At 48.8% G+C, this 72089-nt stretch overlaps 1 protein-coding gene across 1 annotated transcript; it reads right to left on the bottom strand.

Moving 5' to 3' along the window:
• Positions 1-38374: 38374 nt before the first annotated feature.
• Positions 38375-55881, bottom strand: HCST (hematopoietic cell signal transducer). The gene is made up of 4 exons (XM_069947635.1): positions 55727-55881; positions 44280-44303; positions 39501-39641; positions 38375-38794 (listed from the first exon to the last, which is right to left on the bottom strand). Exons 1-4 carry the CDS (start codon positions 55779-55781, stop codon positions 38754-38756), a joined length of 261 nt encoding a protein of 86 aa, XP_069803736.1. The 5' UTR covers positions 55782-55881; the 3' UTR covers positions 38375-38753.
• Positions 55882-72089: the final 16208 nt, after the last annotated feature.

The raw sequence follows: 72089 nt of genomic DNA, 5'->3' as shown, positions 1-72089 counted from the left end.
GACGATGTCAAAGCATGACAGCGGCATCTAACGGGTTCCGGTGTGTACCGGACGGCGCCGCAGGTCCACTTACATGATCAGAGGTCCCGCGGCGACGTCTGGTCCCCCGACGTCTCCATGGTAACTCTGGGGGCCTAATGAAGGTCCCCGGGCTCACCATGGATAAGCCATCCTACTGACAGGGGTGGCCGTGCTACTGCCTGTCAGCAGGATGGTCCCATTATACAACGCGCTGTACTGCAGAAGCAGTGCAGTGTATTGTATACTGTGATCTAAGTCTTACACTAGTGTACAGTAATGTTGTACACTAGTGTAAAAAAGTAAAAAAAAAAGTGCACCAAACACAACCCAGCCCCCCCCCCCCCATAATAAAAATGCATTACACTCCCCATACACTATAAAAGATTACATAAAAGTGATCAAAAACACAAATCCTATACATATTTGGTATCGCTACGTCCGTAACGACCCAATCTATAAAATGATATCAATAATTATATCGCACGACACACGCTGTAAAAAAATAAATAAAAAAACAGTACCAGAATAGCTGTATTTTATCAATCTGCTTTGCGGTAACGGGCACTGCATGCTTTCTTAGATTGCATGCTTAGATTCATTCCTTAGGGTGTCTAGTTTCCAAAATGGGGTCATTTATGGGGGGTTTCAAGTATACAAGCCTCCTAAACACACTTAAAAAAAGAACTGGTTACTAAAAAAATTAGTTTTGGAAATTTCATGAAAAATTGGTAATTTGCTGATACATTTCTAACCCCCGTAACACCCAAGAAAAGTAAAATATGTTTTTGAAATTATGCCAGAATAAAGAGGAAATATTGGTAATGTGACCTAGTAACTAATTTATGTGATACAACTTTATTTTCTTAGAAGCAGAAATTTTCACATTTTTCATGATATTTTTATGTTTTTCACAAGGCATCCTTCCCCTGCTGTCCCATATGTACCCAGGCATGCTTCCCCTGCTGTCCTATATACACCCAGGCATGCTTCCCCTGCTGTCCTATATACACCCAGGCATGCTTCCCCTGCTGTCCTATATGTACCCAGACATGCTTCCCCTGCTGTCCTATATACACCCAGGCATGCTTCCCCTGCTGTCCTATATACACCCAGGCATGCTTCCCCTGCTGTCCTATATGTACCCGGGCATGCTTCCCCTGCTGTCCTATATACACCCAGGCATGCTTCCCCTGCTGTCCTATATGTACCCAGGCATGCTTCCCCTGCTGTCCTATATGTACCCAGGCATGCTTCCCCTGCTGTCCTATATACACCCAGGCATGCTTCCCCTGCTGTCCTATATACACCCAGGCATGCTTCCCCTGCTGTCCTATATACACCCAGGCATGCTTCCCCTGCTGTCCTATATACACCCAGGCATGCTTCCCCTGCTGTCCTATATGTACCCAGGCATGCTTCCCCTGCTGTCCTATATACACCCAGGCATGCTTCCCCTGCTGTCCTATATGTACCCAGGCATGCTTCCCCTGCTGTCCTATATGTACCCAGGCATGCTTCCCCTGCTGTCCTATATACACCCAGGCATGCTTCCCCTGCTGTCCTATATGTACCCAGGCATGCTTCCCCTGCTGTCCTATATGTACCCAGGCATGCTTCCCCTGCTGTCCTATATGTACCCAGGCATGCTTCCCCCGCTGTCCTATATACACCCAGGCATGCTTCCCCTGCTGTCCTATATACACCCAGGCATGCTTCCCCCCCTGTCCTATATGTACCCAGGCATGCTTCCCCTGCTGTCCTATATGTACCCAGGCATGCTTCCCCTGCTGTCCTATATGTACCCAGGCATGCTTCCCCTGCTGTCCTATATGTACCCAGGCATGCTTCCCCTGCTGTCCTATATACACCCAGGCATGCTTCCCCTGCTGTCCTATATGTACCCAGGCATGCTTCCCCTGCTGTCCTATATACACCCAGGCATGCTTCCCCTGCTGTCCTATATGTACCCAGGCATGCTTCCCCTGCTGTCCTATATACACCCAGGCATGCTTCCCCTGCTGTCCTATATGTACCCAGGCATGCTTCCCCTGCTGTCCTATATGTACCCGGGCATGCTTCCCCTGCTGTCCTATATGTACCCAGACATGCTTCCCCTGCTGTCCTATATACACCCAGGCATGCTTCCCCTGCTGTCCTATATGTACTCGGGCATGCTTCCCCCGCTGTCCTATATACACCCAGGCATGCTTCCCCTGCTGTCCTATATGTACCCAGGCATGTGCAGTGTCCCAGAACAGACTATTTCTCCATAACTTTATCTCCACACTTTTATTATAACCAGTTCAATTCTGGAAAGCTATGGTCCACTGCAAACTGTGTGTATTGTGTCACCTCTCTTAGTGTTCAGGTCTGCTATTCCCTTCATTTCTTGTATGCATATTCAGTTATCAGTGCCTAAGGGTATTATGTCGCCCCCCAGTGTTCAAGTATGGTACATCTCATGTATATTTCACTGTATATGCTTAATGGTGTGATGATGCAAAGGCTGGTGTATCACGTGACTGTGCCCTGTTGCCATGGTACCCCCAATGGTCATCGAGCTTTGGCTGGGGTTACTATGTGACTTCCTGTTCTACCTCAGTCTATTCCCTACCACAGAGGGGATAGATTGTGTGTCTGTCCTCTCTCCCTGCTAAGAGAGAGGCCTGCGTGTGCTCTGCTGCTCCAGTCCACTGGCTGTGTTCCTGTCTCAAGTCTCAAGATTCTCATCTGGGTGTCGATTCTTCAGTCATTCCTCTCATCATCTTCTCTAATCATCACCAGCAAGTATTTCATCCAAGTCTCATTCCACCCAGCATCTTATCCTCAGTATCACTACTACTCCCATCATCCAGCACGCTACTCTCACAGCCTATTGCAGCATCACCCATTACTCTGCCTTATACCCGGTTGCATCCGGAGACACTGTTGCTACTAGTTACCACCGTTACAATAAATATACAACTACCGTTGTTTCTGACCCTTGGCATTGGTGTGATCATTGGTGCCCTGACTAAGGACAACGAGGAATCGCATGCCTAGTCTTCGCTCGGTCAGGAGCCCGGTTTCCAGCTGCGATCCCTCGTGCCTAAACCTTGACAACCATTCAGTCAGCAGCTGCCCCGGTTCCTGGCCACAACAACAGCCCCACAGCGGAGTGGCCCCTAGGGGCCCGGGCATCGCATTTGGCATCACGAACAGGATAGGACTATGTTTTGCCAACTTTCAGTGCCCCCAAAACTGTACTATAACACCGAAAAAGACTTTGCTCGCGCCGCGCTGCGGTCCAGGAAGGGGTTGACCAGTGTATTGGTGGATTTCTTGCGCGCACTGCTCAAGCCCCGCCTCCCGGCCTTACTGTGTCGCAGCCTCCGTTGCCGGTGGGAAGGAGATTATTGTCGCACCACCGGAAGTCCCCAAGCCCGACTTCCGCCATCACCGCAACCCCAGCCATCCGCCTAGCTGTGCCCACCGGGTCCACTGTGGTCTCCCTCTCATCACCGCGGCTCACTGGCCCGCCTACGCCCGCTGCACTCCTGTCCTCCGGATTCAGCCTGCAGCCCCGGCGCCTCAGCAGCAAGTATACCTCTTAAAGGCGCAGTACCCTTGATTCTACCACTATGTCCACGGCTCACAGTAGTGACTCTGATGGCTCGGGCAGCCCGCCCGCATTGTCTGCTGATCTCCTCGCTCCAGCAGCAAGGGTCCCTGCTGCTGGTCCTGCACCCATGATTACTGCCGCAGTGCCATTCTTTATCGGGCCTTCCAATCTCCCCAGCTATAAAGGGGAACCCCACACTCACTTGTCTCACTCTCTCCCACTCAGCAGGTGCAGTTGCTGCTAGGACAACTCGAAGGGCCCGCCGCCGAGGAGGTGCGGTCATGGCCAGCTACTGAAAAGTCTGACGTGCAACAGATCCTTGACCGCCTGAGCATGGAATTTGAGGTAGTCACCCACGGAGGTCCGCCTCCAGTTCTACGACCGACGGCAGAAGCCAGGTGAGACTCTAAGAGACTATGCACTGGCCCTCCAATCTGCCTATAGGGCCCTACGCCAAGTCGATACCATAGACCCCTCAGCCGCTGAAGGCCTAATTACTGATTGCTTTATAGAGGGAGTGGGCTCCAGGCTCATCCAGAGTCAACTACGCATGCTAGCCGCCCAAAACCCTACCATGTCCTTCCTGGACTTCAAGACCTTGGCCCTACGGGTGGTTGGAATTGACACTCCCTGTGCTGGCTGTATTGCAGGCCCAACTCCCGTAGATCTGGCGGGGGCCACCCCTGTACCTCCAGTCTCACCTGTGGCTACACCTGTTCCTGCAATTCAAGCCTCACAACAGCCTACATTTGCTAACTCTCCAGTTACCCCTGACCTCCTTACCCAGGTGGTTGACTCCCTCTGCCAAGCTATAAGGGGACTGCAAGGGGCCTCCTCCACGTCCCTGTCCCAGGACTCTTGCCCTGAGTATCCGAGTCCTGATAGGCCTCCGCCCCAAAGACTCAGGACCCCTGAACGGCCTTACTGCAGCTATTGTAGGCAACATGGACAATACCGGTCCCAGTGCTTTCAGTTAAACGGGCTACCCCTGGGTCCGAGGGCCAACACCCAGGAGGTCAAACCCCAGGCCCGCAGGACTCACAGTGGTTCTCCAGGTTCATCTCTCAATGCCCGCATGTAACTCTCTGGATAGACAATGTCCCCCTGGAAGCCCTTGTAGACACAGGTTCCCAAGTGACTACCATACCCAGGCACATTTTCGAGGAACATTGGGACCTGAGGGCGTTAGGCCCGGTTGAAGAGTACCGTTTAAAGTTAATTGCTAGCAATGGCCGACCTATCTCACAACTAGGCTACTGGGAGCCTACCATTTGTATTGGTAACCGGGAGTTACCTCGTCAAGGAGTGATTGTTACTGAAGCTCAGGGGGATAGTGGTACTACTGTTCTAGGCATGGATGTTATTCGCCATGTATTTGCTGAACTATTAGATGCTCTGCATGCCTCTTTGTCTCGTGCCTCTCCGCACTACAGGCAAGCTGTCCAGAAAACCATCAAAGCGCTCAGCAGAAGTTTGTCAATCATCGGGGAGAAATCTGCCGTGTCCGCACTAGGGACGCCCGACCAATTACAATCCCAGCTAATAGTGAGGCCCTCATCTGGTGCCGGGTTCGCCCAGGCCTAGACAATGCCGACTATGAAGCTCTGCTGGACTCCACCGAAATCGAAGGGCAACCCCTTGTGAGAGCTGCAAGGAGCCTCGTGACTGTCTCCAATGGTCAAGTTCCAGTGCGCCTGGTAAACCTTGGTGACTCTCCTGACGACCTGCACAATACAGGGAACCATCCGCCTATCAAGGAGAAACACAGGCCAATTCCCCCTGCCAGCTATCAACAAGTTAAGAAGCTGCTCAAGGAGATGAAGGACACTAAAGTCATTCAGATAGTCTCAGAGTAAAGTGTGTCTTTTAGAAGGTATATCTTCTCATAGAGTGTGTTCTCGTGTCAAAGTCAGATATTTTCCCTCCTCCTCTGAGTAAGAAGTCAGTATATATCTATAGCCTCAGAGAAAGTCCATTTTCTAAAGAGTATATTTTTCAAAGAGTGTATTTTCTCACAAGGGTTTTCTATTTCCTTCGTATATTGTATTATTGGGTTATCCACTGGAAAGATTATTTGAGCCAGTTCTCTTCAAGACCTTGCAGTAAACGTTTGTTGCATAGTTACATAGTTAATACGGTTGAAAAAAGACACATGTCCATCAAGTTCAACCAAGGAGGGGATGGATACAGGGAAGGGGGATATACAAGGAGGGGATGGATACAGGGAAGGGGGATATACAAGGAGGGGATGGATACAGGGAAGGGGGATATACAAGGAGGGATGGATGGAGGGAAGGGGGATATACAAGGAGGGGATGGATGGAGGGAAGGGGGATATACAAGGAGGGGATGGATGGAGGGAAGGGGGATATACAAGGAGGGGATGGATACAGGGAAGGGGGAGATACAAGGAGGGGATGGATGGAGGGAAGGGGGATATACAAGGAGGGGATGGATACAGGGAAGGGGGATATACAAGGAGGGGATGGATGGAGGGAAGGGGGATATACAAGGAGGGGATGGATACAGGGAAGGGGGATATACAAGGAGGGGATGGATACAGGGAAGGGGGATATACAAGGAGGGGATGGATATAGGGAAGGGGGATATACAAGGAGGGGATGGATACAGGGAAGGGGGATATACAAGGAGGGGATGGATACAGGGAAAGGGGGATATACAAGGAGGGATGGATACAGGGAAGGGGGATATACAAGGAGGGGATGGATACAGGTAAGGGGGATATACAAGGAGGGGATGGATATAGGGAAGGGGGATATACAAGGAGGGATGGATATAGGGAAGGGGGATATACAAGGAGGGATGGATGGAGGGAAGGGGGATATACAAGGAGGGATGGATGGAGGGAAGGGGGATATACAAGGAGGGGATGGATACAGGGAAAGGGGGATATACAAGGAGGGGATAGATACAGGGAAAGGGGGATATACAAGGAGGGATGGATGGAGGGAAGGGGGATATACAAGGAGGGATGGATGGAGGGAAGGGGGATATACAAGGAGGGATGGATGGAGGGAAGGGGGATATACAAGGAGGGGATGGATACAGGGAAGGGGGATATACAAGGAGGGGATGGATAAAGGGAAGGGGGATATACAAGGAGGGGGAGGATACAGGGAAAGGGGGATATACAAGGAGGGATGGATACAGGGAAGGGGGATATACAAGGAGGGATGGATGGAGGGAAGGGGGATATACAAGGAGGGATGGATGGAGGGAAGGGGGATATACAAGGAGGGATGGATGGAGGGAAGGGGGATATACAAGGAGGGGATGGATACAGGGAAGGGGGATATACAAGGAGGGGATGGATAAAGGGAAGGGGGATATACAAGGAGGGGGAGGATACAGGGAAAGGGGGATATACAAGGAGGGATGGATACAGGGAAGGGGTGATAGGCTCTATACATATGCATCTATATTATTTTGGTCTAAGAACTTGTCTCTCCTGTTGTGAAGCTTCTACTGTTGTTGCTGTGACCAGATCCTGTGGTGACTGTTCCACAGATTCACAGTTCTCATGGTAAAGAAGGATTGTCGCCTCCGGAGATTGAACCTTTTTTTCTCCAGGCGGAGGCAGCGCCCCCTTGTCTCTCCAGGCGGAGGCAGCGCCCCCTTGTCTCTCCAGGCGGAGGCAGCGCCCCCTTGTCTCTCCAGGCGGAGGCAGCGCCCCCTTGTCTCTCCAGGCGGAGGCAGCGCCCCCTTGTCTCTCCAGGCGGAGGCCGCGCCCCCTTGTCTCTCCAGGCGGAGGCAGCGCCCCCTTGTCTCTCCGGGTGGAGGCAGCGCCCCCTTGTCTCTCCAGGCACAGGCAGTGCTCCCTTGTCTCTCTGGGTGGAGGCAGCGCCCCCTTGTCTCTCCAGGCAGAGGCAGCGCCCCCTTGTCTCTCTGGGTGGAGGCAGTGCCCCCTTGTCTGTCCAGGCGGAGGCAGCGCCCCCTTGTCTCTCCAGGCAGAGGCAGCGCCCCCTTGTCTCTCCAGGCAGAGGCAGCGCCCCCTTGTCTCTCCAGGCGGAGGCAGCGCCCCCTTGTCTCTCCAGGCGGAGGCAGCGCCCCCTTGTCTCTCCAGGCGGAGGCAGCGCCCCCTTGTCTCTCCAGGCGGAGGCAGTGCCCCCTTGTCTCTCCAGGCGGAGGCAGCGCCCCCTTGTCTCTCTGGGTGGAGGCAGCGCCCCCTTGTCTCTCTGGGTGGAGGCAGCGCCCCCTTGTCTCTCTGGGTGGAGGCAGCGCCCTCTTGTCTCTCCAGGCGGAGGCAGCGCCCCCTTGTCTCTCCGGGCGGAGGCAGCGCCCCCTTGTCTCTCCAGGCGGAGGCAGCGCCCCCTTGTCTCTCCAGGCGGAGGCAGCGCCCCCTTGTCTCTCTGGGTGGAGGCAGCGCCCCCTTGTCTCTCTGGGTGGAGGCAGCGCCCCCTTGTCCTTTGAGGGGGTTTTACCTGGAACATCTTCCCCCCATATTTCCTGTAGGGGCCCCCGTTATATATGTAAGTAAATTAATCATCTCCCCTTATCCGTCTCTTCTCCAGACTAAACACATGTAATTCTATTATCTCTCCTCATAACTAAGATGCTCCATTCCCCTTATTAGTTTAGTGGCCGTCTTTGTACCCTCTCCAGCTCTAGAACGTCCTTTTTATGAATCGGGTTCCAAAACTGGACGGCGACTCCAGATGAGGCCGCACCAAAGCTTTATAAAGCGGTAATATTATATCCCTGCCCCCAGAGTCCAGGCCTGGTATATACATGACAATATCCTGCCGGCCTTAGAAGCAGCTGCCTGACATTGTGCTGTTCTGTAGTCTATTATCTACAAGTACAACCAGATCCTTCTCCATCAGCGACTGCACCAGTGTAACCACCCCAGGACATAGGATGCTGCAGGTTATTACTCCCCCCAGGACATAGGATGCTGCAGGTTATTACTCCCCCCAGGACATAGGATGCTGCAGGTTATTACTCCCCCCAGGACATAGGATGCTGCAGGTTATTACTCCCCCCAGGACATAGGATGCTGCAGGTTATTACTCCCCCAGGACATAGGATGCTGCAGGTTATTACTCCCCCCAGGACATAGGATGCTGCAGGTTATTACTCCCCCCAGGACATAGGATGCTGCAGGTTATTACTCCCCCCAGGACATAGGATGCTGCAGGTTATTACTCCCCCCAGGACATAGGATGCTGCAGGTTATTACTCCCCCTAGGACATAGGATGCTGCAGGTTATTACTCCTCCTAGGACATATGATGCTGCAGGTTATTACTCCCGCCAGGACATATGATGCTGCAGGTTATTACTCCCCCCAGGACATATGATGCATGTGGGTTATTAGTACCCAGGTGCATAACTTTACATTTATCCACATTGAACCTCATTTGCCAAGTGGCCACCCGAACACTCAGTGTGTCTAAGTCATCCTGTAACATCTGCACATCCTCCATAGACTGTACTGTACTACACATCCTGTAACATCTGCACATCCTCCATAGACTGTACTGTACTACACATCCTGTAACATCTGCACATCCTCCATAGACTGTACTGTACTACAAAGCCTGTAACATCTGCACATCCTCCATAGACTGTACTGTACTACACATCCTGTAACATCTGCACATCCTCCATAGACTGTACTGTACTACAAAGCCTGTAACATCTGCACATCCTCCATAGACTGTACTGTACTACAAAGCCTGTAACATCTGCACATCCTTCATAGACTGTACTGTACTACAAAGCCTGTAACATCTGCACATCCTCCATAGACTGTACTGTACTACAAAGCCTGTAACATCTGCACATCCTCCATAGACTGTACTGTACTACACATCCTGAAACATCTGCACATCCTCCATAGACTGTACTGTACTACACATCCTGTAACATCTGCACATCCTCCATAGACTGTACTGTACTACAAAGCCTGTAACATCTGCACATCCTCCATAGACTGTACTGTACTACACATCCTGTAACATCTGCACATCCTCCATAGACTGTACTGTACTACAAAGCCTGTAACATCTGCACATCCTCCATAGACTGTACTGTACTACAAAGCCTGTAACATCTGCACATCCTCCATAGACTGTACTGTACTACAAAGCCTGTAACATCTGCACATCCTCCATAGACTGTACTGTACTACAAAGCCTGTAACATCTGCACATCCTCCATAGACTGTACTGTACTACACATCCTGAAACATCTGCACATCCTCCATAGACTGTACTGTACTACACATCCTGTAACATCTGCACATCCTCCATAGACTGTACTGTACTACAAAGCCTGTAAGATCTGCACATCCTCCATAGACTGTACTGTACTACAAAGCCTGTAACATCTGCACATCCTCCATAGACTGTACTATACTACACATCCTGTAACATCTGCACATCCTCCATAGACTGTACTATACTACAATGCCTGTAACATCTGCACATCCTCCATAGACTGTACTACAAAGCCTGTAACATCTGCACATCCTCCATAGACTGTACTGTACTACAAAGCCTGTAACATCTGCACATCCTCCATAGACTGTACTGTACTACACATCCTGTAACATCTGCACATCCTCCATAGACTGTACTATACTACAAAGCCTGTAACATCTGCACATCCTCCATAGACTGTACTGTACTACAAAGCCTGTAACACCCGCACATCCTCCATAGACTGTACTGTACTACAAAGCCTGTAACATCTGCACATCCTCCATAGACTGTACTGTACTACAAAGCCTGTAACATCTGCACATCCTCCATAGACTGTACTACAAAGCCTGTAACATCTGCACATCCTCCATAGACTGTACTGTACTACAAAGCCTGTAACATCTGCACATCCTCCATAGACTGTACTGTACTACAAAGCTTGTAACATCTGCACAACCTCCATAGACTGTACTGTACTACAAAGCCTGTAACATCTGCCCATCCTCCATAGACTGTACTGTACTACAAAGCCTGTAACATCTGCACATCCTCCATAGACTGTACTGTACTGCACATCCTCCATAGACTGTACTGTACTACAAAGCCTGTAACATCTGCACATCCTCCATAGACTGTACTATACTACAAAGCCTGTAACATTTGCACATCCTCCATAGACTGTACTGTACTACAAAGCCTGTAACATCTGCCCATCCTCCATAGACTGTACTGTACTACACAGCCTGTAACATCTGCACATCCTCCATAGACTGTACTGTACTACAAAGCCTGTAACATCTGCACATCCTCCATAGACTGTACTGTACTACACAGCCTGTAACATCTGCACATCCTCCATAGACTGTACTGTACTACACAGCCTGTAACATCTGCACATCCTCCATAGACTGCACTGTACTACACAGCCTGTAACATCTGCACATCCTCCATAGACTGTACTGTACTACAAAGCCTGTAACATCTGCACATCCTCCATAGACTGTACTGTACTACACAGCCTGTAACATCTGCACATCCTCCATAGACTGTACTGTACTACACAGCCTGTAACATCTGCACATCCTCCATAGACTGTACTGTACTACACAGCCTGTAACATCTGCACATCCTCCATAGACTGTACTGTACTACAAAGCTTGGTGTCATCTGCAAAGATAGAAACATTTCTGTTAATTCCATTCTCAATATCATTAATAAACAAGTTAAACAGAAGAGGGCCCAGTACTGACCCTTGGGGTACACCACTTATTACCGGGGACCATTCGGAGTAGGAATCATTGACCACCACTCTCTGGGTACGATTATTAAGCCAATTTTCAATCCAGTTACACATTAAATTTTCCAAACCGATAGACTTTACCTTACCCATCAGACGTCCATGAGGAACTGTGTCAAACGCTTTTGCAAAATCCAGGTACACTATATCCACAGCCCCCCCTATCCAGGTGCACAATATCCACAGCCGCACCGCCATCCAGGTACACTATATCCCCAGCCGCCCCCCATCCAGGTACACTATATCCACAGCCGCGCCGCCATCCAGGTACACGATATCCACCGCCCCCCCCCATCCAGGTACACGATATCCACAGCCGCCCCCCATCCAGGTACACTATATCCCCAGCCGCCCCCCTATCCAGGTACACTATATCCACAGCCGCGCCGCCATCCAGGTACACGATATCCACCGCCCCCCCCCATCCAGGTACACGATATCCACAGCCGCCCCCCATCCAGGTACACTATATCCCCAGCCGCCCCCCATCCAGGTACACGATATCCACAGCCGCCCCCCATCCAGGTACACGATATCCACAGCCGCCCCCCCCCCAACCAGGTACACGATATCCACAGCCGCCCCCCCCCCCATCCAGGTACAAGATATCCACAGCCGCCCCCCCCATCCAGGTACACGATATCCACAGCCGCCCCCCCCATCCAGGTACACGATATCCACAGCCGCCCCCCATCCAGGTACACGATATCCACAGCCGCCCCCCATCCAGGTACACGATATCCACAGCCGCCCCCCATCCAGGTACACGATATCCACAGCCGCCCCCCATCCAGGTACACTATATCCACAGCCGCGCTGCCATCCAGGCTTCTACTTACCTCTTCATAGAAACATATTAGGTTGGTTTGACAGCTTCTGTCCTTAGTAAAATCCTGCTGGTTATCACTTATATACTATTACCCCCTATATATTCCTGGATGTAGTCCCTTATAAGCCCCTCAAATAGTTTCCCCACAATGGACGTTAAGCTTACAGGTCTATAGTTACCTGGGGAAGTTCGAGAGCCCTTTTGTTGTCCTCTATGTTTCCCTTCCTTGTGTTTCCATTGTTTCTTTATCCCTGTCTTGTCCCAACACACAGTAGTTGCTACACATAGTCGCTCAACATTTACATTTGTCCATACATATTGCACCTTGGATACCTTTTTGTGAGTTTGGCCTCTTGAGTAATTGAGTTGTATGACTGTTTGGTGTGTACGGAAGCTTCCAAATGTATGCTTGTGTTTGTTATTTTATTCTTTCTCTTCCAGGTGTCCAAGTCACTTCACACAGACACCCAAGGCAGTACACAGGTCTTCACGTTCTTTTTCAAGTAGGGTAACGTATTTCATTGGAAACCTACTGTCAAACTAACTGGAATTGAGGGTTGCCCGCCAGCAGTTAAGTAGTCCTGGCTCACATGTCAGATGGTCCACGCACTAACTACCTGTAACCAGAGTACGGTAGGCACCCCTAGGTGAAGTCCTACCACTAGGGTTTTCTTTCTCCTCCGTCTTCTCTTGTCACCTGTGCCTTGAGCGTGGGAAACACATACCTCCACATCAACACTCACACCCACATTCCTTCCTCTTGTCTCGTTGGTCCTTCATGTTCATTCATCCACCTCCACCTCAACTTGTGGTTCGCCGAGGTCGGCTCATTTTTAGTGGGGAGGTATGCAGTGTCCCAGAACAGACTATTTCTCCATAACTTTATCTCCACACTTTTATTATAGCCAGTTCTGTTCTGGAAAGCTATGGTCCACTGCAAACTGTGTGTATTGTGTCACCTCTCTCAGTGTTCAGGTCTGCTATTCCATTCATTTCTTGTATGCATATTCAGTTATCAGTGCCTAAGGGTATTATGTCGCCCCCCAGTGTTCAAGTATGGTACAACTCATGTATATTTCACTGTATATGCTTAATGGTGTGATGATGCAAAGGCTGGTGTACCACGTGACTGTGCCCTGTTGCCATGGTACCCCCAATGGTCATCGAGCTTTGGCTGGGGTTACCATGTGACTTCCTGTTCTACCTCAGTCTATTCCCTACCAGAGAGGGGATAGGTTGTGTGTCCGTCCTCTCTCCCTGCTAAGAGAGAGGCCTGCGTGTGCTCTGCTGCTCCAGTCCACTGGCTGTGTTCCTGTCTCAAGTCTCAAGATTCTCATCTGGGTGTCAATTCTTCAGTCATTCCTCAGTTCCTCTCATCATCATCTTCTCTAATCATCACCAGCAAGTATTTCATTCAAGTCTCATTCCACCCAGCATCTTATCCTCAGTATCACTACTACTCCCATCATTCAGCACGCTATAATCACAGCCTATTGCAGCATCACCCATTACTCTGCTTTATTCCCGGTTGCATCCAGAGAGACTGTTGCTACTAGTTACCACCGTTACAATAAATATACAACTACCGTTGTTTCTGAACCTTGGCATTGGTGTCAAAATTGGTGCCCTGACTAAGGACAACGAAGAATCGCATTGCCCAGTATCCCCGCATGGTCAGGAGCCCGGCTTCCAGCTGTATCACCCTCATGCCTAAACCGTGACAACGCTATGCCCTACAGCTGCCCCGGTTCCTGCCCGCAACAACAGCCTCACAGTGTAGTGGCCCTTAGGGGCCCGGGCATTGCACATGCTTCCCCTGCTGTCCTATATGTACCCAGGCATGCTACCCCTGCTGTCCTATATGTACCCGGGCATGCTTCCCCTGCTGTCCTATATGTACCCAGGCATGCTTCCCCTGCTGTCCTATATGTACCCAGGCATGCTACCCCTGCTGTCCTATATGTACCCAGGCATGCTTCCCCTGCTGTCCTATATGTACCCAGGCATGCTTCCCCTGCTGTCCTATATGTACCCAGGCATGCTTCCCCTGCTGTCCTGTATGTACCCAGACATGCTTCCCCTGCTGTCCTATATGTACCCAGGCATGCTTCCCCTGCTGTCCTATATACACCCAGGCATGCTTCCCCTGCTGTCCTATATATACCCAGACATGCTTCCCCTGCTGTCCTATATGTACCCAGGCATGCTACCCCTGCTGTCCTATATACACCCAGGCATGCTTCCCCTGCTGTCCTATATGTACCCAGGCATGCTTCCCCTGCTGTCTTATATGTACCCAGGCATGCTTCCCCCCCTGTCCTATATGTACCCAGGCATGCTTCCCCTGCTGTCCTATATACACCCAGGCATGCTTCCCCTGCTGTCCTATATGTACCCGGGCATGCTTCCCCTGCTGTCCTATATGTACCCAGGCATGCTTCCCCTGCTGTCCTATATGTACCCAGGCATGCTTCCCCTGCTGTCCTATATGTACCCAGGCATGCTTCCCCTGCTGTCCTATATGTACCCAGGCATGCTTCCCCTGTTGTCCTATATGTACCCAGGCATGCTTCCCCTGCTGTCCTATATGTACCCAGGCATGCTACCCCTGCTGTCCTATATACACCCAGGCATGCTTCCCCCGCTGTCCTATATACACCCAGGCATGCATCCCCTGCTCTCCTATATACACCCAGGCTTGCTTCCCCTGCTGTCCTATATACACCCAGGCACGCTTCCCCTGCTGTCCTATATACACCCAGGCATGCTTCCCCTGCTGTCCTATATGTACCCAGGCATGCTTCCCCTGCTGTCCTATATACACCCAAGCATGCTTCCCCTGCTGTCCTATATACACCCAGGCATGCTTCCCCTGCTGTCCTATATACACCCAGGCATGCTTCCCCTGCTGTCCTATATACACCCAGGCATGCTTCCCCTGCTGTCCTATATACACCCAGGCATGCTTCCCCTGCTGTCCTATATACACCCAGGCATGCTTCCCCTGCTGTCCTATATACACCCAGGCATGCTTCCCCTGCTGTCCTATATGTACCCAGGCATGCTTCCCCTGCTGTCTTTTATGTACCCAGGCATGCTTCCCCTGCTGTCCTATATGTACCCGGGCATGCTTCCCCTGCTGTCCTATATACACCCGGGCATGCTTCCCCTGCTGTCCTATATACACCCAGGCATGCTTCCCCTGCTGTCCTATATGTACCCAGGCATGCTTCCCCTGCTGTCCTATATACACCCAGGCATGCTTCCCCTGCTGTCCTATATACACCCAGACATGCTTCCCCTGCTGTCCTATATGTACCCAGGCATGCTTCCCCTGCTGTCCTATATGTACCCAGGCATGCTTCCCCTGCTGTCCTATATACACCCAGGCACGCTTCCCCCGCTGTCCTATATGTACCCAGGCATGCTTCCCCCGCTGTCCTATATACACCCAGGCATGCTTCCCCCGCTGTCCTATATACACCCAGGCATGCTTACCCCGCTGTCCTATATACACCCAGGCATGCTTCCCCTGCTGTCCTATATGTACCCAGGCATGCTTCCCCTGCTGTCCTATATGTACCCAGGCATGCTTCCCCTGCTGTCCTATATATACCCAGGCATGCTTCCCCTGCTGTCCTATATACACCCAGGCATGCTTCCCCTGCTCTCCTATATGTACCCAGGCATGCTTCCCCTGCTGTCCTATATGTACCCAGGCATGCTTCCCCTGCTGTCCTATATGTACCCAGGCATGCTTCCCCTGCTGTCCTATATATACCCAGGCATGCTTCCCCTGCTGTCCTATATGTACCCAGGCATGCTTCCCCCGCTGTCCTATATGTACCCAGGCATGCCTCCCCTGCTGTCCTATATACACCCAGGCATGCTTCCCCTGCTGTCCTATATGTACCCAGGCATGCTTCCCCTGCTGTCCTATATGTACCCAGGCATGCTTCCCCTGCTGTCCTATATACACCCAGGCATGCTACCCCTGCTGTCCTATATACACCCAGGCATGCTTCCCCTGCTGTCCTATATGTACCCAGGCATGCTTCCCCCGCTGTCCTATATGTACCCGGGCATGCTTCCCCTACTGTCCTATATACACCCAGGCATGCTTCCCCTGCTGTCCTATATGTACCCGGGCATGCTTCCCCTACTGTCCTATATACACCCAGGCATGCTTCCCCTGCTGTCCTATATGTACCCAGGCATGCTTCCCCTGCTGTCCTATATACACCCAGGCATGCTTCCCCTGCTGTCCTATATACACCCAGGCATGCTTCCCCTGCTGTCCTATATGTACCCAGGCATGCTTCCCCTGCTGTCCTATATGTACCCAGGCATGCTTCCCCTGCTGTCCTATATGTACCCAGGCATGCTTCCCCTGCTGTCCTATATACACCCAGGCATGCTTCCCCTGCTGTCCTATATGTACCCAGGCATGCTTCCCCTGCTGTCCTATATGTACCCAGGCATGCTTCCCCTGCTGTCCTATATGTACCCAGGCATGCTCCCCCTGCTGTCCTATATGTACCCAGGCATGCTTCCCCTGCTGTCCTATATGTACCCAGGCATGCTTCCCCTGCTGTCCTATATACACCCAGGCATGCTTCCCCTGCTGTCCTATATACACCCAGGCATGCTTCCCCTGCTGTCCTATATGTACCCAGGCATGCTTCCCCTGCTGTCCTATATGTACCCAGGCATGCTTCCCCTGCTGTCCTATATGTACCCAGGCATGCTTCCCCTGCTGTCCTATATGTACCCGGGCATGCTTCCCCTGCTGTCCTATATACACCCAGGCATGCTTCCCCTGCTGTCCTATATACACCCAGGCATGCTTCCCCCGCTGTCCTATATGTACCCAGGCATGCTTCCCCTGCTGTCCTATATACACCCAGGCATGCTTCCCCTGCTGTCCTATATGTACCCAGGCATGCTTCCCCTACTGTCCTATATACACCCAGGCACGCTTCCCCTGCTGTCCTATATGTACCCAGACATGCTTCCCCTGCTGTCCTATATGTACCCGGGCATGCTTCCCCTGCTGTCCTATATGTACCCAGGCATGCTTCCCCTGCTGTCCTATATACACCCAGGCATGCTTCCCCTGCTGTCCTATATGTACCCAGGCATGCTTCCCCTGCTCTCCTATATGTACCCAGGCACGCTTCCCCTGCTGTCCTATATGTACCCAGGCATGCTTCCCCTGCTGTCCTATATACACCCGGGCATGCTTCCCCCGCTGTCCTATATGTACCCAGGCATGCTTCCCCTGCTGTCCTATATGTACCCAGGCATGCTTCCCCTGCTGTCCTATATACACCCAGGCATGCTTCCCCTGCTGTCCTATATGTACCCAGGCATGCTTCCCCTGCTGTCCTATATGTACCCAGGCATGCTTCCCCTGCTGTCCTATATGTACCCAGGCATGCTTCCCCTGCTGTCCTATATGTACCCAGGCATGCTTCCCCTGCTGTCCTATATGTACCCAGGCATGCTTCCCCCGCTGTCCTATATGTACCCAGGCATGCTTCCCCTGCTGTCCTATATGTACCCAGGCATGCTTCCCCTGCTGTCCTATATGTACCCAGGCATGCTTCCCCTGCTGTCCTATATGTACCCAGGCATGCTTCCCCTGCTGTCCTATATGTACCCGGGCATGCTTCCCCTGCTGTCCTATATGTACCCAGGCATGCTTCCCCTGCTGTCCTATATGTACCCAGGCATGCTTCCCCTGCTGTCCTATATGTACCCAGGCATGCTTCCCCTGCTGTCCTATATGTACCCAGGCATGCTTCCCCTGCTGTCCTATATACACCCAGGCAGGCTTCCCCTGCTGTCCTATATGTACCCAGGCATGCCTTCCCCTGCTGTCCTATATACACCCAGGCATGCTTCCCCTGCTGTCCTATATACACCCAGGCATGCTTCCCCTGCTGTCCTATATACACCCAGGCATGCTTCCCCTGCTGTCCTATATACACCCAGGCATGCTTCCCCTGCTGTCCTATATGTACCCAGGCATGCTTCCCCTGCTGTCCTATATGTACCCAGGCATGCTTCCCCTGCTGTCCTATATACACCCAGGCATGCTTCCCCTGCTGTCCTATATACACCCAGGCATGCTTCCCCTGCTGTCCTATATGTACCCAGGCATGCTTCCCCCGCTGTCCTATATGTTCCCAGGCATGCTTCCCCCGCTGTCCTATATACACCCAGGCATGCTTCCCCTGCTGTCCTATATGTACCCAGGCATGCTTCCCCTGCTGTCCTATATGTACCCAGGCATGCTTCCCCTGCTGTCCTATATGTACCCAGGCATGCTTCCCCTGCTGTCCTATATGTACCCAGGCATGCTTCCCCTGCTGTCCTATATACACCCAGGCATGCCTCCCCTGCTGTCCTATATACACCCAGGCATGCTTCCCCTGCTGTCCTATATGTACCCGGGCATGCTTCCCCTGCTGTCCTATATACACCCAGGCATGCTTCCTGTCCATTATCAGTCAGTGGTTACGGTGAAGCTTATATTGTGTATATAGTGGTGTGGTGTATATAGTAGTGTGTTATATATATAGTAGTGTATATAGTGGTGTATATAGTAGTGTGTTATATATATAGTAGTGTATATAGTAGTGTGGTGTATATAGTGGTGTGGTGTATATAGTAGTGTGTTATATATATCGTAGTGTATATAGTGGTGTATATAGTAGTGTGGTGTATATAGTGGTGTATATAGTAGTGTGGTGTATATAGTAGTGTGTTATATAGAGTAGTATTGTGTTTTATAGAGTAGTGTAAATAGTGGTGTATATATAGTGGTGTATATAGTGGTGTATATAGTGATTTATATAGTAGTGTATATATAGTGGTGTATATATAGTGGTGTATATAGTAGTATATATAGTGGTGTATATAGTAGTGTATATAGTAGTGTGGTGTATATAGTAGTTTGTTATATATAGTAGTGTATATAGTGGTGTATATAGTAGTGTGTTATATAGAGTAGTATATATAGTGGTGTATAGAGTAGTGTATATAGTGGTGTATATAGTAGTGTGTTATATAGAGTAGTATATATAGTGGTGTATAGAGTAGTGTGTTATATAGAGTAGTATATATAGTGGTGTATAGAGTAGTATATATAGTGGTGTATATAGTGGTGTATATAGTAGTGTGGTGTATATAGTGGTGTGTTATATAGAGTAGTATATATAGTGGTGTATATAGTAGTGTGTTATATATAGTAGTGTATATAGTAGTGTGGTGTATATAGTAGTGTATATAGTGGTGTATATAGTAGTATATATAGTAGTGTATATAGTGGTGTATATAGTGGTGTATATAGTGGTGTATATAGTGGTGTATATAGTGGTGTATATAGTAGTATATATAGTAGTGTGGTGTATATAGTAGTGTGTTATATATATAGTAGTGTATATAGTGGTGTGTTATAAATATAGTGGTGTATATAGTGTTATATATATAGTAGTGTATATAGTGGTGTATATAGTGGTGTGTTATATATATAGTGGTGTATATAGTGGTGTATATATAGTAGTGTATATAGTGGTGTGTTATATATATAGTGGTGTATATATAGTAGTGTATATAGTGGTGTGTTATATATATAGTGGTGTATATAGTGGTGTATATATAGTAGTGTATATAGTGGTGTGTTATATATATAGTGGTGTATATAGTGGTGTATATATAGTAGTGTATATAGTGGTGTATATTCACTGAATTAATAGGAATAAAATATAGCTTTTATTTATCTTTTTTTTTTTTTTAAATCCCAAAACACAGGGAAAAATATAAACAATAATTAATCTTCACGACCATCATCTTAGTCCTTAATCATATTTAGTTTGTGTGTGTGACACATATTGCATACTTCTTATTGCACAGTTCCTATTGCACATATGGTATTGCACACTTATATTTCATAGATGTTATTGCACTCTTTTATCTTGCATTTGCACCCAGTCTCTGTTGCACTTAGTTGATTGCACTCGTTTAGACTTTATTTTTCATCAATATTGCACATCAAATTGGTATTGCAACAGTCCTTTCTTGTGTCTAAGGTGCTTTCATATCATTATCCCCTTCAATATTCTTTAGTATTCTTTCCAAACACGCGTCATATAAATGATATTTCATTTCTTGTATATGTTTTTTACTTCCCTTTAGAAGTCCGTTCATACACGATATTGCAGCCCTACGCGTTTCTTGTGCGATTAGTCCTCAGGGGCTTGTTACGCTTGTAGTGTTGGAGCTTCATTGTAGGGTATCCATGTGGTCAGCTCTGATGATGGCCGTACACTGATTCCTCTTCCCTGGCTTCCTTAAATATAGTCCATGATCCCACCTCCCTTTTGATTGACGGTCCTAGTGACCACTCATAGCTGTGACCTCAAACACTGCCTGATGATCGCTTAATTTGCCGTCCGGGATCCCGATCATGTGACTCAGTCACGTGGTAGATGTATCCTGGAACGCTCTGTGCGTTCCATGCCTCGCTTAGGACTCCTCTCCATCTTTAAGTAGATATTCACCTAGATGGTATAAAGAGACTGATTGCCGCAGACATCTCTCTCTTGATGTTAGGTACGTGGGGTAATTTACTTAAAGCACATGTATGAAATGAAATCATTTAACCCTTCCGGTTTTATCGTATTAAGCCGGAACGTCCATTGGGCTTCCTTTTGTAGTAAGGTTCTGTTATAATCTCCTTGTCGCTCAACCACTTCAGTACTTGGCACCTAAGTTCTTCACTTCTCCCGGAGTGCTCCTCATTAAAGTGTATAGCTACTGGTGTTTCTCTTTTATTTTTTTTATTTTTTTTATATATTTTTTTTTTGTTGGGGATATAAAAAACAAAAGAGAAACACCAGTAGCTATACACTTTAATGAGGAGCACTCCGGGAGAAGTGAAGAACTTAGGTGCCAAGTACTGGAAGTGGTTAAGCGGAGCAAGCGACAAGGAGATTATAACAGAACCTTACTACAAAAGGAAGCCCAATGGACGTTCCGGCTTAATACGATAAAACCGGAAGGGTTAAATGATTTCATTTCATACATGTGCTTTAAGTAAATTACCCCACGTACCTAACATCAAGAGAGAGATGTCTGCGGCAATCAGTTTCTTTATACCATCTAGGTGAATGTCTACTTAAAGATGGAAAGGAGTCCTAAGCGAGGCATGGAACGCACAGAGCGTTCCAGGATACATCCACCACGTGACTGAGTCACATGATCGGGATCCCGGACGGCAAATTAAGTGATCACCTGGCAGTGTTTGAGGCCACAGCTCTGAGTGGTCACTAGGACCGTCAATCAAAAGGGAGGTGGGATCATGGACTATATTTAAGGAAGCCAGGGAAGAGGAATCAGTGTACGGCCATCATCAGAGCTGACCACATGGATACCCTGCAATGAAGCTCCAACACTACAAGCGTAACAAGCCCCTGAGGACTAATCGCACAAGAAACGCGTAGGGCTGCAATATCGTGTATGAACGGACTTCTAAAGGGAAGTAAAAAACATATACAAGAAATGAAATATCATTTATATGACGCGTGTTTGGAAAGAATACTAAAGAATATTGAAGGGGATAATGATATGAAAGCACCTTAGACACAAGAAAGGACTGTTGCAATACCAATTTGATGTGCAATATTGATGAAAAATAAAGTCTAAACGAGTGCAATCAACTAAGTGCAATAGAGACTGGGTGCAAATGCAAGATAAAAGAGTGCAATAACATCTATGAAATATAAGTGTGCAATACCATATGTGCAATAGGAACTGTGCAATAAGAAGTATGCAATATGTGTCACACACAAAAACTAAATATGATTAAGGACTAAGATGATGGTCGTGAAGATTAATTATTGTTTATATTTTTCCCTGTGTTTTTGGATTTTTTTTAAAAAAAGATAAATAAAAGCTATATTTTATTCCTATTAATTCAGTGAATATATGTTATAGAAGGGAATACGAATACTAAATCAAGTACCTGAATTATCAGTGTTCTATATAGTGGTGTATATAGTAGTGTGTTATATATATAGTGGTGTATATATTGGTGTATATAGTAGTGTGTTATATATATATATATTGGTGTATATAGTAGTGTATATAGTACTGTATATAGTGGTGTATATAGTGGTGTATATAGTAGTATATAGTGGTGTATATAGTGGTGTATATAGTGGTGTATATAGTGGTGTATATAGTGGTGTATATAGTGGTGTATATAGTGGTGTATATAGTGGTGTATATAGTGGTGTATATAGTGGTGTATATAGTGGTGTATATAGTGGTGTATATAGTGGTGTATATAGTGGTGTATATAGTAGTATATAGTGGTGTATATAGTGGTGTATATAGTGGTGTATATAGTGGTGTATATAGTGGTGTATATAGTGGTGTATATAGTGGTGTATATAGTGGTGTATATAGTGGTGTATATAGTGGTGTATATAGTAGTGTATATAGTAGTGTGTTATATATAGTAGTGTCTATAGTGGTGTCTATAGTGGTGTATATAGTAGTGTGTTTTATATATATATATATATATATATATATATATATAATATAGTGGTGTATATAGTAGTATATATAGTGGTGTACAGAGTAGTATATATAGTGGTGTATAGAGTAGTATATATAGTAGTATATAGTAGTATATATAGTAGTGTGTGGTACGATCCTGTACTTTTGAGGTACCGCCTTCTACCCCTTCCTTCCTCTCAGAATACAGCGGCTGATACTCTGGGGAGCGCTGGGACTGACAGACGTTCTCCTGCTGATTGTGCTTCAGACTGACTTGTGGCCAGGACTGATGACGCGGTAGAGGACACATCCCGCCCTTGGCCTGGATTGGTGCTGGCACTGCTAAGTGAGGACCCTTCTGATGAGTGACGGCTCCGGGACCGCCTGCCGTGGGGCTGGAACTTTGAAGCATCTTTTCCACAATAACAGCCTGGCTAGTATTCACCTGACCAGTGGGTCTTACTGGGAGCCGCAAGCTTCATCCAAGCCTGTTGGGATCGCCACCATTCCTGAAGGCTCTTAATGGTAATGGCCCAGCTGTTGGGACCACCCTGAGTCCTTCCTGAAGGCTGTTGGGACCACCCTGAGTCCTTCCTGAAGGCTGTTGGGACCACCCTGAGTCCTTCCTGAAGGCTGTTGGGACCACCCTGAGTCCTTCCTGAAGGCTGTTGGGACCACCCTGAGTCCTTCCTGAAGGCTGTTGGGACCACCCTGAGTCCTTCCTGAAGGCTGTTGGGACCACCCTGAGTCCTTCCTGAAGGCTGTTGGGACCACCCTGAGTCCTTCCTGAAGGCTGTTGGGACCACCCTGAGTCCTTCCTGAAGGCTGTTGGGACCACCCTGAGTCCTTCCTGAAGGCTGTTGGGACCACCCTGAGTCCTTCCTGAAGGCTGTTGGGACCACCCTGAGTCCTTCCTGAAGGCTGTTGGGACCACCCTGAGTCCTTCCTGAAGGCTGTTAATGGTGACGGTCCGGCTGTTGAACTGTTACCAGACTGCAGCTCACACTTGGTCACGCTGCGTCTACATTAAAATCCAAAAGAAATCAATTGAAATTGACATGAAGCTATGGCTTATATTGGGATACAAAGGGGGCCCCAAAAGGAGGTGAAAGGGGAATTTAAGGGGGATTGGATCATGTTAAACAGTTTATATATTTTCTGCCGCTGTTCCGCTGCTGTCCAGGACGGAAATTGGATGATTGACATCCAATTGGATGAATCTTAACTACAGCTCCACACTACAGCCCCACACTACAGCTCCACACTACAGCCCCACACTACAGCCCCAGACTACAGCCCCAGACTACAGCCCCAGACTACAGCCCCAGACTACAGCCCCAGACTACAGCTCTATACTACAGCTCTATACTACAGCTCTATACTACAGCTCTATACTACAGCTCTATACTACAGCTCTATACTACAGCTCTATACTACAGCCCCAGACTACAGCCCCAGACTACAGCCCCAGACTACAGCCCCAGACTACAGCCCCAGACTACAGCTCTATACTACAGCTCTATACTACAGCTCTATACTACAGCTCTATACTACAGCTCCAGACTACAGCCCCACACTACAGCCCCACACTACAGCCCCACACTACAGCCCCACACTACAGCCCCACACTACAGCTCCAGACTACAGCTCCAGACTACAGCCCCAGACTACAGCCCCAGACTACAGCCCCAGACTACAGCCCCAGACTACAGCCCCAGACTACAGCCCCACACTACAGCCCCACACTACAGCTCCAGACTACAGCTCCAGACTACAGCTCCAGACTACAGCCCCACACTACAGCTCCACACTACAGCCCCACACTACAGCTCCACACTACAGCCCCACACTACAGCCCCACACTACAGCTCCAGACTACAGCTCCAGACTACAGCTCCAGACTACAGCTCCAGACTACAGCTCCAGACTACAGCTCCACACTACAGCTCCACACTACAGCTCCACACTACAGCTCCACACTACAGCCCCACACTACAGCCCTATACTACAGCTCCACACTACAGCCCCACACTACAGCCCCACACTACAGCCCCACACTACAGCTCCAGACTACAGCTCCATACTACAGCTCCAGACTACAGCTCCAGACTACAGCTCCAGACTACAGCACCACACTACAGCTCCACACTACAGCTCTATACTACAGCTCCACACTACAGCTCCACACTACAGCCCCACACTACAGCTCCACACTACAGCTCCACACTACAGCTCCACACTACAGCCCCACACTACAGCCCCACACTACAGCTCCACACTACAGCTCCACACTACAGCCCCACACTACAGCTCCATACTACAGCCCCACACTACAGTTCCATACTACAGCCCCACACTACAGCTCCACACTACAGTTCTATACTACAGCTCCACACTACAGCTCTATACTACAGCTCTATACTACAGCCCCATACTACAGCTCCATACTACAGCTCCACACTACAGCCCCACACTACAGCCCCAGACTACAGCTCCAGACTACAGCTCCAGACTACAGATCCAGACTACAACCCAAAACAACAGCTCCGCACTACAGCTCCGCACTACAGCTCCGCACTACAGCTCCAGACTACAGCTCCATACTACAGCTCCATACTACAGCTCCATACTACAGCTCCATACTACAGCTCCATACTACAGCCCCAGACTACAGCCCCAGACTACAGCCCCAGACTACAGCTCCAGACTACAGCTCCAGACTACAACCCAAAACAACAGCTCCGCACTACAGCTCCAGACTACAGCTCCAGACTACAGCTCCAGACTACAGCTCCAGACCACAGCTCCAGACTACAGCTCCAGACTACAGCTCCAGACTACAGCTCCAGACTACAGCTCCAGACTACAACCCAAAACAACAGCTCCAGACTACAGCTCCAGACTACAGCTCCAGACTACAGCTCCAGACTACAGCTCCAGACCACAGCTCCAGACTACAGCTCCAGACTACAGCTCCAGACTACAGCTCCAGACTACAGCTCCACACTACAGCCCCACACTACAGCTCCACACAACAGCTCCACACAACAGCTCCACACAACAGCTCCAGACTACAGCTCCAGACTACAGCTCCAGACTACAGCTCCAGACTACAGCTCCATACTACAACCCTAAACTACAGCTCTACACTACAGCCCCACACTACAACCCTAAACTACAGCCCCACACTACAGCCCCACACTACAGCCCCAGACTACAGCCCCAGACTACAGCCCCAGACTACAGCTCCAGACTACAGCTCCACACTACAGCTCTCGGCAACAACTCCAAACTACAGCCCCACACTACAGCCCCACACTACAGCTCCACACTACAGCTCCATACTACAACCCTAAACTACAGCTCCACACTACAGCCCCACACTACAGCTCCACACTACAGCTCCACACTACAACCCTAAACTACAACTCCACACTACAGCTCCACACTACAGCTCCACACTACAGCTCCAGACTACAGCTCCACACTACAGCCCCAGACTACAGCCCCAGACTACAGCCCCAGACTACAGCTCCAGACTACAGCTCCAGACTACAGCCCCACACTACAGCCCCGCACTACAGCCCCAGACTACAGCTCCAGACTACAGCTCCACACTACAGCTCTATACTACAGCTCTCGGCAACAACTCCAAACTACAGCCCCACACTACAGCCCCACACTACAGCTCCACACTACAGCTCCATACTACAACCCTAAACTACAGCTCCACACTACAGCCCCACACTACAGCCCCACACTACAGCTCCACACTACAGCTCCACACTACAGCTCCACACTACAACCCTAAACTACAACTCCACACTACAGCTCCACACTACAGCTCCAGACTACAGCTCCACACTACAGCCCCACACTACAGCCCCAGACTACAGCCCCAGACTACAGCCCCAGACTACAGCCCCAGACTACAACTCCACACTACAGCTCCACACTACAGCTCCACACTACAGCTCTACACTACAGCTCCAGACTACATCCCCACACTACAGCCCCACACTACAGCCCCACACTACAGCCCCACACTACAGCTCCACACTACAGCTCCACACTACAGCTCCACACTACAGCTCTATACTACAGCTCTCGGCAACAACTCCAAACTACAGCCCCACACTACAGCCCCACACTACAGCTCCACACTACAGCTCCATACTACAGCTCCACACTACAGCTCCATACTACAACCCTAAACTACAGCTCCACACTACAGCTCCACACTACAGCTCTATACTACAGCTCTCGGCAACAACTCCAAACTACAGCCCCACACTACAGCCCCACACTACAGCTCCACACTACAGCTCCATACTACAGCTCCACACTACAGCTCCATACTACAACCCTAAACTACAGCTCCACACTACAGCTCCATACTACAGCTCCACACTACAGCTCCACACTACAGCTCCATACTACAGCCCCACACTACAGCCCCACACTACAGCTCTATACTACAGCCCCACACTACAGCCCCACACTACAGCCCCACACTACAGCCCCACACTACAGCTCCACACTACAGCTCCACACTACAGCTCCACACTACAACCCTAAACTACAACTCCACACTACAGCTCCACACTACAGCTCCACACTACAGCTCCACACTACAGCTCCACACTACAGCTCCACACTACAGCTCCACACTACAGCTCCACACTACAACCCTAAACTACAACTCCACACTACAGCTCCACACTACAGCTCCACACTACAGCCCCACACTACAGCTCCACACTACAGCCCCACACTACAGCCCCACACTACAGCTCCAGACTACAGCTCTATACTACAGCTCTCGGCAACAACTCCAAACTACAGCGTGTCTCACGGATCTGTGAACCTATGGGAATCTTTTCTTCTTCTCTCGTATCATCTCTCTGTTTACTTCTTTACTTCTCTTTACTTCTTCTGTTGCACTCTTCACCCACTCACAGCGCACCTTAGATACGCTGGAGATAGGAAGTCACATGGGTAGAGGAGGTGCATGAGTCTTTCGTGTTGGATGTTGTAGGGGAAGGACGCAATCTAGACAGCTCTCTACAGTGGTCCTCTCTGGGCCCTGACCCTCTGCCAGGTCCCGTACTCTCAGGAGTTCAGTCTTAGTCAGATCCCCGTATGGGTAGGACGTAAGACAAGACACAGCTAACAGTTTCTTCTCAGTTTACTCTATGCAGCACTATGTAGTGTTAGGCCCTTACAGGAGAGGACAAGTCAGAGACAACCTCAACCCACGCCATGGACTGGTAGAGTCACAGTGCAGGACAGTATCCATGAACAGCAGTAAGCTAGGAACTGATCCGGAAAGAGCAAAGTTGCTAAGAGCCTAGGAATTCTATCTCGCAACGTGGGTGTCAGCAGGGAACCCTCAGCATTCTGCTCATCCAAGGTAACAAGTTCTGGGGCCTTGTGTCACCCTCATAGGACGGGTCACCCAACACTGGGGGGCATTAGGTGGTGCGAAGACCCAAAGTTCAATACACGGGCACAAGTATACTCTTCTTCTTCTAAGTATTCTTCTATCTCATCCTCCAACATCCCGGCAGAGCACAGTACTACTTGGGTTGGGACTCTCACGACATCCTCCTCTCTGCTCCTCTGCCTCTTTGTATCTCTCACCACGCTACTCAGTCAGCACGACTGTACTCCTCACTGTATCCCGATCACAGATCTGGTTGCTGTATTGTCAAGTGTCTTATCAAGTGATCTATCAAGTGTATCGCACCCTGTCAGGGGAAAGCTGTATAACCTGCTGCACACAAGGACTTTCCAAGTAAAAACAAGATTATTTATGGTAAAGAGACTCTGTGACTCTTCTCCTCACACCGACACAGCATACTCTACATCCTTGGGACACTTCCCCTTTCTGTGGGTGGCAGCTCCGATAGTCCGGGAGGGTCACTACACCACTCCGGCCCACCGTGATATCATCCCCAGGGACCCTGTAGCATCCCGGGAGGTCACTGACCACAGGGGAACAAGGTACAACCGGCCTTCTAAACTAAAAGCAGGTGTGCCATCATAACTGTGTGCCCAACCGGCACTGGCGTCACCACATAACATCACCGGGTCCGGTTGTATCTCGGCCAACCACCACAGAAGTGGCATCACACCTCACCACCTAGCAAGTACCACCACCACACAGCTCCCAGCTACAACTCCCCACTACACCACCATACATGCAAATACACCTCTTCCTGCAGAACATACAGCAGCTGATAAGTACTTGAATTTAGACGTAAATTACAAATCTCTGGAACTTTCTGCCACCAGTTCATTTGAAAAAAAATAAATATTTTTTGTGAACTACCCCTTTAAGCTTTGCTTTGTGGCCTCTAAATCCGGTACAATAGATACCAGCGCCGCCCCACTGTGCTGAAGGCTCTGCAGAGTACCCACAATGCACCACCACCTACCCAAACCGCACTACATCCTGTTACAGCCAGTCACACATCTGTCTGCTGATCACTGAGCAAACACCAGGGATCTGCGCAGAGAAGCCTCATGATGTAGCTGAGCTGAGTGTGATGTCTGCACCCAGTACATAGTGTGCACAGCAGAGTCTCATGATGTAGCTGAGCTGAGTGTGATGTCTGCACCCAGTACATAGTCTGCACAGCAGAGTCTCATGATGTAGCTGAGCTGAGTGTGATGTCTGCACCCAGTACATAGTGTGCACAGCAGAGCAGTCTCATGATGTAGCTGAGCTGAGTGTGATGTCTGCACCCAGTACATAGTGTGCACAGCAGAGTCTCATGATGTAGCTGAGCTGAGTGTGATGTCTGCACCCAGTACATAGTGTGCACAGCAGAGTCTCATGATGTAGCTGAGCTGAGTGTGATGTCTGCACCCAGTACATAGTGTGCACAGCAGAGCAGTCTCATGATGTAGCTGAGCTGAGTGTGATGTCTGCACCCAGTACATAGTGTGCACAGCAGAGCAGAGTCTCATGATGTAGCTGAGCTGAGTGTGATGTCTGCACCCAGTACATAGTGTGCACAGCAGAGCAGAGTCTCATGATGTAGCTGAGCTGAGTGTGATGTCTGCACCCAGTACACAGTGTGCACAGCAGAGCAGTCTCATGATGTAGCTGAGCTGAGTGTGATGTCTGCACCCAGTACATAGTGTGCACAGCAGAGCAGTCTCATGATGTAGCTGAGCTGAGTGTGATGTCTGCACCCAGTACATAGTGTGCACAGCAGAGTCTCATGATGTAGCTGAGCTGAGTGTGATGTCTGCACCCAGTACATAGTGTGCACAGCAGAGCAGTCTCATGATGTAGCTGAGCTGAGTGTGATGTCTGCACCCAGTACATAGTGTGCACAGCAGAGCAGTCTCATGATGTAGCTGAGCTGAGTGTGATGTCTGCACCCAGTACATAGTGTGCACAGCAGAGCAGTCTCATGATGTAGCTGAGCTGAGTGTGATGTCTGCACCCAGTACATAGTGTGCACAGCAGAGCAGTCTCATGATGTAGCTGAGCTGAGTGTGATTTCAACAACGCATGGATATAATGTCAGATGGAGCGATCTGGGATGTCCAGGAGGTAGTGCCATGTCCTCCTCACTGGATGGAGCGGAGAGATGTCCGGGAGGTAGTGTGACTGTGATGTCCTCCTCACTGGATGGAGCGGAGAGATGTCCGGGAGGTAGTGTGACTGCGATGGCCTCCTCACTGGATGGAGCGGAGAGATGTCCGGGAGGTAGTGTGACTGCGATGGCCTCCTCACTGGATGGAGCGGAGAGATGTCCGGGAGGTAGTGTGACTGTGATGTCCTCCTCACTGGATGGAGCGGAGAGATGTCCGGGAGGTAGTGTGACTGCGATGACCTCCTCACTGGATGGAGCGGAGAGATGTCCGGGAGGTAGTGTGACTGCGATGACCTCCTCACTGGATGGAGCGGAGAGATGTCCGGGAGGTAGTGTGACTGCGATGTCCTCCTCACTGGATGGAGCGGAGAGATGTCCGGGAGGTAGTGTGACTGTGATGACCTCCTCACTGGTTGGAGCGGAGAGATGTCCGGGAAGTAGTGTGACTGTGATGACCTCCTCACTGGTTGGAGCGGAGAGATGTCCGGGAGGTAGTGTGACTGTGATGACCTCCTCACTGGTTGGAGCGGAGAGATGTCCGGGAGGTAGTGTGACTGTGATGACCTCCTCACTGGATGGAGCGGAGAGATGTCCGGGAGGTAGTGTGACTGCGATGGCCTCCTCACTGGATGGAGCGGAGAGATGTCTGATGTGGAGTCTGTTAATTACAATGAGAGGAACCTCATATCCCCCAGTAATGGAGGGTGCGGACACTGGAGTCGTGTGTAGCTGCCCATAGAGAAGGCCAGAGGCAAGTTTACACTGCAAGGGCAAAGCCGCCACCGCCGCACCGAGAGATCACACGGAAAAGAAGAAGATGCAGCCAAACGGGCACCAGAGAAAAAAATAAATGTACAGACTAACAGCGAGGATACAAAAAGTGTCCGACAGGCGGGGCCCGCAACAAAGTGTCCAACAGGCGGGGCCAAGAAGAAAGTGTCCGACAGGCGGGGCCCGCAACAAAGTGTCCGACAGGCGGGGCCCAGAAGAAATTGACCGACAGGCGGGGCCCAGAAGAAAGTGTCCGATAGGCGGACCCACGAGGACGTGTCCTATAGGCGGGGCCCAGAAGAAAGTGTCCGACAGGCGGAGCCCAGAAGAACGTGTCCGATGTATGGTGCTAAGCCTATAAGCGGGGCCCAGAAGAAAGTGTGCGACAGACGGGGCCCAGAAGAAAGTGTCCGATAGGCGGACCCACGAGGACGTGTCCTATAGGCGGGGCCCAGAAGAAAGTGTCCGACAGGCGGGGCCCAGAAGAACGTGTCCGATGTATGGTGCTAAGCCTATAAGCGGGGCCCAGAAGAAAGTGTCCGATAGGCGGACCCACGAGGACGTGTCCTATAGGCGGGGCCCAGAAGAAAGTGTCCGACAGGCGGGGCCCAGAAGAACGTGTCCGATGTATGGTGCTAAGCCTATAAGCGGGGCCAAGAAGAAAGTGTCCGACAGGCGGGGCCCAGAAGAAAGTGTCCGACAGGCGGGGCCCAGAAGAAAGTGTCCGACAGGCGGGGCCCAGAAGAAAGTGTCCGATAGGCGGACCCACGAGGACGTGTCCTATAGGCGGGGCCCAGAAGAAAGTGTCCGATAGGCGGGGCCCAGAAGAAAGTGTCCGATAGGCGGGGCCCAGAAGAAAGTGTCCGATAGGCGGGGCCCAGAAGAAAGTGTCCGATGTATGGTGCTAAAAGGAGTCATGTGACCGAAACAGCGCTGCACAAGGCTGGCAGAAAGCAAAACAATGAATTGTCAGTAACCGTTCGGGTTTTCATCTGTGTTTGTTGTCACCACCTGCCGCTGGCATCAAAATAGGGACAAAAACAAACTGATCCCTCTGACTCCGCTTGTTATATATGTGTATATATGTGTATACTGGCAGTGTTATATATGTGTATATGTGTATACTGGCAGTGTTATATATGTGTATATGTGTATACTGGCAGTGTTATATATGTGTATATGTGTATACTGGCAGTGTTATATATGTGTATATGTGTATACTGGCAGTGTTATATATGTGTATATGTGTATACTGGCAGTGTTATATATGTGTATTTGTGTGTACTGGCAGTGTTATATATATATATGTGTATATGTGTATACTGGCAGTGTTATATATGTGTATATGTGTATACTGGCAGTGTTATATATGTGTATTTGTGTGTACTGGCAGTGTTATATATATATATGTGTATATGTGTATACTGGCAGTGTTATATATGTATATATGTGTATACTGGCAGTGTTATATATGTGTATTTGTGTGTACTGGCAGTGTTATATATATATATGTGTATATGTGTATACTGGAAGTGTTATATATGTGTATATGTGTATACTGGCAGTGTTATATATGTGTATATGTGTATACTGGCAGTGTTATATATGTGTATATGTGTATACTGGCAGTGTTATATATGTGTATATGTGTATACTGGCAGTGTCATATATGTGTATACTGGCAGTGTTATATATGTGTATATGTGTGTACTGGCAGAGTTATATATGTGTATATGTGTATACTGGCAGTGTTATATATGTGTATATGTGTATACTAGCAGTGTTATATATGTGTATACTGGCAGTGTTATATATGTGTATATGTGTATACTGGTAGTGTTATATATGTGTATATGTGTATACTGGTAGTGTTATATATGTGTATATGTGTGTATACTGGCAGTGTTATATATGTGTATTTGTGTGTACTGGCAGTGTTATATATATATATATATATATATATATATATATATATATATATATGTGTATATGTGTATACTGGCAGTGTTATATATGTATATATGTGTATACTGGCAGTGTTATATATGTGTATTTGTGTGTACTGGCAGTGTTATATATATATATGTGTATATGTGTATACTGGAAGTGTTATATATGTGTATATGTGTATACTGGCAGTGTTATATATGTGTATATGTGTATACTGGCAGTGTTATATATGTGTATATGTGTATACTGGCAGTGTCATATATGTGTATACTGGCAGTGTTATATATGTGTATATGTGTATACTGGCAGTGTTATATATGTGTATATGTGTATACTGGCAGTGTCATATATGTGTATACTGGCAGTGTTATATATGTGTATATTGGCAGTGTTATATATGTGTATATGTGTATACTGGCAGTGTCATATATGTGTATACTGGCAGTGTTATATATGTGTATATGTGTATACTGGCAGTGTTATATATGTGTATATGTGTATACTGGCAGAGTTATATATGTGTATATGTGTATACTGGCAGTGTTATATATGTGTATATGTGTATACTAGCAGTGTTATATATGTGTATACTGGCAGTGTTATATATGTGTATATGTGTATACTGGTAGTGTTATATATGTGTATATGTGTATACTGGCAGTGTTATATATGTATATATGTGTATACTGGCAGTGTTATATATGTGTATTTGTGTGTACTGGCAGTGTTATATATATATGTGTGTATATGTGTATACTGGAAGTGTTATATATGTGTATATGTGTATACTGGCAGTGTTATATATGTGTATATGTGTATACTGGCAGTGTTATATATGTGTATATGTGTATACTGGCAGTGTCATATATGTGTATACTGCCAGTGTTATATATGTGTATATGTGTATACTGGCAGAGTTATATATGTGTATATGTGTATACTGGCAGTGTTATATATGTGTATACTGGCAGTGTTATATATGTGTATATGTGTATACTGGTAGTGTTATATATGTGTATATGTGTATACTGGTAGTGTTATATATGTGTATATGTGTTTATACTGGCAGTGTTATATATGTGTATATGTGTGTGCTGGCAGTGTTATATATGTGTATACTGGCAGTGTTATATATAAGTGTATATGTGTATACAGGCCGTGTTATATATGTGTATATGTGTATACTGGCAGTGTTATATATGTGTATACTGGCAGTGTTATATATGTGTATATGTGTATACTGGCAGTGTTATATATGTGTATTTGTGTGTACTGGCAGTGTTATATATATATATGTGTATATGTGTATACTGGCAGTGTTATATATGTGTATATGTGTATACTGGCAGTGTTATATATGTGTATATGTGTATACTGGCAGTGTTATATATGTGTATATGTGTATACTGGCAGTGTTATATATGTGTATATGTGTATACTGGCAGTGTTATATATGTGTATATGTGTATACTGGCAGTGTTATATATGTGTATATGTGTGTATACTGGCAGTGTTGTATATGTGTATACTGGCAGTGTTATATATGTGTATATGTGTATACTGGCAGTGTTATATATGTGTATATGTGTGTATACTGGCAGTGTTATATATGTGTATATGTGTATACTGGTAGTGTTATATATGTGTATATGTGTGTACTGGCAGTGTTATATATGTGTATACTGGCAGTGTTATATATGTGTATACTGGCAGTGTTATATATGTGTATATGTGTATACTGGTAGTGTTATATATGTGTATATGTGTATACTGGCAGTGTTATATATATTTATGTGTATACTGGCAGTGTTATATATGTGTATATGTGTATACTGGCAGTGTTATATATGTGTATATGTGTATCCTGGCAGTGTTATATATGTGTGTATACTGGCAGTGTTATATATGTGTATATGTGTATACTGGCAGTGTTATATATGTGTATATGTGTGTATACTGGCAGTGTTGTATATGTGTATATGTGTATACTGGTAGTGTTATATATGTGTATATGTGTGTACTGGCAGTGTTATATATGTGTATACTGGCAGTGTTATATATGTGTATACTGGCAGTGTTATATATGTGTATATGTGTATACTGGCAGTGTTATATATATTTATGTGTATACTGGCAGTGTTATATATGTGTATATGTGTATACTGGCAGTGTTATATATGTGTATATGTGTATCCTGGCAGTGTTATATATGTGTGTATGTGTATACTGGCAGTGTTATATATGTGTGTATACTGGCAGTGTTATATATGTGTATATTTGTATACTGGTAGTGTTATATATGTGTATACTGGCAGTGTTATATATGTATATATGTGTATACTGGCAGTGTTATATATGTGTATATGTGTATACTGGCAGTGTTATATATGTGTATATGTGTATACTGGCAGTGTTATATATGTGTATATGTGTATACTGGCAGTGTTATATATGTGTATACTGGCAGTGTTATATATGTGTATATGTGTGTATACTGGCAGTGTTATATATATATGTATATATGTGTATCCTGGCAGTGTTATATATGTGTATACTGGCAGTGTTATATATGTGTATGTGTGTATACTGGCAGTGTTATATATATATATATATGTATATATGTGTATACTGGCAGTGTTATATATGTGTATATGTGTATACTGGCAGTGTTATATATGTGTATATATATATATATATGTGTATCCTGGCAGTGTTATATATGTGTATATGTGTGTATACTGGCAGTGTTATATATGTGTATATGTGTGTATACTGGCAGTGTTATATATGTGTATATGTGTGTATCCTGGCAGTGTTATATATGTGTATACTGGCAGTGTTATATATGTGTATATGTGTGTATACTGGCAGTGTTATATATGTGTATATGTGTGTATCCTGGCAGTGTTATATATGTGTATACTGGCAGTGTTATATATGTATATATGTGTATCCTGGCAGTGTTATGTTATGCTGTATAGAGGTTACGAGGCCTTTGCATTACTGTGAGTTTAAATAAATTCTGTGGCCGACCACCCTCCAGCAAAGCGTTGTGTCTGCCTGCTGTCCCGCTGACTCCTCTGAATCCTCTGATCCCGCTGACTCCTCTGACTCCTCTGACTCCTCTGACTCCTCTGATCCTGCTGACTCCTCTGATCCCACTGACCCCTCTGATCCCTCTGATCCCTCTGATCCCTCTGACTCCTCCTATTTTGCTGATGTCATTGATTCCACTGATCCTGCTTATCCCACCAATTCTCCTGACGCCGCTGATCATAGATTCCCCTGATGTGACTGATCCTGTTGATCTCACTGATTCTGCTGATGCCAGAAATCCCGCTGATCCCAGGCAATCACAGGTGTGTATGAGGAGGCGGAGGTCACATGACCGCTCATGTGTAGATACAACAGGTATGGAATAAAATTATTATCGCATCTGTAACATTTTATATCTTTATTTTTCCGCACAATAAAAAACAAACATCGCAAAGATGGAGGATGCGGCAGGAGGCGGGGTTATGGGGTGGGACGCATGATCTGGTGACACAGTCCCCCCACCCTTGATACCCCAGTCCCCCGCAATTCTCCCTTGGATACCTAACGCCCCCCGCACAATCCCGCACCAATCCCCTGGTAATAGCCCCCCCTGCATAATCGCTTACCGCTATTCCTTCCCCCCACAATCCCCCACCGATATTTCCCCCCCCCCCACAATCCCCCACCGATATTCCCCCCCACAATCCCCCACCGATATTCCCCCCCCCCCCCACAATCCACCACCGATATTCCCCCACGATACCCCATCCCCCCCGCATAATCCCCCACAATAAACACACAGGGCTACTTTCTTACAAAAACAGCGCCCCCCTGTCCTCAGGTGCAAGATTACAACTCATCAAAACTTAGCTGTAACCCACCACCACCACCACCAGATCTGAAGACAGGAGGAAGAAAGCAGCTGCACTGCACTAAGCCTGGATAATCCCTTTATGGCTACATGGCGATTCCTGGTCATACAACCAAAAGACCCCTTCTGCCGTCTGATCACGTGACCATCACTCAAGTGAATGAGTTCGTCTGCAACCCACAAGTGCCACAACCTCACTCCGTATGTGATCTGCTCCTCCTAGCATAAGGCCTAAGGTGATCTTCACCGACCACTTCATTCTCTTCATTTTCACCGATGACTTCATCCTCCACCATCTTCACCAATGACTTCATCCTCCACTATCTTCACCGACCACTTCATTCTCTTCATCTTCACCGATGACTTCATCCTCCACCATCTTCACCGATGACTTCATCCTCCACCATCTTTACCGACCACTTCATTCTCTTCATCTTCACCGATGACTTCATCCTCCACCATCTTCACCAATGACTTCATCCTCCACCATCTTCACCGACCACTTCATTCTCTTCATCTTCACCGATGACTTCATCCTCCACCATCTTCACCAATGACTTCATCCTCCACCATCTTTACCGACCACTTCATTCTCTTCATCTTCACCGATGACTTCATCCTCCACCATCTTCACCGATGACTTCATCCTCCACTATCTTCACCAATGACTGCATTCTCCACCATCTTCACCAACCATTTCATTCTCCACCATCTTCACAGAAGACTTCATTCTCTTCATCTTCACAGATGACTTCCTTCTCCACCATCTTCACCGATGACTTCATCCTCCACCATCTTCACCGATTACATTATCCTCCACCATCTTCACCGATTACATTATCCTCCACCATCTTCACCGATGACTTTATCCTCCACCATCTCCACCGATTACATTATCCTCCACCATCTTCAACGATGACTTTATCCTCCACCATCTTCACCGATGACTTCATCCTCCACCATTTTCATCAATGACATTATCCTACACCATCTTCACCGATGACTTCATTTTCCACCATCTTCACCGATGACTTCATTCTCCTTATCTTCACCGATGACTTCATCCTCCACCATCTTCACCAATGACATTATCCTCCACCATTTTCACTGATGACTTCATTCTCCACCATCTTCACTGATGACTTCATTCTCCACCATCTTCACTGATGACTTCATTCTCCACCATCTTCACTGATGACTTCATTCTCCACCATCTTCACTGATGACTTCATTCTCCACCATCTAAACTGATGACTTCATTCTCCACCATCTTCACTGATGACTTCATTCTCCACCATCTTCACTGATGACTTCATTCTCCACCATCTTCATGACTTGCTCAGAGGAACAGAGAAATATTAAAAGATAAAAGTAAGAAATGTCAATGCAGAATATCATCCCAGCTTCAAGCTGTGATCATCCTGCCGGGAAGGGGGGGGGGGGACCCAAGAATCCTTCTCATGGCGCATTCATCATTTTGTGGAAGGAGAGGAAGGGTTGTCCCCATGATTTATTAGGGTCCATTCACACGTACAGGGTTCATGCAGTGTTCCATCAGTTAGTTACATTGATATCTGCTGCAGATCCTGTACATGTGAACCGACCCTTAGAATGGTTATAAGACCCAGTAACCTCTGAGTTTCGTCCATGGTGAGGTCTGCTGGTTCCAATATCCTGAGGAGCTGATGGAATCCATGGGGGGGAGCAGAGCTGTGATGGAGTCAGAGGAGGGGTGGAGGTGACTGGCCTGCTATCTATTCATCGGCATATTCATATAGACCTTCCTGTCATCTGGAAGATAGAAGAAAAGACCCGTCATTCAGTCCATCACCGCACAACCACATGGAGGTCACAACCAGAACAGCCAAGTCTAATCTAATACCCAAACTAGGGATGGTCCGAACCTGCGGAGGTTCGGGTTCGTATGAACCTGAACTCTCGGCAATGATTCCCACTGTCTGCCCGCTCCGTGGAGAGGGTGGATACAGCCAGAGGACCACCTGGAAAACTGGGATACAGCCATAGCCATAGGCTGTATCCCAGTTTTCCAGGCGGTCCTCCCGCTGTATCCACCCTCTCCACGGAGCGGGCAGACAGTGGGAATCATTGCCGAGAGTTCAGGTTCATACGAACCTGAACCTCCGCAGGTTCGGACCATCCCTAACCCAAACCCATCGAGGTATCAGTCCCAGGACCTGGTGCAGTATGAAGAGTGTTAGGCAGCAGCGTCCTCCCCATAGACTCTCATTGCTCCCGACTTAGATATTAGTGACCAGTTCCTGACCTACGTTATGTGAAATATGTAGGAAAATGGAGGCCACGCCCCTTCATCTAAGCCTTGCCCACTTATCTCAAATGGACAAAGGCACATTTTCTGTAACTTGCACAAAAATTTGTTAAATTTCTGTTCAGTCTTTATACATTCTGAGTCTGGTAACACCTGAAGATTTGCACCACAAAGATGAAACCAACCCAAAGGTAGAGAGACGGCCCTCACCGGCATTGTGGCGTCTCTGGAAGCTTTGCTTGGTGCAGTGATAAACCACCAGGATGATGACTCCTGTGAGGACAATGTCTCCAATCACCACTCCCACCAGGGTCGGGGTATCAATCCGGTAACACTCTCCGCAAGCTACACCTGTAAGACCCAAAGAGTTGATGAGGATGATGAGCAGGCCCTCAGGTGATCAGACCCGCAGTAGGTGACACCCCAGAGGGCCAAGAAGACAATGGGTGCTCCTATACCTACTCAGACAGGAATATCTGCCCCCAGAGGGTGGAACATATGGTGGAACTGGCGGCTTTCTGCTTTATTAACACATTGGTCCCAGAAAAGACTGAGAATCCCACAAGTTGGCCAGTATGGGCGTCTTTTTTGGAGCGATGTACAATAATGGTCTGTCTGGTTGGAAAGATCAGTGGGGAATCCATACATTAAACTTTATAGGGACAGTGGTACAGGACATTAGAGGGGACAGTGGTACAGGACATTAACGGACAGTGGTACAGTACATTAGAGGACAGTGGTACAGTACATTAGAGCACAGTGGTACAGTACATTAGAGGACAGTGGTATAGGACATTAGAGGGGACAGTGGTACAGTACATTAGAGGACAGTGGTATAGGACATTAGAGGGGACAGTGGTACAGTACATTAGAGAGGACAGTGGTACAGTACATTAGAGAGGATATTAAAGATTACATGATGATGATGATGGAGACAGTGGTGACAACCATCAGACAATACTTCCCTCCAGCAGGTAACTTACCTTGTTCCGGTAACATTAGATTAGAGGGGACAGTAGTACAGTACATTAGAGAGGACAGTGGTACAGTACATTAGAGAGGACAGTGGTACAGTACATTAGAGAGGACAGCGGTACAGTACATTAGAGAGGACAGCGGTACAGTACATTAGAGAGGACAGTGGTACAGTACATTAGAGAGGACAGTGGTACAGTACATTAGAGGACAGTGGTACAGTACATTAGAGAGGACAGTGGTACAGTACATTAGAGAGGACAGTGGTACAGTACATTAGAGAGGATATTAAAGATTACATGATGATGATGATGGAGACAGTGGTGACAACCATCAGACAATACTTCCCTCCAGCAGGTAACTTACCTTGTTCCGGTAACATTAGATTAGAGGGGACAGTAGTACAGTACATTAGAGAGGACAGTGGTACAGTACATTAGAGGACAGTGGTACAGTACATTAGAGAGGACAGCGGTACAGTACATTAGAGAGGACAGCGGTACAGTACATTAGAGAGGACAGTGGTACAGTACATTAGAGAGGACAGTGGTACAGTACATTAGAGAGGACAGTGGTACAGTACATTAGAGGACAGTGGTACAGTACATTAGAGAGGACAGTGGTACAGTACATTAGAGAGGACAGTGGTACAGTACATTAGAGAGGACAGTGGTACAGTACATTAGAGGACAGTGGTACAGTACATTAGAGGGGACAGTGGTACAGTACATTAGAGGGGACAGTGGTACAGTACATTAGAGAGGACAGCGGTACAGGACATTAGAGAGGACAGTGGTACAGTACATTAGAGGACAGTGGTACAGTACATTAGAGGGGGCAGTGGTACAGTACATTAGAGGACAGTGGTACAGTACATTAGAGGGGACAGTGGTACAGTACATTAGAGAGGACAGTGGTACAGTACATTAGAGGGGACAGTGGTACAGTACATTAGAGAGGACAGTAGTACAGTACATTAGAGAGGACAGTGGTACAGTACATTAGAGGACAGTGGTACAGTACATTAGAGAGGACAGTGGTACAGTACATTAGAGATGAAAGTGGTACAGTACATTAGAGGGGACAGTGGTACAGTACATTAGAGAGGACAGTGGTACAGTACATTAGAGAGGACAGTGGTACAGTACATTAGAGGGGACAGTGGTACAGTACATTAGAGAGGACAGTGGTACAGTACATTAGAGGACAGTGGTACAGTACATTAGAGGGGACAGTGGTACAGTACATTAGAGAGGACAGTGGTACAGTACATTAGAGGGGACAGTGGTACAGTACATTAGAGAGGACAGTAGTACAGTACATTAGAGAGGACAGTGGTACAGTACATTAGAGGACAGTGGTACAGTACATTAGAGAGGACAGTGGTACAGTACATTAGAGATGAAAGTGGTACAGTACATTAGAGGGGACAGTGGTACAGTACATTAGAGAGGACAGTGGTACAGTACATTAGAGGACAGTGGTACAGTACATTAGAGGGGACAGTGGTACAGTACATTAGAGAGGACAGTGGTACAGTACATTAGAGGACAGTGGTACAGTACATTAGAGAGGACAGTGATACAGTACATTAGAGAACAGCAGTACAGTACATTAGAGAAGACAGTGGTACAGTACATTAGAGAGGCCAGTGGTACAGTACATTAGAGGACAGTGGTACAGTACATTAGAGGGGACAGTGGTACAGTACATTAGAGAGGACAGTGGTACAGTACATTAGAGGGGACAGTGGTACAGTACATTAGAGAGGACAGTAGTACAGTACATTAGAGAGGACAGTGGTACAGTACATTAGAGGACAGTGGTACAGTACATTAGAGAGGACAGTGGTACAGTACATTAGAGATGAAAGTGGTACAGTACATTAGAGAGGACAGTGGTACAGTACATTAGAGGACAGTGGTACAGTACATTAGAGGGGACAGTGGTACAGTACATTAGAGGGGACAGTGGTACAGTACATTAGAGAGGACAGTGGTACAGTACATTAGAGGACAGTGGTACAGTACATTAGAGAGGACAGTGATACAGTACATTAGAGAACAGCAGTACAGTACATTAGAGAAGACAGTGGTACAGTACATTAGAGAGGCCAGTGGTACAGTACATTAGAGGGGACAGTGGTACAGTACATTAGAGGGGACAGTGGTACAGTACATTAGAGAGGACAGTGGTACAGTACATTAGAGGACAGTGGTACAGTACATTAGAGAGGACGGTGGTACAGTACATTAGAGAGGACGGTGGTACAGTACATTAGAGAGGACAGTGGTACAGTACATTAGAGAGGATATTAAAGATTACATGATGATGATGATGGAGACAGTGGTGACAACCATCAGACAATACTTCCCTCCAGCAGGTAACTTACCTTGTTCCGGTAACATTAGATTAGAGAGGACAGTGGTACAGCATATTAGAGGGGACAGTGGTACAGTACATTAGAAGACAGTGGTACAGTACATTAGAGAGGACAGTGGTACAGTACATTAGAGGACAGTGGTACAGTACATTAGAGAGGACAGTGGTACAGTACATTAGAGGGGACAGTGGTACAGTACATTAGAGGGGACAGTGGTACAATACATTAGGGAAGGACAGTGGTACAGTACATTAGAGAGGACAGTGGTACAGTACATTAGAGAGGACAGCGGTACAGTACATTAGAGAGGACAGTGGTACAGTACATTAGAGGACAGTGGTACAGTACATTAGAGAGGACAGCGGTACAGTACATTAGAGAGGACAGTGGTACAGTACATTAGAGGACAGTGGTACAGTACATTAGAGGGGACAGTGGTACAGTACAATAGAGGGGACAGTGGTACAGTACATTAGAGAGGACAGTGGTACAGTACATTAGAGAGGACAGCGGTACAGGACATTAGAGAGGACAGCGATACAGTATATTAGAGGACAGTGGTACAGTACATTAGAGAGGACGGTGGTACAGTACATTACAGAGGACGGTGGTACAGTACATTAGAGGACAGAGGTACAGTATATTAGAGAGGACAGCGATACAGTATATTAGAGGACAGTGGTACAGTACATTAGAGAGGACGGTGGTACAGTACATTACAGAGGACGGTGGTACAGTACATTAGAGAGGACAGAGGTACAGTACATTAGAGAGGACAGCGGTACAGTACATTAGAGAGGACAGCGATACAGTATATTAGAGGACAGTGGTACAGTACATTAGAGAGGACAGAGGTACAGTACATTAGAGAGGACAGCGGTACAGTACATTAGAGGGGACAGTGGTACAGTACATTAGAGGACAGTGGCACAGTACATTAGAGGGGACAGTGGTACAGTACATTAGAGGACAGTGGTACAGTACATTAGAGAGGACAGTGGTACAGTACATTAGAGGGGACAGTGGTACAGTACATTAGAGGGGACAGTGGTACAGTACATTAGAGAGGGCAGTGGTACAGTACATTAGAGAGGACAGAGGTACAGTACATTAGAGAGGACAGTGGTACAGTACATTAGAGGACAGTGGTACAGTACATTAGAGGAGACAGTGGTACAGAACATTAGAGGAGACAGCGGTACAGTACATTAGAGGAGAGTGGTACAGTACATTAGAGGAGACAGCGGTACAGTACATTAGAGGACAGCGGTACAGTACATTAGAGGACAGTGGTACAGTACATTAGAGGACAGTGGTACAGTACATTAGAGAGGACAGTGGTACAGTACATTAGAGGACGGTGGTACAGTACATTAGAGAGGACAGTGGTACAGTACATTAGAGAGGACAGTGGTACAGTACATTAGAGGACAGTGGTACAGAACATTAGAGAGGACAGTGGTACAGTACATTAGAGGGGACAGTGGTACAGTACATTAGAGGACAGTGGTACAGTACATTAGAGGGGACAGTGGTACAGTACATTAGAGAGGATATTAAAGATTACATGATGATGACGGAGACAGTGGTGACAACCATCAGACAATACTTCCCTCCAGCAGGTAACTTACCTTGTTCCGGGGTGGAGGCCAATCCTGAAAGAGAAGAGATACAAGGTCAGGACTCTGCAGCCGTCATCCACACTGTTGTGATACCTATTATATAGCCTGCAGTATAAAGCATGGAGGCTGTCAGTCTGGCTGCCATGACTATGTCTAGGATACATTTACAGTTATTGTGGATGCTCCCAGCATGCACTGCCTTACTGCCCATCATCTATATGTATACTGTAGCAGATATGTTTACAGCAGAGGATTTATATCCATGTTGTGGGAGTCCAGGAGGCGGAGACATTGTCTGCTCTTATACAGGGATATCTGTCAATCATTTAGTGGGAAGGCTCCCTGGAATCCTAAAGGGGAACGCCGGATAAGAAAAACTTGTTTTCTATTAAAAGTACATTAAAAGTTATATAGATGTGTCTGTATAATGTATTACCGTATCTGTGCGGTTCTGCCACACTGGTAGCTGAGAGAAATCCAGGAAGTGAAGAAAAATGGCCTCTTTGCCAATCCACATTGTCTCCTGTTCCCTCTGCTCTCCCACCTTAGGAGACAAATCCTCCATGCCTCTGTCTCACATGGTGTGTGTTTGCTGAGCACAGGCTGATGATGCAGACAGGGGGCGGGGTGTGATGTCACAGGAGGCGGGGCTGGATCCCCCAATCCCCTGAGTGATTCACCATCTCTGTCCGGCCAGAAGCAGCTGCAGCACTAATTTTACTGATTGTGATGGATGGGGGACTGTGATGATCACATGAGGATTCTCCTTCTCTCCATTCTAGTTGGATTCTCCTTCTCTCCATTCTAGTTGGATTCTCCTTCTCTCCATTCTAGTTGCCCCCTCCGGCCACAAGATCGGCACCATCTTGACTGACTAAGATGAGGGGGACAATGCCTACCATGCTACTTTCCCAACACATGCCGGGGGTGAGCATACTTGTACACCGGAATATTACTGAACTGAAATCCGTAATAGATGCGGAGGACAGGTTTGTCTATACTGTGGGGTCCATCATGTCAGATGTCACTATTGCTGTCTATATCCCCCTCCCCCCCCCCAGTCACTATTGCTGTCTATATCCCCCTCCCCCCCAGTCACTATTGCTGTCTATATCCCCCTCCCCCCCAGTCACCATTGCTGTCTATATCCCCCTCCCCCCCAGTCACTATTGCTGTCTTTATCCCCCTCCCCCCCAGTCACTATTGCTATCTATATCCCCCTCCCCCCCAGTCACCATTGCTGTCTATATCCCCCTTACTCCCAGTGTGCTGAGATCCCTTTATAATTTTATGCCATTGGTTCCTGAGCCTCCGGCATGGATCCTGGGGGGTTCCTGTAATGATATTCGGCTGCATGGACATCCTCTCGGTTACCCTGTTCCCGCACCACAATGGCGGACTTATCTGACTTGAGGTGAGTATCCTCCTGCTACTCAGCCTGACATGGGCAATGCTCTTATGGATCCATCCCTGGCAGATGTGGGATACTATCTAACAAACTAAGGGCCCTATTACACGGACAGATTTTCCCCTTCGACATGACAGCACCACCAGAGAGAGGGACTCCGCCCCCAGGGACAGGAAACCTGGAGAGACAAAAGAGTGGGGCCTCCTCTCCATCATCAGTGGTCTCCTGTTCCTGATGGGAGATCTGGAGCGGGACGGAGTTTGTCCTGTGGTTATATCCTTTAAGGGCTGGAGCTCCCCCTCTCCCTGGGGCTCCCGCGGATCGGTTTGCCGGGGGATGCTCGCGTGGTCTGCACCATCTCTATGCTGGAAACCATATCCTGTGGGGCTGCTGGTCCGGAGTTCTCCGTTTCTCTTTGTGGGAAAGTCTTATTTGGGTTGGATGAAGTGGACTCTTTGGTTAAAGAAGTCCGTTCCACCATGAAGTTGGAAGATCAGAAGGAACTGAAGTCGGTTCAGGATATAATGTTTGGACGTTAAGAAAAACGGACGGGTGTTCCCGGTGCATAAGAACGTCTCTTCCCAGATCCTAAAAGAATGGGCTAAACCTGATAGAATTTAATTCCCAGAGCGGTAAAAAGGAAGTGCCCATTTAATGCCACTGACAATCCCTCCTGGCATCGTCCTCCTAAGATTGATGTTTCCATCGCTAAAGTGTCTAAAAAATCTTCCTTGCCTTTTGAGCATTTGGGGTTTTTAAAAGACCCCCCAGGCGGAAGGTTTTCTTAGAAGATCTTGGGAAGCCGCCACTGGTTCCTTTTAAACCCAACCTGGCTGGCACCTGTGCGGCAAGATCTATCTTAGGGTACTATTACACGGAACGATAATCTGCCGAATCGACCCGATTCGGCCGATTATCGTTCCGTGTACTAAAGACAACGATCAGCCGATGAGCGTTGTCATCGGCTGATCGTTGATATAAGTTCAGACCTATAATCGTCGGGCGCCGACCGTGCACCGCTACGTGTAATAGCGGTGCGCGGCCGACGCTGACGATTAGCAAAGAAGAATACATACCCAGTCCATGGTCCAGGGTTCCTCTTCCTCAGAGCTTCTTACCGGGTCCCGGGCGCTCCGGCTTCTCATCGGCCTGTGTCAGCTGACAGGCCCCTCGGCCAATCACAGGCCGGAACCGCCGCAGCCAGTGATTGGCCGAGCGGCCTGTCAGCAGAGACAAGCCGCTGTGAAGCTGAAGTGCGTGGACCCGGGGAGAAGTTAAGAAGAAGAGGAACCCTGGACCATGGATTAGGTATGTATACAGTTTAAACAAAGGCTGCAAGGACATCGGTAACGATGTCCCTGCAGCCCTTGCTTAACGATTATCGGCCCGTGTAATAGGCCAAGTAAACGGGCAACGATCTAGCAGATCGTCGCTCGTTTACAGGTATTATCGGGCCCCCATCGGCCCGTGTAATACCACCCTCTGGTTATCCACTTTAGAGGATGGGTTTAAGGATTCTGCAGGAAACCTTCTGGCTTCTCTGCCGCTCCTGGAAAATCAGCGGCTTTTCTGGCTGATTCATCTGTTGATGCTTTGAGATTTCCAGCCAGGTCAGTAGCCCTTTCATACTCAGCCGGGTGCGCTATCTGGGCGGGTGATGCAGCTGCTAAAGCCAAACTTTGTGCCATAACCTGTGAGGGAAATTTCCTCTTTGGGCCTGTGTTATTGGAGAAAGCTGGGGATAAAAAGAAGGTTTTTCCCTCCTTCCCAGTTTAGACCGTATCGGTCCTTTTGAGGCCAGAGTAGAAGAAGTTTTTGCAAAAGAGGCTCAGACACATCAACGGGGGGGGTAGGGGAACCAACAAGTCGAAGGGGTTCCTCTTTCCCAACAAATCTGATGGTAACAAAAAATCTTCCTCCCAGTGATGCCAGGGAACGAGGGGGGGGAGGCTGCGCCAGTTCTTTCAGGAGTGGGAAAAGATCTGTGGAAGCTCCTGGGTTCTTCAGTATGTTCAAGATGGCCTAAGTGTCGGTTTTGTTTTCCTGTCACCCACCTGTTTTATGGTCACAAAAATTCACTTGGGGGAGAGGGGCAAAAATCCTTAGAGATAGAAGTCCTCTCTCTAATAGACAAAAATGTGCCGGTTCCTGTCCCACATAGGTCTAGGGTTTTACTCAAATCTTTTACTCAGTCTTACCGGATTATCATAAATCTAAAGCCCCTGAACAGATATTTAAGATATCAAAAGTTCAAAATGGAGACCATAAATCTCCTTACAAAATGGTCTCAATAGACTTAAAAGACGCTTACCTGGATGTGCCCATTCCCCCCGACTTTCACAAATTCCTGAGGATTGCCATTTGGATAGACAAGAAGCTTTTACTGCTGCCATTTCCGTCCCTTCCATTTGCATCGCTATTGCTTCCGGAGTCTTCCCACAAATGGTGGCAGAAATGGCAGCCCATATAGGAGAAGGACAAGGTCTGCTCATTCCCTACTTGGACGATTTTTTGTTGGTTGCTGGTTCTGAGCAGAAGTTACTCATAGATGGAACTCCGCCATACTGAAAAAGCTCAGTTGGATTGTGAATTATGAGAAATCTTCTTTCTATCCAGCTCGGCAAAAGAAGTTTCTGGGAATTATTCTGAACTCTGCATGTCAAAGAAAATCGGCAGTGATGGCGGTCTCTCAAAAGCCTTAGGCTCCAATCAGGAGAGGTATGTCTTCAATAGGCTGGCGTACAGCTTCCATACCTGCAGTTCCCTGGGCCCAGATCCATTCTAGGCCTCTACAGTCAGAGTTACTGAATAAATACGAGTTCTCCTCCGGGATTAGATAAGCAGATTCTTAGCTCTTGCCAAACTTTAGACGCCTCTCTTGGTGCTTAGACAGTAGTCACCTCCCTGCGGGGCTTAGCTGGGTAGCTTTAGTCCCTATAGTCCTTACAACGGTGGCTAGTCCTAGAGGTTGGGGGGGCCCACTTGGATGATCTCAATTTTCAGGGGGTCTGGGATGAGACTTTGAGACAAGTGGTCCGAGTTTTCAGCTGTTAGAAGCCCTGCATGCTGCTCCTGTGCATATTGGAGATCCAGATGTAAAGATCATGTCCGATAACTCCACTATGGTAGCAATTCTCAACAGACAGGGTACGACCAGAAGCCCCCCACTGTTAGGGTCCTATTACACAGACCGATCTGCTAGATCGGCGCTCGTTTACTGGGCCTATTACACGGCCCGATAATCGTTTAACAAGGGCTGCAGGGACATCGTTACCGATGTCCTTGCAGCCCTTGCTTAAACTTCATACATCCCCTGTCCAGGGTGCAGGGCTCCTCTTGCGGTCCGCTTCTCCCCGGGTCCTGCGCGCTGCAGCTCCAGAGTGGCCTGTCTGAGCTGACAGGCCGCTCAGCCAATCACTGTTCACTTCGGTCCCGGCCTGTGATTGGCTCAGTGGCCTGTCAGCTAAGACAGGCCACTCTGAAGCTGCAGCGTGCAGGACCCGGGGAGAAGCGGACCGCAAGGGGAGCCCTGCAGCCTGGACAGGGGATGTATGCACTTTGCATATCGTCAGCCGCCGGCCGTGCACTGCTATTACACGTAGCGGTGCGTGGTAAGTGCCCGACAATTATAAGTCAGAACCTATATCAGCGATCAGCCGATGATCATTGTCATCGGCTGATTGTTGTGTTTATTACACGGCCCGATAATCGGCCAGATAGGACCGTGTAATAGTAGCCTTAGATTTAGCTTAAAAAGATTTTTCTATTTGCAGAATAAAACCTATTGAGCCTCACAACTGTTCATCTCAAAGGAACTCTACATTTCCTGATCTGCACCAGGGTGAGTGGCAATTAAATCCAGAGGTATCCAGAAGGATTGTAGATCTGTGGGGACTACCACTCATCTCTGTGCCACAAGAACCAATCACCAAGTCAGTCGGTCCTTCTCCCTGTCCTGCGGACCGACCACTAGCAATGGATGCTCTAGCCCAGGTATGGTCGGATGGTCGGACGGTCTGATGTTTGCCTTTCCTCCATTTGCACTAATACCCCCGGGGTGATCAAGAAAATCAGACAGGAGAAGGTCCATCTAATCCTGATAGCTCCATTCTGGCCTCGCAGGGCTTGGTTCTCCTGTCTCGGGGACCTGTCAGTAAGAGACTCTTGGGTTCTGCCCGATCATCCGGTCCTTCTCCTGCAGGGTCCCATCGGCCGCCCTCAGACAGCTGCACCTGACCGGCTTGGCACTTGAGAGGCTAATCCTTAAAGGGTCTTTCAGATGTAGTAATCACGACCCTACAGAAAAGCAGGAAGCCCATAACAGGTAAAAGCTACTTCCGTGTCTGGCTGGCCGCCGTTAATTTGTAGGACCTACCACGGTTAGTTTTGGTGGTCCTAATCTAGCCCAGATTTTAGAATTCTTGCAAAACGGTCTAGAAAAGGGCCTCAAGCCGGCTGCGCTGAAGGTGCATGTGTCCGCCTTCGGAGCTCGATGGAACCAGCCTTTAGTTAGACATCTTGGATTATTAGGTTTTTGGGGCCACCACAAAACTCTTTCCTAAAGAGTGGGATTTGAGTACAGGGCTCAGGGCTTTAAGCGGAGCTCCGTCTGAACCAATTAAGGCAGCAACTTTGAAGATCCGGACCCTTAAACCAGTCCTGTTAGTTGCCCTCACGTCAGCTAGACGGGTTAGCGAGTTGGTTGACCTTTCTTCAGCGGAGCCTTAGACGAAGATTCTCTCAGATGGGATCATTTTTATGCTGGATCCTTTCTACCTGAGCTACTTTCTAATTTCCACAGATCTCCGGACATAGTTCTGCCATCTTAGGAGAGCAGCGCTGACCCATCTGTCCGAGACCCCGAGTCTTACAGAGGACAGATCCTTATTTATTCAGTTTTCAGGGCAAAGAAAGGCAGTAAGGTATCGAGAGGTCCCTTAGCTAGATGGGGCAGGCAGGTGATTTGTCTGTGCTATTCCTCCTCTGTGCTATTCCTCCTCTGTGCTATTCCTCCTCTGTGCTATTCCTCCTCTGTGCTATTCTTCCTCTGTGCTATTCCTCCTCTGTGCTATTCCTCCTCTGTGCTATTCCTCCTCTGTGCTATTCCTCCTCTGTGCTATTCCTCCTCTGGCCTGTCTCCTCCACTGTCTCTCCTTCTACCAGGGCCGTTGCCATGTCCTGGGTGGAGAGAAGCCATACTCCTCTTGACCACATCTGCAAGGCAGCGCTCTGGTCTTCTTCACACACTATCGGTTGGACCTTTCAGACTCTTCTAGTCTATCTTTTGGGTGTAAGGTCTTACAAGCGGTGGTCCCCCCTAAGTCCATCTCTGGTACTCTCTCTGTGGTGCTGTCATGTCAAACAGGAAAACAGTAGCTACTCACCGGTAATGATGTTACCCCGAATACATGGCGGTGGAGGGCCCGGCCACTGAGGATGGCAGAGGAGGGCCCGCCCACTGAGGATGGCAGAGGAGGGCCCGCCCACTGAGGATGGCAGAGGAGGGCCCGTCCACTGAGGATGGCTGAGGAGGGCCCGCCCTTTTATCTCTCCCTGGGGGCGGAGTCCCTCTCTGGTGGCGCTGTCATGTACTATTATCGGTGAGTAACTACTGTTATCTGACCGATTACTGACGTGTCCGTCCATAGAGATCCTTATTCTTTTAAATTATCTTATTATCTATCTATATTACCACCAAAGAGGAGGATGCTGATCTTTCTCTTCCTGAGCGCACACGGGCTTGGAGGGTGAAGGAGCCGGAGGAGCGGAGTAGGCGCGGGAGGGCGGAGGAGCAGCCGTAGTAGGCGCGGGAGGGCGGAGGAGCAGCCGGAGTAGGCGCGGGAGGGCGGAGGAGCAGCCGGAGTAGGCGCGGGAGGGCGGAGGAGCAGCCGGAGTAGGCGCGGGAGGGCGGAGGAGCCGGAGGAGGCCCACGAGGGCGGTGGAGCTGGAGCCGGAGTAGGTGCGGGAGGGAGGAGGAGCCGGAGGAGGCCCACGAGGGCGGTGGAGCTGGAGCCGGAGTAGGTGCGGGAGGGCGGAGGAGCAGCTGGAGTAGGTCGGGGGGGGCGGAGGAGCCGGAGGAGTAGGCGCGGGAGGGCGGAGGAGCAGCTGGAGTAGGCGCGGGAGGGCGGAGGAGCAGCTGGAGTAGGCGCGGGAGGGCGGAGGAGCAGCCGGAGTAGGCGCGGGAGGGCGGAGGAGCCGGAGGAGGCCCACGAGGGCGGAGGAGCAGCTGGAGTAGGCGCGGGAGGGCGGAGGAGCTGGAGGAGGCGCGGGAGGGTGGAGGAGCAGCTGGAGTAGGCGCGGGAGGGCGGAGGAGCAGCTGGAGTAGGCGCGGGAGGGCGGAGGAGCAGCTGGAGTAGGCGCGGGAGGGCGGAGGAGCAGCTGGAGTAGGCGCGGGAGGGCGGAGGAGCCGGAGGAGGCCCACGAGGGCGGAGGAGCAGCTGGAGTAGGCGCGGGAGGGCGGAGGAGCTGGAGGAGGCGCGGGAGGGTGGAGGAGCAGCTGGAGTAGGCGCGAGAGGGCGGAGGAGCAGCTGGAGTAGGCGCGGGAGGGCGGAGGAGCAGCTGGAGTAGGCGCGGGAGGGCGGAGGAGCAGCTGGAGTAGGCGCGGGAGGGCGGAGGAGCTGGAGGAGTAGGCGCGGGAGGGCGGAGGAGCAGCTGGAGTAGGCGCAGGAGGGCGGAGGAACTGGAGGAGGCCCTGAAGCTGGTTCTGAAGGAGTGCTCCCCAGGGCTCGATGGCCTCTATTGTCTCTACAGTCTCTATAGTATCTACATTATTCCATCACCGCTTATAATAATTCAATAAAAAACTGACTGCAATCTTGCTCAACAGACAGTATCACACATAGTAAGCTTAGATACACAGCTCAGCAGACAGTATGTATCACACATAGTAAGCTTAGATACACAGCTTAGCAGACAGTATGTATCACACATGGTGAGCTTAGATACACAGCTCAGCAGACAGTATGTATCACACATAGTAAGCTTAGATACACAGCTTAGCAGACAGTATGTATCACACATGGTGAGCTTAGATACACAGCTCAGCAGACAGTAGGCCCTATGTAGCAGGGTCTGCTCTATATAATAGCTCAGTATGGTTATTACAGTCCCCCCCCATACTGACAGGAAACCTGCGGTTATACCCCCCAGGAAGTGACAGTCCCTCATGTATCACCGCAGTGTATCCGAGCTCACATAGAGGATGACAACACTGTGCATGAATCCCTGCAACTGGATTACATAGGACAGGCTTAGATACCCAGATCTCAGGGCTTAGATACCCAGCTCTCAGGGCTTAGATACAGGACAGGGCGCTGTAGGTCACATGAAGCTGCATAGAAAATCACAATGTACAATGTCTGTGGGGGAGGAAGAAGAGGAGCAGGAGGAGGAGGAGGAATGTGTGAGGGTGAGAGACTCCTGAGGTGCAGAGTGTATCCTGAAGACTGTCAGCACCCCGCACAGGAGACTGACCCCCCCAAACCAACGCCCCCCCCCGCACAGGAGACTGACCCCCCCAAACCAAGGCCCCCCCCCGCACAGGAGACTGACCCCCCCAAACAAACGCCCCCCCCCCCCGCACAGGAGACTGACCCCCCCAAACCAAGGCCCCCCCCCGCACAGGAGACTGACCCCCCCAAACCAACGCCCCCCCCCCCCGCACAGGAGACTGCCCCCCCCCGCACAGGAGACTGCCCCCCCCCAAACCAAAGCCCCCCCCCCCGCACAGGAGACTGACCCCCCAAACCAACGCCCCCCCCCCCGCACAGGAGATTGACCCCCCCCGCACAGGAGACTGACCCCCCCAAACCAACGCCCCCCCCCCCCGCACAGGAGACTGACCCCCCCCCCCCCCCCGCACAGGAGACTGACCCCCCCAAACCAAGGCCCCCCCCCCGCACAGGAGACTGACCCCCCCCCCCGCACAGGAGACTGACCCCTCCCCCACACAGGAGACTGACCCCCCCAAACCAAGGCCCCCCCCGCACAGGAGACTGACCCCCCCAAACCAACGCCCCCCCCGCACAGGAGACTGACCCCCCCAAACCAAGCCCCCCCCCGCACAGGAGACTGACCCCCCCAAACCAACGCCCCCCCCCCCGCACAGGAGACTGACCCCCCAAACCAAGGCCCCCCCCGCACAGGAGACTGACCCCCCCCAAAAACCAACGCCCCCCCCCCGCACAGGAGACTGCCCCCCCCCCGCACAGGAGACTGCCCCCCCCCCAAACCAAAGCCCCCCCCCAAACCAAAGCCCCCCCCCCCGCACAGGAGACTGACCCCCCCAAACCAACGCCCCCCCCCCCCCCGCACAGGAGATTGACCCCCCCGCACAGGAGACTGACCCCCCCAAACCAACGCCCCCCCCCCCCCCGCACAGGAGACTGACCCCCCCCCCCCCCGCACAGGAGATTGACCCCCCCGCACAGGAGACTCCCCCCCCCCCCCCCGCACAGGAGACTGACCCCCCCAAACCAACGCCCCCCCCCAGCCAAACCAACGCCTCCCCCCAAACTAACGCCCCCCCCCACCGCACAGGAGACTGCCCCCACAAAACCCAACGCTGTAGTGTAATGCCGCACATTCACCGGCAGCTGTACAGGCCACAAGATGGCGGTAATATCACATCAGACTCCGAATACACTGCACAGACCCTGGGGGAGGTAACATGGTGTTACATAGGACTGCAGGTGACTACTATATTATCTGTGGTGTTACATAGGACTGCAGGTGACTACTACATTATCTGTACTCAGAGATATCACTGTGTTATCTGTGCTGTTACATAGGACTGCAGGTGACTACTACATTATCTGTACTCAGAGCTATCACTGTGTTATCTGTGGTGTTACATAGGACTGCAGGTGACTACTACATTATCTGTACTCAGAGCTATCACTGTGTTATCTGTAGGGGTTACATAGGACTGCAGGTGACAGCTACTACATTATCTGTACTCGGAGATATCACTGTGTTATCTGTGGTGTTACATAGGACTGCAGGTGACGTCTACTACATTATCTGTACTCAGAGATATCACTGTGTTATCTGTGGTGTTACATAGGACTGCAGGTGACATCTACTACATTATCTGTACTCAGAGATATCACTGTGTTATCTCTGCTGTTACATAGGACTGCAGGTGACATCTACTACATTATCTGTACTCGGAGATATCACTGTGTTATCTGTGGTGTTACATAGGACTGCAGGTGACAGCTACTACATTATCTGTACTCAGAGATATCACTGTGTTATCTGTGGTGTTACATAGGACTGCAGGTGACTACTACATTATCTGTCCTCAGAGATATCACTGTGTTATCTCTGCTGTTACATAGGACTGCAGGTGACTACTACATTATCTGTCCTCAGAGATATCACTGTGTTATGTGGTGTTACATAGGACTGCAGGTGACATCTACTACATTATCTGTACTCAGAGATATCACTGTGTTATCTGTGCTGTTACATAGGACTGCAGGTGACATCTACTACATTATCTGTACTCAGAGATATCACTGTGTTATCTGTGCTGTTACATAGGACTGCAGGTGACAGCTACTACATTATCTGTACTCAGAGATATCACTGTGTTATCTGTGCTGTTACATAGGACTGCAGGTGACTACTACATTATCTGTATTCAGAGATATCACTGTGTTATCTGTGGTGTTACATAGGACTGCAGGTGACTACTACATTATCTGTACTCAGAGATATCACTGTGTTATCTGTGCTGTTACATAGGACTGCAGGTGACTACTAAATTATCTGTACTCAGAGATATCACTGTGTTATCTGTGCTGTTACATAGGACTGCAGGTGACTACTACATTATCTGTACTCAGAGCTATCACTGTGTTATCTGTGGTGTTACATAGGACTGCAGGTGACTACTACATTATCTGTACTCAGAGCTATCACTGTGTTATCTGTGGTGTTACATAGGACTGCAGGTGACATCTACTACAATATCTGTACTCGGAGATATCACTGTGTTATCTGTGCTGTTACATAGGACTGCAGGTAGTAAAATTCTCCTTACCCCCAGGGAGCCAGAAGAGGAGCGCGCACACGATGACATGCAGGGTCTCCATCATTGCCTCCTGTGCTGCGCTCTCTCCGCTCCCCCCGTTACCCTCACAGGACAGGATGTGGCGCTCTTCCCCTCTGTGGCCAATGAGGAGGCGGACTCTTCGCTCGCTGTGGGGACGGTGGAACTTCCTCTGTGGGTGACATCACTGAGCAGACTGCTGTCGTCTTCTAGTAGGTGGATGATTCTACGGGAGTGAATGACGGCATCGGGGAGATTCGCTCTTAAAGGGGCGGTTACCAAATTCGCTCTTAAAGGGACAGCATCAAAAGGGGCTCTTAAAGGGCTGGGGCCAAATTAGAGCTTAAAGTGATGGTACCAAGAGAGGAAAGTCAGGGCTACAGGGGCGCTCTTCTCTAGCACTATGTATTTCCCTAATGGTGCGTTTACACAGACAGATTTATCTGACAGATCTTTGAAGCCAAAGCCAGGAACAGACTATAAACAGAGATCAGGTCATAGAGATGATGGAACATCTTAGGTTCTATAGAACTTCAGCCTTGTCCATCCTGCATTAGATTCCTGATGCTCCCCGGTCCGGGAACCGCCTGGAATTCTGGGACACAGCCTAGGTAATATGGCGGTCTCCTCCTTCCCCATCGGGAATCAAATGCAGAAGGATCGACAAGGTTCGAGTTCTATAGAAAGACTGAGATTTCTCCTCTTTTATATTCATTCCTGTCTTTGGCTTAAAGTGCAACTATAATTTAAGAGACCAAAAAAATGAAATTCCACAAATAAAAAGCCCAGGTGTTCCCCTTTAAAAGGAGCCCTAACTTGTGTGGATATCCTGTGCGCCCGCTGAGGTGGGGGATCAGGTGATGGATGATGGGCGATCTGTGATGGATGATGGGCGATCTGTGATGACAATTAGCTGGGATACCTCTTTATATACTCCAGGGTTCTCCAACCTGTGCCTCTCCATAACTACAGCTCCCAGCATGCCCTGCTAGCCTTCATATGGCAGGAGATGATGGGAATTATCTATCTACCTTCTATCACATATCTGTCTAATATCTATCAGGCAGCACAAGGATGATAGGGTGACCTCCATTATACTTAGTAAAAGTTGCTGGGAAAGCTAGGTGACCTATTATACTGGCTTTAGGGTGCTGGGAAAGCTGGGTGACCTTCATTATACTTAGTAAAAGATGCTGGGAAAGCTGGGTGACCTCTATTATACTGGCATTCTGGTGCTGGGAAAGCTGGGTGACCTCTATTATACTGGCTTTCGGGTGCTGGGAATGCTGGGTGACCTCTATTATACTGGCTTTAGGGTTCTGGGAAAACTGGGTGACCTCTAACTGGCAATAAGAGTTAATAACTATATACAGCCCCTTTGCATTCTGCCAGAGTACCCACCCATGTAATTCATCCCCCCCAAACCCATATGTAGTTTAGGGCGGGGCTGGTATATGTAGTGTAGGGCGGGGCTGGTATATGTAGTGTAGGGCGGGGCTGGTATATGTAGTGTAGGGCGGGGCCGGTATAGGTAGTGTACGGCAGTGATAGCAGATAACAGTGCGCAGATTGATTATACATGGTATTCCCATGAGGCTCTGGTGATCTCTGCTATGTTAGGGAGGCAGCAGGTGTCACACTCCCCACAGACCCCCAGCTTCCCGCTCCTACATTCACACTGCACCCCCACTGAGCAGTCAGTGCAGGACAGGCTGAGGTGATTGCTGTCAGTGCAGGACAGGCTGATGCTGGGGGCAGGCTGTCTGCAGAGGTGGGTGATGGCCCCAATATTACTGATGTACAGCCCCCCTGAACTCTGCCAGAGTACCCCACCTGTGGCAAGGGGGCGGGGCTTATCAGGATATTTGTTTGTGTGGGGCACAGTTATGCTCAGCCAATCGCGGCTTAGCAGCTGATGGTGCGGCAGAGGGCGGCTGGCACGAGGGACGGTTGGAGTGGTTCGGCCGGCCGCCCGAAGATGACATCATTGTTACAAGATGGCGGATGGGGGTCGGCACGAATCAGGTGAGTATAGAGCACTACACTTTTGGGGTGGGGGGGGGAACATGGGGAAGGGGGCCATTCACTAACATAACATACATTTCAAAGTTGTATAACTTTGTATTGTGTGTTATTTAGTGAATAATTGCTTACTGCTGCACTGCCCCTTTAAGTATGTGTACTTAGATGCTGCACGGCTGAAGTGTGTAAAGGGTTATTGTTTATTTGTGTGTCACATGGATCTGTGAACCTATGGGTATCTTTTCTTCCTCTCTCTTATCACCTCTCTTTACTTCTTCTACTACATTCTTCACCCACTCACAGCGCACCTTAGATACGCTGAGGAAGGAAGTCACATGGGAGGGAGGAAGAGTAGGTCAGTTTTAGTCAGATCCCGGTATGGGTAGGAAGCAAGACAAGACACAGCTAAGTTTCTTCTGAGTTTACTCTACGCAGCACTATGCAGTGTTAAAGTCCTTACAGAAGAGGACAAGTCAGAGACAACCTCAACCCACGCCGTGGACTAGGGGAGTCACAGAGCAGGACAGTATCCACAGACAGCAGTGAGCTAGGAACTGATCCGGATAGAGCAAAGTTGCTAAGAGCCTAGGAACCCTGTCTCACAGCGCGGGTGTCAGCAGGGAACCCTCAGCATTCCGCTCATCATGATTTAATCACTTTATAATTGCTATGCACATTAATAATTGCGGGAAAAGTGCAAAGATAATGTGAGAAGTGCAATACGATTATTAAAAAGACAATATGAACTATCAGATGAATTTATGTGCGGTGTTCTGGTGATGGTCGCTGTATAAGTAAAAGAATAATCTGCTGATAAATAAATAAAAGTTATATTCTAAAGTTTTCCTCTATCATCAGTATACTATTCCAAATAGGAAATCTAATATTGTCTAATCGAAAGAAAGTGATCATATATCTGTATGACAATAACACACGGTATATATATATATATCTGTATGACAATAACACACGGTATATATATATCTGTATGACAATAACACACGGTATATATATATCTATATATATATCTGTATGACAATAACACACGGTATATATATATATCTGTATGACAATAACACACGGTATATATATATATATATGACAATAACACACGGTATATATATATCTGTATGACAATAACACACGGTATATATATATATATATATGACAATAACACACGGTATATATATATATATATATATATGACAATAACACACGGTATATATATATATATATATATATGACAATAACACACGGTATATATATATCTGTATGACAATAACACACGGTATATATATATATATCTGTATGACAATAACACACGGTATATATATATATGACAATAACACACGGTATATATATATCTGTATGACAATAACACACGGTATATATATATATATCTGTATGACAATAACACACGGTATATATATATCTATGTGACAATAACACACGGTATATATATATCTATGTGACAATAACACACGGTATATATATATATATATGACAATAACACACGGTATATATATATCTATGTGACAATAACACACGGTATATATATATATATGACAATAACACACGGTATATATATATATATGACAATAACACACGGTATATATATATATATGACAATAACACACGGTATATATATATATATATATATCTGTATGACAATAACACACAGTATATTTGAACGGTATTTTACCCTCAAAACTGACAAAAAATGAACTTTTGACTAAGCATCTCCTCTGTATGATAGATTGATGTGTATGACAGATGAGGAGACTTTTTTATACTATTATTCAGCAAAAAAAACTGACAAAATGGACTTTAGGGCCCTGAGTGTGAATAATAAAATAATGGAGGTCGCCCAGATTTCCCAAACCCAAGTATTGCTGTCTATGGAGAGGGAAATGCTATCTAACTAAGGGCCGTATTCCACAGGAGCGAGAATCGGCTGAATCGGCCCCATTCGGTGAAATAGAGAGAGCGATCAGGTGACGATCGTGTGATCGGCTGATCGTTCATTTAGGGCCAGACCGAAAATCATAGTTCCCCCACCGCGCATTGCTAGGGTGGAATAGCGGTGCGGGGCTGGTGACTGCCGATTTGGGAAGCGCAGCAGCAACAGCATCATACATTACCTGTCCGGTCTTCTCCTCCGCTCCGTCTTCCTCACCAGGTCCCGTGCGCTCTGGCTTCAGAATGACCGGTCAGCTGACGGAGCGCTCAGCCAATCACAGGCCGGGACCCCCGCTGCCTGTGATTGGCTGAGAGGTCTGTCAGCTGACCGGCCATTCTGAAGCCAGAGCGCACGGGACCTGGTGAGGAAGACGGAGCGGAGGAGAAGACCGGACAGGTAATGTATGATGCTGCAGGGACATCGGTAACAATGTCCCTGCAGCCCTCGCTCACCGATCATCGGGCCGTGGAATAGGCCCAGTAAACTGAGCCTGTCCCCAAGTCCCTGAGCCTGTCCCCAAATCCCTGAGCTTGTCCCCAAGTCCCTGAGCCTGTCCCCAAGTCCCTGAGCCTGTCCCCAAGTCCCTGAGCCTGTCCCCAAGTCCCTGAGCTTGTCCCCAAGTCCCTGAGCTTGCTAAACACCCCACTAATTAAGTAACTAACTAAGCTAAATGGCAGCATGCAATCAGACAGACAGACAGACAGAGAGCAGTCTGTACAGCACAGTGAGTGAGCAGGAAATGGCGCCCAGAACACATTACAGTGATATATATATGAGATGGTCATGTGATTTTAGCAGCCAATGAGATCCCTACACCTCAGCAATGACGTCTCTGACACTTCCATGTGCTCTGCACTGATTAGCTGGCAAAAAGGCGCTCGAACGCTAACTCAAACAAACAGTAAAAAGTTTGAGTTCGAGAAAATCTAGATGTCTTATGTAGTGTCTTATGAAGTGTCTTATGTAGTGTCTTATGAAGTGTCTTATGTAGTGTCTTATGTAGTGTCTTATGTAGTGTCTTATGTAGTGTCTTATGTAGTGTCTTATGTAGTGTCTTATGTAGTGTCTTATGTAGTGTCTTATGAAGTGTCTTATGTAGTGTCTTATGTAGTGTCTTATGAAGTGTCTTATGTAGTGTCTTATGAAGTGTATTATGAAGTGTCTTATGAAGTGTCTTATGTAGTGTCTTATGTAGTGTCTTATGTAGTGTCTTATGTAGTGTCTTATGTAGTGTCTTATGTAGTGTCTTATGTAGTGTCTTATGAAGTGTCTTATGAAGTGTCTTATGTAGTGTCTTATGTAGTGTCTTATGAAGTGTCTTATGTAGTGTCTTATGAAGTGTCTTATGTAGTGTCTTATGTAGTGTCTTATGTAGTGTCTTATGTAGTGTCTTATGTAGTGTCTTATGTAGTGTCTTATGTAGTGTCTTATGAAGTGTCTTATGAAGTGTCTTATGTAGTGTCTTATGAAGTGTCTTATGAAGTGTCTTATGTAGTGTCTTATGAAGTGTCTTATGTAGTGTCTTATGTAGTGTCTTATGTAGTGTCTTATGAAGTGCTTTCTCAGGAGGAACCTATACTGTCAGGGGAAAGCTGTATAACCTGCTGCACACAAGGACTTTCCAAGTAAAAACGAGATTATTTATGATAAAGAGACTCTGTGACTCTTCTCCTCACACCGACACAGCATACTCTACATCCTTGGGACACTTCCCCTTTCTGTGGGTGGCAGCTCCGATAGTCCGGGAGGGTCACTACACCACTCCGGCCCACCATGATATCATCCCCAGGGACCCTGTAGCATCCCGGGAGGTCACTGACCACAGGGGAACAAGGTACAACCGGCCTTCTAAACTAAAAGCAGGTGTGCCACCATAGCTGTGTGCCCAACCGGCACTGGCGTCACCACATAACATCACCGGGTCCGGTTGTATCTCGGCCAACCACCACAGAAGTGGCGTCACACCTCACCACCTAGCAAGTGAGCGGCCACTCCTCCGACACAACACCCCGGGGGTCACCACATTAGTAGTAAAGTGATACTTGTACTCTCTGTGATAGCTAGACTCTCCTGCATCTGTCTACACTGGATACCTAGTCTGAACTGAATTGGTGTCCCTGACAGGGTCTTGGCAAAAGACCAGCTCCTGGCCTAACTTCAGCAAGGACTGTCTTGTTAGGAAGGGCACGGAGCAGGCCCACTATAGCAGAGGCCCAGCATGACTGGGTTTAGCTGGGACTGTAGGCAAAGGAAGGGTTAAGTAAGTGGTGGAGTGAAGAGGAGCAGGTGTGAGGGGAAGGGGTCAAGCCAAGTTCAGGGATCTTAGTGAGGAAGGGGATTGGTTACAGTCTCTTACCAGAGGAGGAGCCGGAGTTCTGAACAGGAAGAGGAGCACGTGGATCTTCACTCGCACGCCGGGCCAGCTTCAGCCCGCCCGCCCGCCCTTATGTAGCAGGGTGAGGTTTGCGATGGTGGGTTGGGTGTGGGTCTTTTTGTTCCTGATTGTCACCACAGCCGGGCATAGGGAGGTCTCGCAGGGCACTTAAAATGGACCTAAAAACGGGGGACCCATCATAGGGATGTCTTCCCTTCTTATAATTGTTACCTGGTGATAACAAAGTGCGGAGTGTTGAGTTGTGTTGTTCCCTTCGGGATCCCTGGGAACGGTGGAGGGGACTGGCAGGACCATTTGGCTTATTGTCAGCTCCTGAGTCGGTGCGGTGCGGCTAGGGGAAAATGTTAGTTTGGTTGGTACTGCCATGAGGGCGCCCTGCCAGACCTCCCTGCCAGACCTCCCTGCCAGACCTCCCTGCCAGACCTCCCTGCCAGACCGCCCTGCCAGACCGCCCTGCCAGACCGCCCTGCCAGACCGCCCTGCCAGACCTCCCTGCCAGACCGCCCTGCCAGACCTCCCTGCCAGACCTCCCTGCCAGACCTCCCTGCCAGACCTCCCTGCCAGACCTCCCTGCCAGACCTCCCTGCCAGACCGCCCTGCCAGACCTCCCTGCCAGACCGCCCTGCCAGACCTCCCTGCCAGACCGCCCTGCCAGACCTCCCTGCCAGACCGCCCTGCCAGACCTCCCTGCCAGACCTCCCTGCCAGACCTCCCTGCCAGACCTCCCTGCCAGACCTCCCTGCCAGACCGCCCTGCCAGACCGCCCTGCCAGACCTCCCTGCCAGACCTCCCTGCCAGACCTCCCTGCCAGACCGCCCTGCCAGACCGCCCTGCCAGACCTCCCTGCCAGACCTCCCTGCCAGACCTCCCTGGCTTTATTAGTCAGATAACATTCCAGTTCATTTGATAATACTTTGATAATGTTTGATACTTGTTGATGTGTTATTTATTGTTCTGTTCCAAGCACTTTAATAAAAGGTTGTTGTGGCCGTTCTATTCCAGCGCTAATCTGGTGTCGGTGAATGTCTGTGTAATAAAGGTAAAGGGGGGTTGGTGGGCGTTGGGAGGATGGCCAGAGGAGTGGAGGAATTGGTTGGGGGGGTAGCCAGAGGGAACTCCGCAATACCCATAGTCACGTGTCTTCTCTCACTGAGAAACTAAGACTGAAGTGCACTTCCTCCAGCAGTAACTTCTCCTACAGGGGTGTTTGTGTATCTGCCTGTGCGTGGTGAGGATGAGTGTGTGCAAGAGAAAGGCTAGACAGGATAGGATAGACTGTTACAGCACCTCTTAGGGGTCAGCACAGAACACATGGTAAAAAACAGTGAACCCATTGACTACAGCTGTGCAGAGAAATCCATACAACAGTGGCGACATCTAGTGGAGAAACTAATATACTACAGTTTCACCATCTCTGGCTGGTTAACCTGAGTAAAAGCTTCAGGACAAGTGAACAACAGAAAAACACCATTGGTGGAACACTACATAAGCACCTGTCTGTGCTTTTTTATTTTATTGATTAAAAGTTAAGTTTAATTAATTAGTGGGAAGAAGGAAAAAAGGACCTCCCAGTATTGGCCACTAGGTGGCGTCCTGTGTCTATACAGAAGCTAAGCTGGTCCTCTAGCTCCCAGTATTGGCCACTAGGTGGCGTCCTGTGTCTATACAGAAGCTAAGCTGGTCCTCTAGCTCCCAGTATTGGCCACTAGGTGGCGTCCTGTGTCTATACAGAAGCTAAGCTGGTCCTCTAGCTCCCAGTATTGGCCACTAGGTGGCGTCCTGTCTCTATATAGAAGCTAAGCTGGTCCTCTAGCTCCCAGTATTGGCCACTAGGTGGCGTCCTGTGTCTATACAGAAGCTAAGCTGGTCCTCTAGCTCCCAGTATTGGCCACTAGGTGGCGTCCTGCGTCTATACAGAAGCTAAGCTGGTCCTCGAGCTCCCAGTATTGGCCACTAGGTGGCGTCCTGCATCTATACAGAAGCTAAGCTGGTCCTCTAGCTCCCAGTATAGGCCACTAGGTGGCGTCCTGTCTCTATACAGAAGCTAAGCTGGTCCTCTAGCTCCCAGTATTGGCCACTATGTGGCGTCCTACGTCTATACAGAAGCTAAGCTGGTCCTCTAGCTCCCAGTATTGGCCATTAGGTGGCATCCTGTGTCTATACAGAAGCTAAGCTGGTCCTCTAGCTCCCAGTATTGGCCATTAGGTGGCATCCTGTGTCTATACAGAAGCTAAGCTGGTCCTCGAGCTCCCAGTATTGGCCACTAGGTGGCGTCCTGTGTCTATACAGAAGCTAAGCTGGTCCTCTAGCTCCCAGTATTGGCCACTAGGTGGCATCCTGTGTCTATACAGAAGCTAAGCTGGTCCTCTAGCTCCCAGTATTGGCCACTAGGTGGCGTCCTGTGTCTATACAGAAGCTAAGCTGGTCCTCTAGCTCCCAGTATTGGCCACTAGGTGGCGTCCTGCGTCTATACAGAAGCTAAGCTGGTCCTCTAGCTCCCAGTATTGGCCACTAGGTGGCGTCCTGTCTCTATACAGAAGCTAAGCTGGTCCTCTAGCTCCCAGTATTGGCCACTAGGTGGCGTCCTGTCTCTATACAGAAGCTAAGCTGGTCCTCTAGCTCCCAGTATTGGCCACTAGGTGGCGTCCTGTCTCTATACAGAAGCTAAGCTGGTCCTCTAGCTCCCAGTATTGGCCACTAGGTGGCGTCCTGCGTCTATACAGAAGCTAAGCTGGTCCTCTAGCTCCCAGTATTGGCCATTAGGTGGCGTCCTGCATCTATACAGAAGCTAAGCTGGTCCTCTAGCTCCCAGTATTGGCCATTAGGTGGCGTCCTGCATCTATACAGAAGCTAAGCTGGTCCTCGAGCTCCCAGTATTGGCCACTAGGTGGCGCCCTGCATCTATACAGAAGCTAAGCTGGTCTTCTAGCTCCCAGTATTGGCCACTAGGTGGCGTCCTGTGTCTATACAGAAGCTAAGCTGGTCCTCTAGCTCCCAGTATTGGCCACTAGGTGGCGTCCTGTCTCTATACAGAAGCTAAGCTGGTCCTCTAGCTCCCAGTATTGGCCACTAGGTGGCGTCCTGTGTCTATACAGAAGCTAAGCTGGTCCTCTAGCTCCCAGTATTGGCCACTAGGTGGCGTCCTGTCTCTATACAGAAGCTAAGCTGGTCCTCTAGCTCCCAGTATTGGCCACTAGGTGGCGTCCTGTCTCTATACAGAAGCTAAGCTGGTCCTCTAGCTCCCAGTATTGGCCACTAGGTGGCGTCCTGTCTCTATACAGAAGCTAAGCTGGTCCTCGAGCTCCCAGTATTGGCCACTAGGTGGCGTCCTGCGTCTATACAGAAGCTAAGCTGGTCCTCTAGCTCCCAGTATTGGCCACTAGGTGGCGTCCTGTGTCTATACAGAAGCTAAGCTGGTCCTCGAGCTCCCAGTCCCAATCCTTTTTGCCGTATTCCTGGATCACACACTCCATAATCTCCTCCGGCATGAGGTGGTATTCTGCGGGTCTCTGAAGTCTCATGGATTAGGTCACCCCGACAGAGTTCTGCTTACCCTAGTAGACCCCCAGGTTGCCCCCTAGCTACTCTAAAAGTCTTCTAACAAGGACCACCAAAGAGACTGTCCTGATTCAGGTCTAATTATCACCCGGTCCTTCAAAAGGAACCAAGGTACAAACTGCTGAAAGTATAAAGCGGCGCTGTCACTTTAAGAAACGTTCCAGTAACGTGCGCAGGTGGTTACGTTTATCCTGGATTCTGTGGTTCCTCCGCATCAACACTACAGGGACCCCAGGGACCCCTACTCGGGTGTGTGCTGGGACCCCCAGGCCCTGTGACCAGTCCCACCCACCAACACCACTCCACTCTGTGGCATCCCCCCCCCACGGGAACCCCAAAACTGTGTGACAGAATTGTGTTTGGCGCATACTGCGGATTACAACTGTGAAAATGTCCAATGAACGGCCGGTGTACAGAGTCACCTGACCAACATGCCAAAATGGTGGCCGACACAGAGATACAGGAGGTGCTGAAGAACTGGATTATGGGCCAGTCCCAATGCTACAGTATCAGTGCGGTGGTCCCGGAGGAGCGGAACGGCTCAAAGCAGAGACCCCCAACCTGAGGATCACATATCTCTGCCGATCACACATCTCTGCCGATCACACATCTCTGCCAATCATACATCTCTGCCAATCATACATCTCTGCCAATCATACATCTCTGCCAATCATACATCTCTGAGGATTATACATCTCTGCCAATCACACATCTCTGCGGATTATACATCTCTGCCGATCACACATCTCTGCGGATTATACATCTCTGCCAATCACACATCTCTGAGGATTATACATCTCTGAGGATTATACATCTCTGCCGATCACACATCTCTGCCGATCACACATCTCTGCCGATCACACATCTCTGCCGATCACACATCTCTGCCGATCACACATCTCTGCCGATCACACATCTCTGCCGATCACACATCTCTGCCGATCACACATCTCTGCCGATCACACATCTCTGCCGATCACACATCTCTGCCAATCATACATCTCTGCGGATTATACATCTCTGCCGATCACACATCTCTGCCGATCACACATCTCTGCCGATCACACATCTCTGCCGATCACACATCTCTGCCGATCACACATCTCAGCCGATTATACATCTCTGAGGATCATACATCTCTGCCGATCACACATCTCTGCCGCTCATACATCTCTGCCGATCACACATCTCAGCCGACTATACATCTCTGAGGATTATACATCTCTGCCGATCACACATCTCTGCCGATCACACATCTCTGCTGATCACACATCTCAGCCGACTATACATCTCTGAGGATCATACATCTCTGCGGATCACACATCTCTGCGGATTATACATCTCTGCCGATCACACATCTCTGCCGCTCATACATCTCTGCCGATCATACATCTCTGAGGATCATACATCTCTGCCCATCACACATCTCTGCGGATTATACATCTCTGAGGATCATACATCTCTGCGGATCACACATCTCTGCCGCTCATACATCTCTGCGGATTATACATCTCTGAGGATCATACATCTCTGAGGATCACACATCTCTGAGGATCACACATCTCTGCGGATCACACATCTCTGCCGATCACACATCTCTGAGGATCACACATCTCTGAGGATCACACATCTCTGCGGATCACACATCTCTGCCGATCACACATCTCTGAGGATCACACATCTCTGCGGATTATAAATATATGTGGATTACCAGTCACTGTAGATTATAAATCACCTCTGCGTCCCAGATCCATCGCTGTTGTTGGTGCTCGGCTGGCGCCCTCACCACAGCGGCTGTCCTTTGGCTTCTGTCCTTTGGCTTCTGTCCTTTGGCTTCTGTCCTTTGGCTTTCATGGCTGTGAGCAGCGACACCCTGCGACACGCCATCACCAGAGCACAGCTGGGAGACTGATACCGATTGTGCCCTGTCTGTGTGTGACGAGGAGACAGAACCAGAGCAGCGCCCATCACTGCCCATCACTGCCAATCACGGCCCATCACGGCCCATCACGGCCCATCACGGCCCATCACTGCCAATCACTGCCCATCACTGCCCATCACTGCCCATCACTGCCCATCACTGCCAATCACTGCCCATCACTGCCCATCACTGCCCATCACTGCCCATCACTGCCCATCACTGCCCATCACTGCCCATCACTGCCCATCACTGCCAATCACTGCCCATCACTGCCCATCACTGACAATCACTGCCCACCACTGCCCATCACGGCCCATCACTGCCCATCACTGCCAATCACTGCCAATCACTGCCCATCACATATCTCTGCCGATCACACATCTCTGCCGATCACACATCTCTGCCAATCATACATCTCTGCCAATCATACATCTCTGCCAATCATACATCTCTGCCAATCATACATCTCTGAGGATTATACATCTCTGCCAATCACACATCTCTGCGGATTATACATCTCTGCCGATCACACATCTCTGCGGATTATACATCTCTGCCAATCACACATCTCTGAGGATTATACATCTCTGAGGATTATACATCTCTGCCGATCACACATCTCTGCCGATCACACATCTCTGCCGATCACACATCTCTGCCGATCACACATCTCTGCCGATCACACATCTCTGCCGATCACACATCTCTGCCGATCACACATCTCTGCCGATCACACATCTCTGCCAATCATACATCTCTGCGGATTATACATCTCTGCCGATCACACATCTCTGCCGATCACACATCTCTGCCGATCACACATCTCTGCCGATCACACATCTCTGCCGATCACACATCTCAGCCGATTATACATCTCTGAGGATCATACATCTCTGCCGATCACACATCTCTGCCGCTCATACATCTCTGCCGATCACACATCTCAGCCGACTATACATCTCTGAGGATTATACATCTCTGCCGATCACACATCTCTGCCGATCACACATCTCTGCTGATCACACATCTCAGCCGACTATACATCTCTGAGGATCATACATCTCTGCGGATCACACATCTCTGCGGATTATACATCTCTGCCGATCACACATCTCTGCCGCTCATACATCTCTGCCGATCATACATCTCTGAGGATCATACATCTCTGCCCATCACACATCTCTGCGGATTATACATCTCTGAGGATCATACATCTCTGCGGATCACACATCTCTGCCGCTCATACATCTCTGCGGATTATACATCTCTGAGGATCATACATCTCTGAGGATCACACATCTCTGAGGATCACACATCTCTGCGGATCACACATCTCTGCCGATCACACATCTCTGAGGATCACACATCTCTGAGGATCACACATCTCTGCGGATCACACATCTCTGCCGATCACACATCTCTGAGGATCACACATCTCTGCGGATTATAAATATATGTGGATTACCAGTCACTGTAGATTATAAATCACCTCTGCGTCCCAGATCCATCGCTGTTGTTGGTGCTCGGCTGGCGCCCTCACCACAGCGGCTGTCCTTTGGCTTCTGTCCTTTGGCTTCTGTCCTTTGGCTTCTGTCCTTTGGCTTTCATGGCTGTGAGCAGCGACACCCTGCGACACGCCATCACCAGAGCACAGCTGGGAGACTGATACCGATTGTGCCCTGTCTGTGTGTGACGAGGAGACAGAACCAGAGCAGCGCCCATCACTGCCCATCACTGCCAATCACGGCCCATCACGGCCCATCACGGCCCATCACGGCCCATCACTGCCAATCACTGCCCATCACTGCCCATCACTGCCCATCACTGCCCATCACTGCCAATCACTGCCAATCACTGCCCATCACTGCCCATCACTGCCCATCACTGCCCATCACTGCCCATCACTGCCCATCACTGCCCATCACTGCCCATCACTGCCAATCACTGCCCATCACTGCCCATCACTGACAATCACTGCCCACCACTGCCCATCACGGCCCATCACTGCCCATCACTGCCAATCACTGCCAATCACTGCCCATCACTGCCAATCACTGCCCATCACTGCCCATCACTGCCAATCACTGCCCATCACTGCCCATCACTGCCCATCACTGCCCATCACTGCCAATCACTGCCCATTACGGCCCATCACTGCCCATCACTGCCAATCACTGCCCATTACGGCCCATCACGGCCCATCACGGCCCATCACTGCCAATCACTGCCCATCACTGCCCATCACTGCCCATCACTGCCCATTACGGCCCATCACTGCCCATCACTGCCCATCACTGCCAATCACTGCCCATCACTGCCCATCACGGCCCATCACTGCCCATCACTGCCCATCACGGCTCATCATGGCCCATCACGGCCCATCACCTCACCCAGTCGTCGGCCGACCACCAGGACTGATTGACCATCTCTACTTTTAAGTTACAAGTGTTAATGTAGCAGTATCAAAGCTTTGCCACTAGATGTCGTTATTGTAAGTATGTATGCCTAGATATTGCACGACTTAGAGGCTAACGGGTTATTGTTTGTTATTGTATCACATGGATCTGTAGACCAATGAGAGTTCTTCCTTCTCTTCACCTATCATCTCTCTCTTTATTTCTTTTCACGCACGCCTCACCCACTCACAGCACAGTTTACACCTGCTGTAGGAAGTCACATGGGTAGAGGAAGTGTAGGCTCTTTTGCTTGAGATTCTGTAGAGGAAGGACGCAAGCTAGGACGCTCCCTACTGTAGTCAAGTTGGGCCCTGGCTCCTGCCAGGACCCCAGTCTATGTGTGGTCTAGAGGTAGAACACATGTACCTAGACGGCGTTTCTCTTCAAGCAACATTATTAAACACTATGCAGTGTTACATTACTACTAGAGGACAAGTCAGGGATCACCCTAACCAACGCAGTGGACCAGAGGAAAACAGTGCAGGACAGTATCCACAAAGCAAGGCTAGGAACTGATCCGGATAGAGCAAAGTTGCTAAAAGCCTATGCACTCTATCTCGCAGCACGGGTGTCATCAGAGAACTCTGACCACTCTGCTCATCCCAGCTAACAAGCTCTGTGGCTTGTGTCCCCCTTTAGGACGGGTCACCTGACACTGGTGGGCAATTGGTGGTGCAAAGACCAAAAGAGTCAAATCACAGGCACAAGTATTCTCTCTACAAGTATTCTACTTATTTTACCTCTGAAGTTCCGGCAGAGCACAGTACTACTTGGGTTGGGACTCTCTCTAGATCCTCCTCTCTACTTCTCTGAACTTTCTACCTCTCAGCACGCAGCCCATCCAGCATGGCGGTATCTCCTGCTCCACTCTCAGTACAGATCTCCCCTATTAAGTATAAAGTACCATATCAAGGCAGAGCTGTATTATCTGATTCCTACCTCAAGTGAACAGATCTTATTTATTGTAACGGGACTCTGTGATTCTTCACTAAACACCTACACAGTGGATACACCTTCCTTGGGTCATCTCCCCTTTCTGTGGGTGGCAGTGCCAATAGTCTGGGTGGGTCACTACTTCACTCCGGACCACCGTGATAATTACCCAAGGGACAGCCCAGCAGGTCACTTACCACAGGGGAAAGGGTATAGCCAGCCCAATAAAATAAAATCAGGCATGCCACCATACCCGTGTGCCCGACCGGCACTGGAGTAACAACACATCACCACCGGGCAGCTATATCTCGGCCAGCCACCACAGGAGTGGTGTCACAGCTAACCATATGGCAAGTGACTGGCCGGAGAGGACTGCAGGAGATGACAGAGGACCCGGCCAGCTCTGGAGCGAGGCAAAGCAGAGGACATTATTACTATATGGGGGCACAGCAGGGGACATTATTACTATATGGAGGCACAGCAGGAGACATTATTACTATATGGGGCACAGCAGGAGACATTATTACTATATGGGGGCACAGCAGGGGACATTATTACTATATGGAGGAACAGCAGGGACAAGATAACTATATGGAGGCACAGCAGGAGACATTATTACTATATGGGGGACATAGCAGGAGACATTATTACTATATGTAGCACAGCAGGAGACATTATTACTATATGTAGCACAGCAGGAGACATTATTACTATATGGAGGCACAGCAGGAACATTATTACTATATGGGGCACAGCAGGAGACATTAGTACTATATGTGGCACAGCAGGAGACATTATTACTATATGGGGGCACAGCAAGAGACATTACTATAAGGAGGTACAGCAGGAGACATTATTACTATGTGGAGGAACAGCAGGAGACATTATTACTATATGGGACCACGCAGGGACATTATTACTATATGGGACCCCGCAGGGACATTATTACTATATGGGGGCACAGCAGGAGACATTATTACTATATGGAGGCACAGCAGGGCACATTATTACTATATGGGGATACAGCAGGAGGCTATATTCCTATATGGGCACAGCAGGGGGCATTATAACTATATGGAGGTACAGCAGGGGACATTATTACTATATTG

This window comes from Dendropsophus ebraccatus, chromosome 12 (assembly GCF_027789765.1).
Source record: "Dendropsophus ebraccatus isolate aDenEbr1 chromosome 12, aDenEbr1.pat, whole genome shotgun sequence".
Taxonomy (NCBI): Eukaryota; Metazoa; Chordata; class Amphibia; order Anura; family Hylidae; genus Dendropsophus; species Dendropsophus ebraccatus.
Note: the sequence above shows the minus strand (reverse complement) of the source record. Positions and strands in the feature narration are given on the sequence as shown.

Excerpts from the sequence above, each read along its gene's own strand:
- HCST (XM_069947635.1), bottom strand. The coding sequence starts at position 55,781 with ATGATGGAGACCCTGCATGTCATCGTGTGCGCGCTCCTCTTCTGGCTC. Across the intron at positions 39,642-44,279 it reads GGCCTCCACCCCGGAACAAG|GTGTAGCTTGCGGAGAGTGT; the intron begins GTAAGTTACCTG and ends TGGGTCTTACAG. Across the intron at positions 38,795-39,500 it reads CCAGAGACGCCACAATGCCG|ATGACAGGAAGGTCTATATG; the intron begins GTGAGGGCCGTC and ends TCTATCTTCCAG.